Here is a 72089-nt window from a genome sequence, read left to right on the forward strand (position 1 = left end):
CGTAATAAATTTTTTTTCTAGGGTGATAGTTAATAATCAGATCATAGTCTTTTAACAGCTCCAACCATCTACGTTGTCATAAATTTAGTTCTTTTTGAGACATCAAGTATTTTAAGCTTTTATGGTCAGTGAAAATGTGGTATTTTTCTCCATATAAATAATGTTGCCAAAATTTTAAAGCAACCACAATAGCTGCAAGCTCCAAATCATGTGTCGAGTAGTTTCTCTCGTGCGGTTTCAATTGACGAGAAGCATAAGCTACAATTTTGCCTTTCTGCATTAAAACACAACCTAAACTGCTGAGTGAAGCATTACTATAAATCACAAATTCCTTGTCAGACTCTGGCTAAATTAACATAGGAGCTTCAGTTAATATCGTTTTCAATTTTTCAAAACTCTACTGTCATTTGTTTGACCAGACAAACTTAACATCTTTTTAAAGTAACTTCACCAACGGTGAAGCATTCATTGAAAAACCTTCAACAAAATGTCGATAATATCCGGCCAAACCCATAAAAATTTTGATTTCAGTGACATTTTTCGAATGCTTCCAGTCCAAAATAGCTAATATCTTACTTGGATCTACTTGTATGGCACCTGTCGATACCACGTGACCCAAAAATACAACTTCTCGATGTCAGAACTCACATTTGCTAAATTTTGCAAATAATTGTTTATTGCGCAAAGTCTATAATATTATTCTTAAATCCTGGGCATGCTCAATCTCATCTTGTGAATAAATTAAAATATCATTAATGAAGATAACACAAACTTGTCTAAATACGAACGAAATATTTTGTTCATCAAATCTATAAACACAACAAGTGCATTCATTAAACCAAATGGCATAACTAAAAATTCATAATGCCCGTACCTGGTTTTGAAAGCTATTTTCGACACATCTGAATCTTTGACCCGAAGCTGATAATATCCGGAGTGAAGATCGATCTTTGAAAATACTGTCGCACCTTTCAGCTAATCAAATAAATCATCAATATGAGGCAACAAATACTTGTTCTTAATTGTGACTTTATTAAGCTGCCGATAATCAATACATAAACACATCAACCTTTCTTTCTTCTTAATAAATAATAAAGGTGCACCCCAATGAGAAACACTAAGCCAAACAAAACATCTATTTGTCAACTCTTGCACCCCAATGAGAAACACTAAGCCAAACAAAACATCTATTTGTCAACTCTTGCAACTCTTATAACTTCGCTGGTGCCATTCTATAAGGAGCAATTGATATTGGAAAAGTTTCCGCTACTAACATTATACCAAATTCAACCTCTCTGACTGGAGGTAACCGAAGCAATTCTTCTGGAAATACATCTGCAAAATTACAAACAGTCAGAACTGATTCCAACTTCAGTTCTGAAGGTCTGGTATGTAGAAATATGCTAAATACACCTTGCATCCTTTTCGAACAAATTTCTATGTTGTCAAAGTAGAAATTATATTGGTGGCACTGTTAAATCTATCTGATTCAACCCTGACTTTTTCACCATTCTGACATTTCAGAACAATATGCTTTCGTCTACAGTTCACAATCACATCATGTAAAGTCAACCAATCCCTTTCGAGAATCAAATTCAAATTCATCAAATGATAACATCAAATTAGCTGGAAATTTGCAATCCCGAATCTTTTGGGGGACAATTTCTACAAACTTTATCAGCTAACACATACTGGCCTAACAGATTAGTTACTTTGACTACAAACTTAGTTGACTCTATTGGCATTTTCTTATCCGTTACTAATGCAGTGCATATATACGAATGTGTTGGTCCGAGTCAATCAAAGCATAAATAATAACATCGGAAAGAGAAAATGTACCGGCAATCACATCAGGTGCTATCGCATAAGCCCTAGCTAATGCTTGTGCCTCAGATTGAACTATAGTGTCTTTCATGCGACTTCGACTAACTCCACATTTCCATTATTCTTCATTGGTCTACCTTTAGATGGTGCACTTCCATATCGAACATTTTTGGGCTTTTTTCCTGTCAAATCTATTTAGGCAATCTCGAAGGAAATGATCAAATGAACCATATTTAAAACACAATCCTTCTTTCAGTCAGTACTTCCCAAAATTTCTTATGTTACATTGCTAACATTCTAGCTTGTTATTACGGACATAACCCACACCAGCTACAAAGGTAACCTGAGGTCTTGAATTAGCATGTTTTCCTGGATTTTTACTCAAAAATCCAAATGGAGCTGACGTTGACTACGCGATTCTTTCATTTTCTTTGAAGGAGGAGAAAAAGACTTTCCCATTGGTCTTTTTTCCTAGCCCCGGACCTTAGTATCTGCCTTTCTTTTTTCTATGCTAAATTCTTCTACTTTATGCGTTTGATCTACAAAGACAACAAATTCTTTCAAGTCAAGTATTCTGACACGTACTTAGATATCTTTGTTCAAGCTTTCTTTGAATTGTGTACACATTACAGCCTTTGATGGAATATATTCCTGAGCATATTTACTAAGCCGTACGAACTCTATCTCATATTCCCTACAATTCTACCAACTTGTTTCAAATTAAGAAACTCCTTCCACTTTTTATCAAGATATCGTTAATTGACGTATTTCCTTCTGAATTCAATTTGAAAGCAATCCCAATTTACACGATCTTTCGGTATTATAGCTATCAACGTACTGCACCACCGATACACTTTTTCTTTTAATAAAGAAATTGCATATTTCAAATAGTTGTTGGGAGAACATGAAAATTCATCAAAAACTCTGTTAGTATTTTCTAACTAGAATTCAGCCTTTTCCGAATCAACTTCAACTTTACCACGAAATTCTTCAGCCCCATATTTATAATTTTTATCAACTAGAGGCTTATTTACACGTACGTACTCCGAACCTTGAGTAATAGGGGAATTGGTTAGGGTACAAGAGGGGGCAAAGGTCGGTGAGCCATAGGATTTGTTTTAATAAAATCTAAAAACCATTTGGACATCATATGAAAGAAGGTTTCTCGCGCCTCACTTACTCGACCCTTAGAAATGGGCTCACTATTAACTTTCCCTTGAACGAAGGCTTGAGCATTGCTCTCAGCTTCATCGGAATCAGCTCGGTTGGATGACATCTTTTATCTATATGAAAAATAGATTCAATTTAAGTTAGGAGACGTCACATTATCACATGTTATAAAATGACATGTATTTCTAAATTCTATATATGCTATGTTCAGGCCGAGAATTGACTAAATTGTAGCTTTGATACCACTAAATGTAACACCCTTAACCCATCCTCGTTATCGAAGTAGGGTTATGAAGTGTTATTGTACAAATCATAAAATTTAATATCAAATAGAAACAATTATACAAATTAAACAATAACATTCAATAAATCATTTTTACTAATGTAAAAATACACTTATGAGCTTTAAATCTAGCTTACGGGGCCCTAAAATAGTTTGAAAACATTCTAGAATCATTTGAAACGAAACATAAAATTTTGGAAAAATTTAAAAATTTTGGAAACAGAGGTCACATGGTCGTGTGACATAGCTTAGGTTGTGTGAGTATTCGATGTATGGGACACACGACCATGTCCCAGCTCATTTGTCAACTTGTGTGGGTATTCAAAATAGGGCCACATGATCGTGTCACAAGTCGTCTCCTAGACAGTGTGTGCATTCGAAGTTTGGTCACACAACCATGTTGCTAAGCCGTGTAACTCCTTGAGACATGTGGTTCATCCTGCACCAAAAATTAAAATGATACACGACCGTATGAGGTGACCGTGTGTGGCACATGGTCGAGTGGCAGCCCGTGTCCCAGGTCATGTGCTTCCTATTTATCCCCTAATGCAAGTGAAATCAAGTACCATTTCTTGCACAACAAGACACACCATACTTAACTTATTTCACATGGTTAAAAACACTTTCAAAGGCACCAAGAACATACTAAAAATAATCCATCCAATGTCTAACCAATATGCTATCAAAAGGCACCACAATTCACATATCAAACTTAATCCAATTCAACATTCAAAGTTCATTCACTTAACATAAATCATAATTACTAAACATCCATTTCATTTGCATAGCATACAACCATAATTTAACTATTTTAAAAAAAAATGCTCAAACCCAACATTACCTATTTATATAATCATTTACAAACCTACAACAACTAGGGCATTTAACTACAAATAGGCTTAGCACAAACTCAAAACAACCAAAGGTCCAAGATAATGTTGTAGCATTATACATGCCATATATAACCATTTGCCAAATTAACCAAAAACTACCAAAATGACAAATGGATAGTGTGATTGTGCTTCGAGAAGATTCCAACCAATCAAGCTTTTGGATGATCTAAAAAACAAAGGTACAAACCTACAACAACTAGGGTATTTAACCACAAATAGGCTGAGCACAAACTCAAAACAACCAAAGGACCAAGGTAATGTTTTAGCCATATACATGCCATTTATAACCATTTGCCAAACTAACCAAAAACTACCAAAATGACGGATGGATAGTGTGATTATTCTCCGATGAGATTCCAACTAGTCAAGCTTTCGGATGATCTACAAAACAAAGGAAATAACTACATAAGCAACTAATTCTTAGTAAGCTCGTATAATGGAAATCAAACTTACAGAACATAATATGGAAATCATACTAAAAAAAACCCATGCTAGCTTATTTTCTTAGGGGTCCAATACAACCCACATCTTTCATCATTTCACTCTAATTCCACTAAATTTTACTATTTTCTCAAAATAGGTCCCTAAACATTAAAATCATCAAAAAAACACTTAAAAAAATAGTTATATTTAATTGCCAACCTTAATAATTTATTAAATAAATTCAAAAAAACCTCCAATTCATTCATGAAATGTCCCTAAACGTTTAACAGTTTTATAAATTGACCCTGGAGTTAGTTAAATTAAGCTAAAACAATAACAAAAACATAAAAATTATCAAAAACAGGCCAAAATATCGTGCCATGCAATTAAAAATGTGTTGACCGAAGCTTTTCCTCCCTTGGCTATGGTGTTCCAATTTTTAGGGTGAAAAAAAAAGTTGAATATGATGATTATTTCATTTTTTATTTATTTTGTTTTAATTTTTTGTCTAATTGCTATTTTATCGCTAAAAACTTAATTAACAATTAACAATTCAATGGCCATGGCTGTCCATTTCTCTATATTGTATATTTTCCATTTAACTTCATCAATTTACTTTTTCATAGCTATTTAATAACTTTAACTAATAAACACCAACTTTTTGAACTTTTACGATTTAATCCTTTTCACTTAATTAACTAGCTAAACGTTAAAATTTCTTAACTAAACTTTAATACGACTATAATAAATACTCATAAATATTTACTAACTTGTTTGTCAAAATTGTGGTCCCAAAATTACTATTTCTGACGCCACTAAAAATATGTTGTTAGAAACTGGGCGAACTGACCTCCAATAATACTGCCACATCCTCTATGTCTCTTCCCTTGTTGATTCCTAACACTAACATATATATATATATATATATATATATATATATTAGATTTCATACCAAAAAGGTTTGAATTAGACTAGACTATCATTAAATGACTTAACTTCACCATCAAAATTATACAATCTTCCCACATTATTTAACCTCTTCATATAACAACCACTTATCCTAAAGCTTTAAAGCTAAATTCAAAATTTCTATTATTTACACCATAAACAAATAATGTTTATGACACGGATAATCTAAAACTTTTAACTTCATATTGTTTGTGATTCTCCATTTCACACCAACCATAGAATGTACAATTATATGAGGTTGAGTTGGACCGTTTCGATAAGCATTTATCATTTGAATATTTCTTATATTTTAATAATTAGCTTCTTCTTATTCATTATTTACAATAGTTATTCGTTCATTATTTGCATTTCCTATAAGATTACTTCTTTGTAATATTTTCAAATGTAGTTTTTCTAATCTTCTAGCTCCTGTTATACCTCCTCTAGACTTAGACAAATGTTAGCATGGCAGGCTACCTGAGAAATGGCTGTAGCCAGCTCTCTGATGCTATCTGAATGTATCAATGACTAGCCTTCCCAAACCCCTATATTTCGTTCGGCCAGGTGATTTAGACCACCAACTTCCTTTTCAAGGACTTAGACCTTCCGTTTCTAAGGATAATCCACCCATTTACAAGCATCCTTGCTAGGCATTCACTTTTTAGGCGTGAACACTCTTTAAGTGTAAATACGACCATGAAGATCATGGATCCCATGGTGCACGTCCTTCATATACTCCCTGATAGCAATTTCTTTACAATAGCCTGCCATGTCACACTGGTAGACAAAAGGATCTCTCTTATAAATATTCTTCCAAACAATAAGAAGAGGATCTTTTGAGCTTTTAAGCAACCTTTAAGCATTTATCCTTTTCAAACTCCTCCTTAGCTTTCTCCCTGTCTTCTCGTCTTTTTCGATTTTTCGCCTCTCAAGGTGAACTGGCCTCCTAAACACTACCACATCCTCCTCCTTGTCCTCGTCATTATTTTCCTCTCAAGATGAATTGGTCTCCTCCTCCTCCACTCATGTAATTCATGATAAACCATCCACTACTATTCAATAATAATAAAATATAAAAAAATAGTAAAAATATTATCATAATGAATATATGCAGAGCATAAAAGATCAAAGATCCAACGAAATTACAATATAAAGAAATGCAATAAATTATTTAAATAAATATTAATAGTAAAAACTTAAATGAAAAATAGACATTAATAGTTAGGTAAAATACCTTGAATTTATCAAGTGAAGCAATAGGATTTCTTGAAATTTTTTATAATAATATAGGAAAAAAATTAAGAACACCCAAAATTAATAAGAATATAATAAATATAAAAATATTTGAAATTTAGATATTAAAATCCATATAGAAAAAAATACATTCCAACTTGACTCCTTTCGAAGCTTATAATTTTGGTTTGCTAATAAATTCTAAAGCCAAAATAGCTAAGATTTTGTTCAACAATGCTTTATAGTAGAAATGATATGGAAAAAAAAGGGAGTAGAATAATATACACCAGTCCAGATAAAAAAGGGAGAATTTCTTTTAAACTTTAGTATAGCTGATGGTGTGGACTCGTAACTTTTTGAACTTTAGCTCATTTGTCAATCTGATATGAAACCACAGATTTTTTTTAATTATATCTATAGATTATTAGAGATTTACTTTTAAAATATCATCGTTTCTATGAAGTCTTTTTTACTTGCATGAGATAATCTCACGGGCTAGAACTTAAGTTTAGCAAACCACATGATATTAGTCAAAATTTTAATTTAGAATTTACCTAAATTAGCCTAACTCTCAAAAGATAGAATTCTTAACGAAAAATTTCTAAGACATCGAAACAAATCGAAAGCAAATACAAAAGGCAAAAAAAGCACGAATCAAATTTAGTTTAGAAATGGTACATTTTAGGCAATTGTCTCGAGACATGTTGAACAAGTCTCGAAATAATAAATCGTAGACCCCGAGACATGTATCCCATGGTTTTCAAACTATAAACATCGAACTTAAATAAGTTTTTTCCTATTCTAAGTCTCGAGACAAGAACCCTTTGTCTCAAGATATCCAAACAGTGAAGCTAAAACAGCGAAACAAGAGAGGTTTGTCTCGAGACTCAATATCCAGACTTGAGAAGTTATGTTTTGGGACATGGATTTCAATGCTTGAGACATGCCAACATTGAAGTTAAAATAGCAAAACAATGAGGTCTGTCTTAAGATTGAGTCTTTAGACTTGATAAGTTATGTCTTGAGAAATGGATTTCAATGCTTGATATGTGTCAACATCGAAGCAAAATTTCTAAAAATAATTTTTAGTCTGTCTTGAGACTTGGAGACTTTGTCTCGAGACTTCATGCTAAAATTTTATGAATAGAGTTTTGATTTGAATCTTAATTTCGTTTTCAATCAAACACAAACTTGTAACCCTATTTATAGGATCATATAATATTGAATCATCATGTTTATGTTGATAATTGTGACAGTATGTGATTATTATGAATTAATGACAAATTATTTGATTAAATTACTTGAAATATTTTGAGTTGCTTCGATAATGTAATGTGACATCACACATTCAGATCCAACGACTGGATCGAGTGTGGGGTGTCACATCATGTCTGCAGAATAATCCCCAAAGAGGAGAAAGACAAAATAAAAATAATCGCAACACTGGAAGAATTCAAAAACAAACTAGTAATGTATCACCTTGATCGAACCATTGAAAATTGCATCCTAGCCTGCCATCATCAGACCCACCTAATGATGAACTTCGATCAACCAAGAATCCGTTGTCAAGAGCCTTAAGAGACTCAATTGCATCAGTGATGTACAAAAAATCAAGTGTCAAATGATTTATTTTTCTCCTTATCATATCATATTTTAATTTTACAAATATTATTATTGTATTCTATTACGATAAGATCCTTCGAGAATGATTTCATATAAACCTAACGGCACCCTTACCTTGCAAAATTCATATATATATAATAATAAAACTACGGTTAAATTAGCCAAATATGCTGATTTTTTTAAATTGGAAAAAAAGGTTATTTTTTAAGGTTAGGGTTTTTTTTTTGTTTATGAATTAGGGTTTAAGGTTTTAGAAGTGAAAGAGTGAAAATTATAGGTAGATTTGTGGGGTCGAGGATGTGATAATGTGTCTCAAAACACATACATTTCATATGTCTTGTCGGGATAGAACCATTACCTTAGAAACTCATCCTATGGAAGTTAGGGTTCAAAGTGACAGCTCTTAATACGGTCACAGGTTGAAGTCTAAGTAGAGGTTCCAGTTGACGGTTGTTTTGTGGTAATGAGTTCAATCTTGTTGGATACCCGCCAATGATGCCTTATATATACCATAAATAAGATTGATGCCATAACATAGGGAAAAATAAAAGGGCTTTCTAGTGTAATTAACATAAATTTTTTCTCTATTTCCAAAAAGTCGATATCTTTAACCTTTCATTCTTATCAAAAGGCTGACACCAATGTGAACACAAGAAGGCTCTCAGGCGGAGAGTAGATGTTCTGACACAGTAGAGCTCAAACTCGTGTTGAGCGACAGAGGTTGTAGTTATTAATGGGTTGCAGGAGCCTAGTCCGTGGAATTAGCTTTCAACAGCACCATTCAATTGCGTGAGATACAGACTAGAATCAAGAGTAAAGTTAGGGTTCAATCTGGGGAAGAATTTTAAGCTTGCAATGTAGATATCTAGAATCGGTTGGCCCCTTTTAAGTATGAGCTATTTGATGTGAAAGGCAGGCTCGAGCTAGAGGTGGTCACATCATCGCACTGCTCAAGCGACAATGCTATAGTGGAGTTATATGTCGAGTTTTCCAAGGTTGATGGAGCTGGTCCATCTTTGACCACTGTTGCGCAGCTAATGCAAGAACCAAAACAGAAAGTTCTATACACGGTTGTACAGTGGGTTTACTAGTTTGTTACAAATCTTTTATTATGATGTCCTCGAAGCATCAATGGGTAGACACTCTTCAATTTTAGGCACTAATTTCAACTTCGAGAACCATTATCAGTTGGGGTATTAGTGTAACCCAAACCTTGACACTCGAGTACGAGATTTAGTTAGTGTGCTCAATTTTGGATTCGGTGGTTCAATTTCCTAGGGCGGAAGCACTTATATCGAGAGGCCATCAACCTACACTAGTTGTCAATCCGGTACAGATGTGGACCTTAACATGGGTTATAGAAGACTGATGACGTACTCCCCACAATCGGGTCTAACGAGGGTACATCGAACCCTTTATTTGAAGCTAAAAATGAAGATGCGACCGAGGAAGAAGATGCAGTCGAGGAAGAAGTGGCAGCAAATTTTGTTAATGGATCAAAATTAGACGCCGATCCAATTCGATAGTCTAGTCCAAATGGCTCCAAAGTATCACTTTTTTCTGAACCAAAATAGATTCCAACTGAGCCGAACCCTGCGGTTTTGACGATGACAATTTGAATTTTTTTGGATCTAGATTTGCAATTCAGGGCATATGAACCTCTACCCCAAATAACCAGCATTTACTTCTCCATTAAGGGTGGTTTAGATTTCAGACAGCTCCTACACCTGACCATGCAGTTTCATCATCAAATGTCAGGGTATTGGAAGTTGGCATGAAGTATCCCAACAAAGATGTCTTTTGTAACAGTCTGGTGTAGACCCTAGTTGGAATAGTGATTTTGGGACCACATATTCGAGTAAAAAATATTTAAATGTTATTTTCCGTGTTTATGATATGTGAATGAGCATGTGTGAAAGTCTCGTATGAAAATTTGAATGTTTGTATGCTTAATTTTGAAAAAAGAAGTAATCGCGTAAAATGTAAAAGTTGCATACTATTTGTTAAAAGTGCTTATTTGATTTGGATTTATGATTGTGAGGTCCTTATGAGGTTATTTGACCATTAAATGAATTAAATCACATAAAAGGGCATCAGTTGGTGGAATTGTAATGAATTATAATAAGGTTAAATTGGTAAAAATATTATTAATGTTATATTAGTTAAAACCAAAGTTAAAAATCATCTTATTTCTATCATCCTTGGCTAAAAATACAAGAAAAAGAAAAGAGAAAAGAATAGCTAAGGTTTGGCACTTGCAAGCTTTGATTTAGGTATGTTTTTGTTTCGGTTTTTGATAATTTCTACATTTTTGTAATCGTTGCTTTGTATACTATCAAGCCCATGCCTCAATTTCTGATTTTTATGATGATTTTGAAATGTTCCATGGATTAATTCATGAGCTTTATGGTGTTATATGGTGAAATATGAAATTTTGATGTTGGGTTTGTATGTTCTGTCCTTGGATTTTTGATGATTTTGAGTAAAATAGGTTAAATTATGAAATTTGTAAATTTAGGGACTAAAATGTGAAATAAATGAAATGTGTGGACTTGAATAAGAGCTATGAATATTCAGCCAAGCATGAGTATGTGCAAATTATGTGTATTTTGTGATTTTGTGAATTAGGGACTAAATTGTCAAAATGTGAAAATGTGAGGGCTAGTTTGCAAAATTCCCTAAATGTATGTTTGTGGATTGAATTGAATGACTTGGTGAATAAAAGGGTTAATTTTGAATATATATAGATCTAGAAAAGAGGAATTCAGATTTAGACCGAGGAAAGTTAAAGATAATCTAGTATACGATTCAAATCAACAATTCTGAGTACGAGGTAAGTTCGTACGTGATAAGTGATGTTACAAGTATATTTTTGATGCTTTGATTATACATAAATTGTGTATATTTTTTATTATGGATTGAATACGATGATAAATCAACTGCATTTGGCACTAAGTGTGCAATTCAAAATAGCTTTGGCTATATATAGCACTAAGTGTGCGAAATGGAATAGCTTTGGCTATATGAGGCACTAAGTGTCCGATACTGAGGTAGCTTTGGCTATTTGAGATGGCACTAAATGTGCGAGAGAATTTTAGCTTCGCCTAGCTTGTTATCCAGGAACTTGTTTAGAAATACTGTAATGAAAGGAACATAGTAGTTTGTCGCTAGGTAATTGAAAAAATAGGATCATCCGGTTCCCATAGAACCTATCATTAAAATACCCCTAGAGGGAGATAGGGATAAGTGGAGTGAAAAGGATTTTCAATTGGAACCGAGAAAAGCACTTCAAAGAAGGTTTCACAGCAGTCCCTTAGGCCTCGGTCTTCGGGGCATTTCACTCATATCTATTTTGATGCCTAGTGGTTTTAGAACAAGAGCGGATTTTCGTCGCTTAGGGGTCATCCCTTATTGAATTGGAATAAGGGTCGTATCGCTTTGAAGTTTTTCTGTTTGGAATCGTCTTAGGTCTAATTCCTATTACTTTGGCTGGATTATTCGTAACCGCATATTTACAATACTAACGTGGTGATCAGTTGGACCGTTGATTAATTAACATACCTTTTTTAGATTAATTAACATACCTTTTTTTGATTGACTCTTTAATTCTTAAATTTTTTAATTTCAATTTATTTAATAATTTTAATTTAATAATTTAATCCAAGGAGGTCAAATTCGAATTGCTGTTCAATTTTTTTTCAGTTTGGTGTAATTTTCGACACCATTTATCAGGGCTACTGGAGCTTGGGTCCCTTTCTTGGGCGGGGCATCAAGTACATGTATCTTTACCGATAAACCAATTTCTAATTGCTGTAGTAGACCCTAAAGAGATCTCACTTCCTTATGAATTTATCTTGAATCATGATCTTTTAGCTTAACTTTATCCAGTTTTGCCGAGGGAGCAACCTCATTTTTTACCTTGAATTGGTCAAAATATGCGGAATTTCTTACTTTTTGTGGAGGATTAGATCTAGTGACTGGGGTTCTATGGTTGAATGATATTGCACACCATCATTTAGCTATTGCAATTCTTTTCCAAATAGCGGGTCACATATATAAGACCAACTTGGGCATTGGCATAGCCTAAAAGATATTTTAGAGGCAATTGGGTCGTTGCGATTACTGGTTGGGTGTCTAATTGTCTAGGCAGTAATGAGAGTGTCTTGTACCTGAACCAGTGGATCACTATTTCTACGTAATGGGGAAGAGGACAGAAACATGCCATTGAAAGACTCTACTGAGACAAAGATGGGCTGTCAAGAACGTAAAAGAGGTAGGATGGGCGATTGGTCAGATCTAGTATGGATCATACATGGATGGTAGTTGGAGTCGGCGGCTCCTCTAGGTTCCCCCATCTGGGATCCCTGGGGAAGAGGATCAAGTTGGCCTTTGCGAACAGCTTGATGCACTATCTCTCTTCAACCCTTGAGCGAAATGCGGAGTGAATTCTTAGAGCGTGGAAAGACTTCAGAAAAAGTTAATGTATTTGAATGGGAAGTAAGAATGAAAATGAATAAATACGGGAAGGTTCAGGTATGTACGGTACCTATGTGGTAGATGATATTATGTACACGAAGTTCGTGGATTGGTATAAACATATGAATTGTGTTGGCATAGAATTGATAGATGAATTGAGATCTAATAAGTGTTTATGTGTTGATCTTTTATTTTTTATAAGCTGTTGATAATATTTAGAACGAGCTTACTAAGCTTTTGAAAGCTTACTTTGTGTTTGTTTGCATTGTTTTATAGATATCAAAGCTGCTGTGAGCTCGGGGATCATCGAGGATCGTCACCACACTATCAAATCTCATTTTGGTACCTTTTGAAATTGTATATAGTAAAGTATGACATGTATAGGCTAGAAGTACTTTGGATAGGTTTTGTAATGTCTATATTTAGCTATGTGATATGGCTTGATATGGTTGTGTTTATGTTTTTGATTTTCATATATGAAATGTGATGCAAGATGATCTATTTGATGTGTTTATGAATGGCTAAGAGAAATGGTAAGTTTGGCAAGTTTTGGTATGAGATTTGGTCATGAGTTTAGACATTATGAAGCCATATGTTTGATATGATTTGGTCTTCTGCTTTGGTGCAATTGAGTTGAGATTATGAGCATGTAAATGGTTGATAATGTTATGGCATGGATGATGTATGGTTTGGTATAGAAATTGGCTGAAGTTGTTGTGTATATACGCTTGGTTTGGTGCTTGTAGGTTTGACCCAATTGGGGTGGCAAATTGGCTATTTAAATGGCTTATTTTTTTCCACACGACTAAAGACACGGGCATGTGTCTCAGCCGTATGTGACACACGGTCACATTACACGGCCGTTTGTCCCCAGGGTATCCTACGAATTAAAGTTAGTATACCCTCCAATTTTGACACGGCCTAGACACACGGGCGTGCCTAATGCCATGTGAGGCACACAGCCTATTCACACGGGCATGTGACCCTTGAAAAGTTGAAAATTTTTCTAAGTTCTAAAACTTTCATATGTTATCGATTTAGTCCCGAATGTATGATTTTGACTTTGTATGCTCAATTTAAGTTCATATTGATTATGAATGATTTATAATTATTGAAATGAGATGATATTTGATATATGTTTGTTCTTAACTGAGTTACAAGTCTGGTAATGCCTCTTAACCTATCCCGACGACGGTTAAGTTTTAGAGGTGTTACTCGTTTCTTGCTGCACTAAAGTGGTACAACTACAAGAACAACGTGAACTATCACGTCACAAAATCTCGTTCGGAGAAATTCGAGAGAAAGTGCACAATGTGCGATGAGAGGAGCAAATGGAAAATTATGACATTTTTTGAAAGAAGACAAACTTTTGGATGATAAAGAAGTATATTGGTCCACATACATGTGTTGCAGTAAGTGCACAATGCGATCACCTGATATTTGACATAATGTGACCTGATCGAGGTCTTCGTTTTTGCCAATAGTGTAACTTTAACTTGTACTTTATAGGTGTAAGTCAGGATCATCCAAGGCTAGACTCCAATGTGATGTCTGATATAATTCTACGTATGGTGAAAGTGAGTCCTAGGATTCTCATCTCGGTGTTGATTGTCAACATTCATAGTTAGTATGATTACACATCATCGTACTAAAAGGCAAGTGTTACAAAAAAAAGGTTATAAATAATTTGTATTACGGTTTGGACAGTCTTATATTGATTTGTGGCACTAGTGTCAAGTATTGGATCGGTACGTACCAGGTTCTCTAACTGATCTGGAAATTCTCCCAGCGTACTTTGGCAATTCTTTAGTCCATGGGAAAAAAGTATTCCACTGATTCTTTTGGACCTTCAATGTAACACCCTACGCTCGACCCGTTTGCTAGATTCGGATATGGAGCGTCATAATGGACCTGTATTTAGTTCTGTTAACTTAATTATTATAAAACGGTCCAAAAAAAACTATTAATAATGAAATTAAAAATAGTAACCTTTAAAACAAAAGAAGTAAGCCATTAAATGTTTTGTTTCTTACAGTTCCAATTCTTAACCAGACTATTTGTTTAAAAAGAAATTCTTGAAACTTTTCCTAAGGACTATCTGTCCTAAAAATCCAGATTCTATGTATGCTATCTGGATTTGCTACTATAGATCCTGATTCGAAACCTCCATCAGTACCCTATTCTTATGTGTATGACTTGATCTATCGAAAATCCTTGGTTTCAATCCCATCTGGGTTGGTCCCTCTTCTGAGCCCTCGAACATCCTCACAAGTTTTTCGAACATAAGCACACTATCATAAGTACAAATGAACTTAATGAGTTCCTTTATCACATCATAATTAAACCCTACCGTACAAGGGTAAAAAATAAAAAATAAACTTAAAATAAATTTAACTCCTTGATTGCTCAAGGCGAGTATTTCTTTACCAGGATGTCGGACTCCATCCGACCTTTTGAGCTACGCAGCTCACGTTGAAACCTTCATTTACCCGAACTCCCCATTCGAACCAAAATCCAAAAACCTTTCCACTTTTGTGAGTTCTATCTTTATTCCTTTTCTTTCATTCTTCCTTTCCTTCTTCCTTTCCTACACCTAACGTGCAGGGTTTTTACCAGCCTTCACTTTACTTGGTTATATGCCTATTTTCACATATTGTACCTCTATGGTATCACTTTTTACGTTTCCACCTAAGGGTCCGTAGGACATACCTTTATTGGCAGACTTCCATGGTTGAACCATCCTTTGGTGGACTCCCTTTTACCATATGCTAGTCCTGAGGGTCCTTTTGACATGCCCATATCGTGTTGTCTATCAGCATAACTCACCATTCTAGGGAACCCGTTCACATTTCTTCCCTTTCTTGGAAATTTGTTGGACTCATACGTAAAAGTCGATCGGATTTGTTGAACCTATAGGCTAACATTTATATGGCTATACGAGCCTGCCATATTACTTGTTCATTTACTCCCTACGAGGCTATCTTGGTGGCAGTATACTAGCACTAGACTTTCGTCATAGAGGAATAGTCTTGATAGACATACTGTCTCTTGGATAGTATCTTTATCGTGGGAGTAAGACTCCCTTCCCTTTTCATGAGATTCACTTCCCGGGTACAACTTCTTTTAGCACTTCTTGCTGGATCTTTTTCTTGAATCCTTGCTTGTGATCCTTGGACATTTTCCCTTCTTATGTTTCCATACTTAGGCTAGCTTCCACACAGTCTTTTTCTTTACCTAATTCTTGTTGAGTCTTCGTCCCTACCTTATTGGCTAGCCCTACTACACTCATGATTTTGGCAGATACCTCATAATCCGCTTGCCATACTTATGCTTTCCTTAACACTCGTTCACCTGTGTAATTTCCCATTCTTGGCGCATAGGCCTACAATACTCATTTGAGGTTCTAGTGTACTTTTCGCATTTATTCCCTAACGAGATCTATGAGATGTCATAACAGAGCTATAGTCTTATACCTTCTTACCTCATTCCTCACGAACTTGCGGACTCACCAGTGTTTATTGTCTCGATGAATTATCTCTAATCCGTGCTTACTGTCTCGACAGACTATCTTTGATTTGTGTTTATTGTCTCAGTAGACTTTATCTCTGTGGGTTCCATGGAGTATTTCATCCATGGTCTTACACCGATCCACTATCCTGGCATACTAACTTATGATGTTATATAGTATTTTATCCATGGTCTTACTTATCATACTTGACTGCTATAACAACTTTCATCTATGGTCTTACACTGTATACCTCAAACCATATACTTTACTGCCATGGCGTTTTTCATCTATGGTCTTAGACCATTAACATTACTATGTACCATGCTCCCATGACATCTTTCATCCATGTTCTTACGTTACATATCATGTATCTAGACTGTCATAACTTCTTTCATTTATGGTCTTATGTCATATATCATCGCCATGGTGTCACCCCGAAGGACCAGTCGATACCCCCGTCGTGGTAAATACTATTCCACTATTTCATTTCTCGAATCCTCCTCTCATCACCTCCTTTACACCACCTAATCTTAATGCTTGAACACTATAGTGTTCCCTCCGCAAGATCTGAAGTCTCGCCCAAGGTGGTAACTAGAAGTTCACTTCCTATTTTCCATTATAACTTCGTCTATCCCTTTAGGGTTTACCCACAATTATGCAATGTATGTGCATATTTTCATGCTTCATATTCCATGCTTATGAAACCATGACATGCTTAAACAACATAGATCATAATAACAAGTTCAGAGTTTGGAACTCATTTGAATCCTTATAGTTTCCATTACTTATCCCTTTTTCTCGAGCTTAGGAGCTTCATCCTCTAGACAGTAGCTTAGAACCAAAAATAACTATGAGTTATACTCCACATTTTTAACTTAAACCCATTTCTAGAAATATGCAAAACCCTCAAAATAGTTCTAATGTTTATCAACTTTACCTTACGTACATAAAAGAGTTAAGATCCTTGCTAGTTTGTTTGTTTCCTTACTTTCTTAGCTTCTTCCTCATGATGTTTGCTCCATGCAGAACCTCCATGGCTATTCATTCTTTGAACTATTGAAGAAGATAAAGACAGGAGAATTTGGACAATGTCGAGAATAAAATCATCATTGGGAGCCATCTTCTAGCTATTTATAGCCTTTTTCGCGTTGTTACCACCCTCATGTGAGTTGTGCATCACTAATCATCATGTCTCCTATTATGGAATTGGTGGGTTTTGATAAACCGTAATATATACATATTTTTATGCCATGCTTAACACATTTCATGGATGATTTTCCCTTAGAATTGGTGAATTCAATGCTCCTAATGCTTTAATTTCATGTTTTATACTTAGGAGAGCATAGGAGAGCGAAATGAACGAGAAATGGGCCAAAAACGGAAAAAATGGGCCAAAGTACAAAATCAACATGGCTTGGACTTCCTTACATGGGCAGACCACACTGCCGTGTCAATTTGGCAGATTCGAAGCACGATTCACACGGGCGTGTCCCTGCCGAGCCCAAGTTGAGTCCAATTCGGAAAAGGCTAATTTTGAGGGTTTTTAAGCATTCTAAAGCCTATAAATACGCCTTAAAGGAAGAGAAAAGGGGGGCATGGAAAGGAAGGAAAGAATTACTCGAAGAAAGCTGATTGATCCATTTTAGAAGTCGGAGTCACCATCAAGACTGAAGATTTCCCCTTAATTTCCCCTCAGGAGTTTTGGGTTTTCTTTATGATTTGTATTCATTATTCTTTTGAGATGTTTTGTTTTTTAGTTATGAACTAAATCCCCTAAATACATAAGGGGAATGAAACCTAAGATGAATATTGTTATTATTTTCTGAATTGTATGATAAATATTTAACTTGTTCTTAATTCTTGTTTTGATATCCCAGGATACTAATTCAAGATAAGCTCTTATTTAGAGGAGGAATACACCCTGTCTAAGAGCACATTTGTCATAATTAAGCGGAGTTGTTTGCGCGCCTATAAGGTGACAAGATTTTGCCGGATTAAGGTGAAACCTAATAAGGGGATCCATAGATCGAGTTAATGCAACCCTAGAGTGTTAATTAGAGAAAAGTCTCAATTATTCAATCTTGGGATTAGACGTTATTAGTCTTGAATAGGGATAATAACATAACTTAGGGATCACTACGGAACAAGTTTAATGAATAAATCGTCCGATTCAGAGCCAGAATAACAAGTACAGTCTAGGTGGATTTTTCCTTAGGTATTTTCTTAATTCAATCGTTTTCCAAAAGTAACCCCCCAATTCGATTCTCTGTGAATTCATAGATTAGTTAATTAGTTAGTTAAAACAAAACCCCTTTATTCTTAGGCTAGATAATAAAAAGACAGTCATTACTAGTACTTTTAGTTCCTTTGGGTTCGACAATACGGTCTTGCTAAAACTATACTACTGTTCGATAGGTACACTTGCCTGCATCGCGATAATAGTTAGTTTCAAGAACAATTAATTATAAATATTTAAAACTTACCTGTCACGAAAATCGCGATTAAGTTTTTGGAGCCGTTGCCGAGGTACTAAGATATTAGGAACGCTCAATTTTTATTACTTTAGCCATTTATTTTTCTTGCAATTTAATTTAATTATTATTATTATTATTTATTAATTTACTTTTTCTTTCTCTTGGCAGGTTTTTATAGTTTATGACTGGAAGAAACCGTCAGGACCATTACTTTTTGACGAAGAAATCGATCGCATAATTCGCAGAAACCAAAGAGAAATAAGATGAACCTTAAGATACACAGAGAACGAGTAAGAGGACAATACTCAACCCCCCAACCGAAGAGATGGCTGAAAACCAAGACAATCAGCTACCTCCTGTAATTGTGGTTAATCAAAATCCTGCTCCACGCACTATGTATGATTATGCTAAACCTTCTTTAACAGGAACTGAATCGAGTATAGTTAGACCTGCTGTAGCTGCAAATAATTTTGAACTAAAACCTAACACTATTCAAATGATACAACAATTTGTTCAATTTGATGGTTTGTAGGATGAGGATCCCAACGCTCACTTAGCAAACTTCTTAGAACTATGCGATACATTTAAAATTAATGGTGTTTCTGGTGATGCCATTCGTCTTCATTTATTCCCTTTTTCATTGATAAACAAAGCTAAATAGTGGTCTCATTACCCTGAAGGTCAATCACTACTTGGGAACAAATGATCAAAAACTTTCTATTAAAATATTTCCTGCCGGCTAAAATGGTCAAATTACGTAATGATATCTCTTCGTTTCTGCAGATGGACTTCGAAACTCTTTACGATGCATGAGAGAGATACAAGGACTTGCTAAGAAGGTGCCCTCACCATGGGTTACCGCTTTGGCTTCAGGTTCAAACGTTCCATAATGGCCTGAATCCTTCGACTCGGCAAATGGTTGACGTAGCTGCTGGCAGAACCATCAATAATAAAACACCTGAAGATGCTTATGAGTTTATAAAGGAGATGTCACTGAATAACTATCAGTGGCAAGTCATAAGGACAAAACCAACGAAAATAGCCGATGTTTATAACGTCGATTCGGTCACCATGATCTCTAATCAGGTAGAACTCTTGAATAAGAAAATTGATGGTTTTTTTAGTTTTTCACAGGTTCACCCAGTAATGCAGTACGAAGCAAGTGGAGGTGAATCAAGCAATTCGGAATACCAACCTTATGGCCACAACATGGATAACGAGCAATTAAATTACATGGGTAATAATTCTCGATCTCAAAACAATCCATATAGTAACACTTACAATGCAGGTTAGAGAAACCACCCAAATTTCTTATGGGGAGGCCAAGGAAATCAAAGACCACCTCCAAGCTACCAACAACCACCCTACCAACAGGAAAAGAAGTCGAACCTTGAAGAGATGCTCTCAAAGTTTATATCGGTGTCAGAAACTCGTTTCCAGAACACTGAGACAACACTTAAAAATCAACAAGCGTCAATCCAAGGGCTCTAAACTCAGATAGGCCAGCTTTCCAAACTAATCTCTGAACGACCATAAGGTAGCTTGCCAAGTAATACTGAACCCAACCTAAGGGAACATCTTAACGCGATTAATGTTCAAGATGAAGAAGGATTCGTTGAGCCTGAGCAGAACCGAGGCAAGAAACTATGGTAAGAAGAGGCTAAGGTGAGGTAGGTCATAATAAAAACAAATCAGTGAATGTCGAATATAAACCTCATGCGCCATACCCCAACGCGACTAGGAAAGACCGCTCAGATGAACAATTTGGTAAATTCCTTAAACTCTTAAAAAATTACACATTAACTTGTCGTTTATTGAAGCTCTATCACGATGCCAAACGCAATGAAATTTTTAAAGGAGCTTTTAACAAATAAGTGGAAGTTGGACGAGGCGTCGCATGTGGAGCTAAACGTAGTTTGTTAGCTATTCTGCAAAATAAGCTATCGAACAAATTAAAAGATCCAGAGAGTTTTACAATTCCTTGCTTAATTGGTAGTTTAGATGTGAATAATGCAATAGCTGATTTAGGGGCTAGTATTAACGTCATGCCCTACAAAATGTTCATACAATTAGGTCTTGGGAAACCCAAACAGACTAGGATGAGCATTCAATTAGCAGATAAAACTATAAGATTTCCTAGGGGTATTATTGAAGATGTGCTAGTTAAAATCGATAAATTTATATTTCTCGTGGACTTCATTGTTCTAGACATAGAAGAGGATAGCAACACTCCTTTAATTCTAGGAAGGCCTTTTTTAGCAACTGCTAAAACGATCATTAATGTTGGCACAGGTGAACTCACACTCCGTGTGGGAGACGAAACAATCACCCTTCAAGCTCGCAATTCTGGCAACACATCAGAAATTGAAGGTGATCGTTTAACCCATTCTTCTAAAACTAACAATATGGTGCAACCTACTTTGCAGGAAATGAGTCTGAAGGAAGAACATGAGTCATTCTCAAGCAATGGTAGAGGACCTATTCATGAAGAACGAAGGCTAAAAATCGAGGAGCTAGATGAATGGCAAACGCATAAACCAAGAACGCATGACAAACCAGAACTACGCCAGAACAAGCTCAACACCTTCCCACATCAACTTAAGGTTGGAGATAAAGTCTTATTAGATGCCACAGATCCTCACATCAACTACCACACCGAATGAAGAAATCCCTCTTACGGTACTTGGCATTTTCCCATTCGGTACAGTTGAGGTAAGTTATCCCAAGTTCGACACTTTTAAGGTAAACAACACCCGTCTAAAACCTTATTTTGATGAGAATGATAGTAGGAATGAGGAGTATAAACTCCTTGAACCACCATGACCACCAATGGAGAGGTAAGTCGAGCTTAGACTATGAATAAGTGGTTCTCGAGAGGCAACTTGAGCACTAATTGTATTAACTTCTTTAAAATTTAGTCTTCCACACCTAACTTACTAATGGAGCTCTTGAATACAGGTTTTCCATAGAGACACGGCGAAGCACACAGGCGTGCTTAGGGCTGTGTGAAAATAGGGCAACGATTTCCCCAAACACGGGCTACAATAAAATGCCATGGCCATGCGACATGGCCATGGTTGAACCTGCCAAAACAATACGGGCATGCGACACGCCCGTGTGGAAGAATCGTGGGTGAACCTGTTAAAACAGCACGGGCATGCGACACGCCCATGTCTAGCACCCGTGGTCGAACCTGTTAGATTGACACGGGTGTGGGCCTAGATACACGGGTGTGGGAGAAACGAACAACGCCAGACACGACCGTGTGCACCCACACGCCCAAGGAACACGGGCGTGTACTAAATGTCAAACGTGCCCAAACTCAAAATTCGCGAATCACACGGGCTGAAATTGGGGAACATGGGCGTGTTACCTGGCCGTGTGCCCCAAAATCTATAAATAGGCTGTACTATTCATTGTCTTCTTCACCCAAAAACCCTAACCCTAGCCACTGCAAGTCCACACGCCCTCCCAGCCACGCCCGTGCTCCGCTTCCAACTTCATTCCTAACGCTTATTCTTCTATTTTTTAGTGTTTGTTCACTCTTTTACCTTTAACTCCACACATTTTTAATGCTATGATCTTCATGTATCTCACACTATGCTATCATTCAAGTTTCATTTATTTTAAGATTAGTTATCATTTATTCCCAATGACATATTTTTTATGAAACTTTCATGCCTTACTCACCTATTCTAAATCAATATTCATAGTTTTCAATTGTTTTTTGTTATTTACCATTACAACTCATGCCATGTGCTAAATTTATGCTTTGTACATTTCCATTAAATTCCTGGCCATTTTTACTCATATCACTATGCTAGTGCCACAAAAGTATGCCATTGAACTTATTGTTTTAGTTAGTTTTAGTAGTTGTGGTTGAAATTATGATTTTACTTTTATGTTCTTTTAGTTGAATTCTCAATGTATGATTACCTATGGATTATTTGGAGATATTGTCGATAGAGATTATAAGTTGAGAAAGATTTATTTTGATTATAAGTTGAGGATTTTGCATGAGGACAAGAAAATGCTTAAGTGTGGGGGTATTTGATAAACCGTAATATATACATATTTTTACCCAATGCTTAACGCATTTTATGGATGATTTTCCCTTAGAATTGGTGCATTTGATGCTCCTAATGCTTTAATTTCATGTTTTATACTTAGAAGAGCATAGCAGAGCGAAAGGAACGAGAAACGGGCGAAAATCAGAGAAAATGGGTCAAAGTACAAAATCAACACGGCCTGGACCACGGGCAGACCACACGACCGTGTCAATTTGGCAGATTCGAAGCACGATTCAAACGGACGTGTCACACGGGCATGTCCCTGCCAAGCCCAAGTTGAGTCCAATTCGGAAAAGGCTAATTTTGAGGGATTTTAGGCATTCTAAAGCCTATAAATACGCCTTAAAGAAAGAGAAAAAGGGGGGCACGGAGAGGAAGGAAGGAATTACTCGAAGGAAGCCGATTGATCCATCTCAGAAGCCAGAGTCACCATCAAGACTGAAGATCTCCCCTCAATTTCCCCTCAGGAGTTTTGGGTTTTCTTTATGTTTTGTATTTGTTATTCTTCTGACATGCTTTCCTTTTTAGTTATGAACTAAATCCCCTAAATACCTAAGGGGAATGTAACCTAAGACGAATCTTGTTATTATTTTCTGAATTGTATGATAAATATTTAACTTGTTCTTAATTATGTGTTCTTAATTCTTATTTTGATATCCCAGGATACTGATTCAAGATAAGCTCTTATTCAGAGGAGGAACAGACTCTATTTAAGAGTACATTTGTCATAATTAAACGGAGTTGTTTGCACGCCTAGACATAGGGTGACAAGATTTTGCCAGATTAGGGTGAAACCTAATAAGGGGATCCATTTATCGAGTTAATGCAACCCTAGAGTGTTAATTAGAGAAAAGTCTCAATTATTCAATCTAAGGATTAGACATTATTAGTCTTAAATAGGGATAATAACATAACTTAGGAATCTCTACAGAGCAAGTTAAATGAATAAATCATCCGATTCGGAGCCAGAATAACAAGTACAGTCTAGTAAACCGGGTGTTACAACTCCACCCCTTTAAAAAGAAATTTAATCTTTGAAATTTGAAGTCACACCAATTCCGGTGGTAGACTTAGTAAACCCTTCTTTATTCTTACCTTTTTAGGGTTCGCTAAACATTCATCCATTACCCTTACCAATCCTTTTAACTTGGATTCCCTTTATACATTTTATTTTCCTTTTCGACTTCACTCAAATTACGGATTCCTTAAACACTTAATGACATATAGATTTCCACTCCTCGGTGAATACCTAGTAATTACACTACTGGGTATCTTCAGTCCTCTGGCGTCTCCTCACTTTCTTAATTTTTTGGACGTTCCATCGCGAACATCACCTGTTTACCAACCTTTCACTTTATCAGTGGCGGATGCTTCCGAAAATACTAAATTTCCTTATGCTCTCTCACTCTCCACCTTATAGATCCTATTGACGAATCTTAATTGTTAGTTCATTAGTGAATTTTAATCCTTCCACTATGCACTCTGATCTATAACGCTTTCCCCCATCTTCTAGTTTTGATGGATGTTCGAAGGTAAGCACCGTTTGACTTAGAAATCACTTTATTCCTTGAAAAAATGCCTCAAGATTTCTAAGCTCGTTCACACTCTAACCTTACCCTCTCAATGGGTCAATTTTTTCTTATCACAATGCGCCTAAGCTTGGATGTGACTCCCTCTTTTATTACCATTTCAGCGAAGTTTTAGAGCAACTACTCTGACTCTGAAATCTTACTCCAATGAAAACCAAGGCTTTCTGCCTTAGTTTAAGAGGGTTGTTACTAATCAGTCCTATTGTTAGATCTCTTTTTTTAGGGTTTTGTCATAATAGATAATAGTTTGAAGTTTGGAACTGACCTAAATCCATATCATTTCCATGGTTTATCCTTTTTTCTCAAGCACCAGAGCTTGCATCCTTTAGGTAGTAGTTTAAAAAAAAAATAGCCATGAGTTATACTCCACATTCTTAACTTCAACCCACTTTTCAGGAGCATGCAAAACCCACAAAATAGTTCTGATGCTCATAAACTTTATTCTACGTATATAGAAGAGTCAAGATTCTTACTCCCTTCCTGGTTTCCCTACTTTTCCATATTATTTTTCATGATGTCTACTCTATGCAGAACCTTCCATAGCCATTCCTTCTTTAAACTACCGAAGAAGATGAAGACCGGAGAATTTGAACAAAGTTGTGAAGAAAATCATCACTGGGAGCCATCTCGTAGCTATTTCTAGCTCTTCCCACGCTATTGCCAACCTCATGTGAGTCATGCATCGCTAATCATGATGACTCTTACTATGGAACCGGTAAGTCCTATCCTAACCAAACCATAGTTGAATCTTAACCATGTCTAATTTAGTTTCTAATTATCTCGTTTCTTCCAATATAGGCTGTCAAGTTGCGTTCTCTTTCAATTTATTCCTTTAATTATTCTAAATTTTAGGTTTATTGAAAATTGAATGTTACATTTGATCAATGCAAGGAAGCTTTTTGGCACTACAAGCCTTTGGTACAAATTAGTGGCACCTGGCTATACGGGAGGTATGAGCACCGGTTGTTGATGGTTGTTGCCTAGGATGGCAATTGAAGGATTTTGCCAATAACGTTTGCAATAACTCCCTGTCGATAAAGCACTCCAAGACATATGTATACGACATGTCCTCTAGTATTGGACACTATTGAACAACATAGTAGCCTTTGAGATCGCACACATCATAAGTAATGTATACGACATGTCATCTCCAAGTACCACTCAAAATGGCCTTCGAAAAGTGATCGAGATCAATGTATTGACATGGGTACAAAGTTGTCATTATTTCCTCAATCCTGCTAAACCATATTTTGTTTATTGTTTGCATTCATGGGTATAATTTTCTCAACAAAGTATGAGCTTGTCCAACATCATTTCAATGAAATGTTGGATAACTTGTACGCCATCAACAACGTTGGTGCAGACTACCTTACCAATATATCATTCGAAAAATTGACACAATCGTATGATAGGGCTCTACTGTACAGGAACATGACAACGAATCTAGTGGAATGCATCAATTTCGTACTGAAGGGGATGTGTCATTTTTCGTCAACCTTAGTTGTCAAAAAAATATACTTCCACTTGGTAGCTTTATTTCTAAAGCGGGTATGGTATATGTTGGAAAGATAGCAGGTGATCACGTTAAGTGTGAGGATGTCATGAAAGAAATTGGATGAAATACAAAAGGACTGAACACTATGTATGTAGTGTGTCACTCACATTCAAACCTGAGATTTTGGGTCATGGAGTACGCTAGACCCAAGCAAGACATGTTAGAGGAATCATAACGTGTGGGAGATTTTGGGCATTTTGATTCCCATGCGCACATGTAATTGCTGTATACGAGAATGTATGAATAGAGTACAAGCCTTATATTAATGATGTGTACAGACTAAAATGTATGCACAATGTATGGAGATTTAAATTCTTATTCGTCCCAGGTGAGAGCTAGTGTCCAACACCCCATTCGAGTTGGCCCCGAATATGAACTTTGCATCCCAAAAGGTTATCTGAATTCTACTCAAATACACACCAATATGAATGTTTAGGAGAGGGATAATCAACAGAGGTTATGCGGCTAATATAGAAACCCAAGGCATACGAAGGCAACATGTTCTATATTGAGGGATATATTGAGGCCTCAATGTTGCTAACATATTTTTTTTGTACAAAAATTGATTACAATTTTTTTTATAAAAAATCTATTCGTTCTTTTTTTGTATTCCATTTTTATTTTCCACCGTCTACTAACATTCATATAGTGGAAAATTGCTACTTTAAGCACTACTTCAAATATCAATTACAATTTCTCTAGCAGTTAAACTTTTTTCATTTTTAATATTTAGTCCATGTACCTTAATTAATCGCTAGTTCGATAAAAGTACCTATTTGAAGTTCAATTCGCCTACTATATAAGTTTGCAAATATTGAATAAAAATATTTATAGCTCTGGTTTATGAAAACGGGGTCTTGAAAAAACGTTTTACATATTTCATATCAAATATCATATATGGAAAATTACGTACAATTTACATTATAATTTAACAAAGACAACTATGAGTTGCAACAGAAATATAAAAAAAATGATCATTTTTCATTGTTATTATTTATATTTACATTACAAAAGGTAAATGAAAAATACATCGTTGGCGTTGGCGGACCAAATGTGTGCCATAGGGCGGTGGTTGACGATTGCAGGTAAGATTTCTACGTACAAGTTATGGTGTTGGCTCCTCCTCTTGGCCGTGATCATTATTGTCATCTTCTTCGTATTCATCTCGATCCTTGTACTCATTTTCATCTCGACCCTCATCTTCATCTTCATCTCTACCCCTGTCTTTGTCTCTATCGCCTTCTTTCGTACATAAGTGTGGTGCCATCCAAGCTTTCCATCATGGATCCTCCATCGTACGTGAAGATGGTTACGAAAATGAGCGTCATTGATAAAACAACGTCAAGGTGGGTATTTGTGACACTATTGACAAATAACCATACGATGTCACAAAACCTAGATACATTGGCATCGATGTAACAGCCCAATTTCAGTGAAATCAGAATAGTGGTTTCGGGACCACGAATCTGAGTCCAAAAAATGAAATTATTTAAATTTCATAAAATTATAGGTATTATGATAAGAATATTGCATGAAATATTTTATCGAAAAATTTTATCAATTATGTGTCTAATTGAAAAAAGGACTAAATTGAATAAAGTGTCAAAGTTGAATTCTAGTAGCTATAAGGATTAAATAGCTATAGAATTAAAAGTGAGAAGTCCTTATATGGTAATTAGACCATTGATGAAAGACATGTAGATATTTTTAATGAGTCATCCATGAAAAAATTGAAAAATGTTAAGGACTAAATTGGAAATTGAATTAAATAAAGTATGATAAATGATTAAATAGAATTAAACCCATTTTATATCATCTTCTTCTTCATAAAATACATGGAAACCCTAGGAGAGAGAAAGTAAATTTCTCAAGCTTGAATTGATCCGGAAGTGTCGAACAAAGAAAAAGATCGAGGGAAAGAAAAAGTTTCGGATTAGTAGATACAATCAATTGTCGAGGTAACTTTGTATAACTAAATTAAGCATATAAATATGTTGAATTGACTTGTTGAATTATGTGCACCATGATTTGTAATTGGTATGTACATGTAATAAACCAATATTGATTTATGATTTACATGTAAATGATAAGATATTACATGAATCCGTTTGCATATTGTTTTTTGATTAGACAGGCGATTACCAATATAAATGAGATCTTGCATGTGTTACAGAAAGGTTGTCCCAAAAGGGTAATCTTTTGATCTCCTTATGAAAAGGAAATGTACACCTTGTGTATACCATGTGAAAAGGTATAGGTTCGACTATCGAATGCGAAAAGGGATAACTTTGGCTATCGAATGTGAAAAGGAAAGGTATACTTTCTGTATACCACATGAAAAGGTTATGTGCACTTTGTGTGCACACTTGAAAAGGTTAGGTATACTTTGTGTATACTACTTGAAAAGGAAAGGTACACTATATGTGTACACTTAAAAAGGTTATGTGCACTTTGTGTGTACAAATTGGATAGGGTATGTACACTTTGTGTGTACCACGTGAAAAGGGAATGTGCACCTTGAGTGTACAACTAGAAAAGGAAAGGTCCATCGGAAATTAAAAAATTCAACGGAAATGTATTAACAAGTGAAATAAGAAGAAATGACATGATGAGCTCATCTATGCATAATAATGTTTTATACTAACCAATTTGGTTGAATAATTGTGTATAGGCCATATTTGCTAGCTTGCTAAATTGATGGATAAATAGCCTTATGTGTGATTTATTTGATATATATATATATATGTGGTAAGTGTAATTTGGTTATATGAACTTACTAAGCATATAATGCTTACTAGGTTTATTTTTCCCTGTTTTATAGTGCTCGAAACTCGTGAAGGTTAGATTGGGTCAGAGCATCATTACACTATCAACTCCTTAATATTGGTATAAACAATAAAATCATTTTGATATAATGGCATATATAGGCTATTGAGGCCAAATGATGATTTAATATGTTTGTTTACAACCTAGCCAATGGAATGGCTAGTAATATGTATTTTGAGATAATGTGGTATGTTCATGTTCAACAAGATACAAATCACCTATCATAAAACATGATTTACAAACTAATGAAAAGGTAAGCTTCAAGGTATAGTTAAAAGTTGAAAATGTTAGATTGAATGATGAAAATTGGTTGAAATGAATGGTATATACTTGTAAGTTTTCATGCAAAAAATTGGTTAAGTTTGGGTGAGAAATTTAGGGAATGGACTTATTTCGTCCACACGGGCGTGTGTCTAGGCCGTGTATGACACATGGACAGCCCACAGGCGTGTGAAATGATCGTGTGTCCCCTGTATCCTTAAATATGAAGTCAAGATAGTACACAGGCAAAAGACACGGCCGTGTGTTTGGTCAGGTGAAGGACACGGGTTTTAAGCATGGTTGTGTGCCAAAACCATGTAAAAATGGTGAAAAATTAGTGTACCACACAGCCTAGCCACATGGGCATGTGCCCAGGCTGTGTGCCCCTTTGATATTTAAGAAATTGCAAGTCAGAATTCCACACGAGCTGGCCACACAGCCATGTCCCAGGCCACACGGGTGTGTGCCCCTATCTTCAAGGTGAAATTTCTAAAGTTGTCAGTTTAGTCCCGAACCACTTCCAAAGCATGTATTGGGTCTCGTAGGCCCATATTAGAAATTTTATGGTGAAATATGACAAGTTTTGATTTGGAATGCAAAATTTTTGTCTCAGTTTTATACAATTGCTAGTGTATAGGTCTGGTAATGCCTCGTAACCTTGTTTTGGTGATGGATACGGGTTAGGGCTGTTACATTTAGTGGTATCAGAGCTACGATTTAGCTGATTCTTGGACTAATGTAGCAAGTGTGAATTTAACTATACATGCCATTATATAATTGATGATAGTGTGATATCTCCTGACCATTTTAAATGTGTTTTTCATATAGTAAATATCTTCCAACCAAGCAAGCGGAGAATCTAAGAAAGCTGAGAGTGCTTCTCAAGCTTCTGTACGACTAGCTATAAATGGTAGTAGTAGTAGAAGGTCTGAATCAGAGGGCCAAAGTGAATAAGCTAAAGAGGCTTTCTTTGAAATGTTGGATAAATGGTTTCCCGAATATTTGAGAACAAATTCAACTTCTTTTCAATCACAACCTCCCCCACCAAATACTCAGACTGTTCTTGAGAGACCATCAGGTATTGAAACTGTTAAAATTGGTAAGGCCCCAGTGGATAAACTTAGAAAATATAGAGCTGAGGAATTTAGAGCTACAATTGATAATGATCTAAAAAAAGCTGAATTTTGGCTGAAAAATACTACTCAAGTGTTGGACGAATTATCACGTACTCCAGTTGAATGCTTGAAATGTTCTGTCTCTCTGTTAAAGGGCATGGCTTATCACTGGTGGAAAACAGGAAGTTCAGCGGTACTAAAAGAAAATATTACTTGAGAATTCTTTCAATCTGAATTTAGAAAGAAATATATTAGTCAAAGATTCCTAGATCAGAAAAGGAAAGAATTTCTAGAATTAAAATAGGGGAACATGACCTTTGTGAAATATGAAAGGGAGTTTGTACGGTTAAACCAATATGCTAGTGAATGGGTACAAATAGAGGTAGAAATGTGTAAATGTTTCGAGAAAGGATTAAATGAAAATATAAAGTTATTGATTGGAATTTTGGAAATAAGAGAGTTTGCAGCACTTGCTGATCGTGTAAAGAAAGCTGAAGAGCTAAGTAAAGAAAAGAAAAAGGAAAACAGAGAAGCCCGATCCTTTGGAAAAAGACCTATTAATAGGTCTCAATCATTTTCTTCAAAGAAATAAAAGAGGTATCAAGAAGGATTTACTACTTCAGCTGAGTATTTTAGTAAAAAGCATGGTTGTCAACGCTTTAATCCCAAGTCTTCGTCACCGTCAGTGATTGGTGTTGAAAGTGTGGGAAACGTGAAGCCAAAATGTAAACATTGTAACAAATTTCATCATAGGGAATGTCGAATGAAAACCGGTGCATGTTATAAATGTGGTTTATTTGATCACTTCTTGAAAGATTGTCCAGAAATAGTAGAAAGAGATGCTGAACAGACTTTAAAACCAGGTAACACTGCTTCAAGGGGAAGACCACCTAGACATCCCGAAAATATCAGTGGTAGCCGAAGCGCTACAAAATATTCAAATGATAAATCTGAGGCTCGAGCTCCTGCAAGAACATATGCCATATGAGCTCGAGAAGATGCTTTAGCGCCAGATGCCATTACTGGTACTTTTTCTTTATTAGATATTGATATTACTGCATTAATTGATCTTGGTTCCACACACTCGTATATATGCACAAATTTAGTAAATGTTAAAAATTTACCTGCCGAATTCACTGAATTTGTGGTGGAAATTTCAAATCCTTAGGGTTAATGTGCAAAGGTGGATAAAGTTTATAAAAATTGTCCACTTATGGTGAAGGGTAAATGTTTCTTGGCTAATTTAGTGCTACTGCCTTTTGATGAATTCGATGTGATATTGAGAATGGATTGGTTAACCCAACATGATGTAGTGGTTAATTGTAAGCAGAAGTATATTATGTTGAAGTGTCAAGACGTTGAGTTACTTCATATAGAATCTGACAAGCTAGATGGATTATTTAATATGATTTCAGCAATAGCAGCACAGAAATGTATGAGGAAGGGGTATGATGCTTATCTTGCTTATGTGTTGGATACTAAGGTAACCGAGTCAAAGATTCAATTTGTGCCAGTTGTATATGAGTTTCTAGACATGTTTCCAGAAGAATTGTCTGGTTTACCACCTATTAGAGAAGTAGAATTCTCTATAGATTTAATTCCGGGAATAACACCAATATTGATAGCACTTTATTGAATGGCTCCTGTCAAGTTAAAAGAGTTGAAGACGCAGTTACAAGAATTAATTAATAGGGGTTTCGCTCGACCTAGTTTCTCACCATGGGGTGCTCCAGTGTTATTTGTAAAAAAGAAAGATGGATCTTTGAGGTTGTGTATTGATTATCGACATCTCAACGAAGTCACTATAAGGAATAAATATCTACTGCCTTGAATTGATGAGTTATTTGATAAGTTGAAGGGAGCTACTGTAATTTCAAAGATTGATCTTCGTTTGGGTTATTACCAGCTCTGGGTGAAGGATTCAGATGTTCCAAAGACAGCTTTTAGAACTAGATATGGTCATTAAAAATTCTTGGTGATGCCATTTGGATTAATAAATGCACCAGCAGTGTTTATAGATTTAATGAACAGGATTTTTAGACCGTACCTAGACAGGTTTGTCGTGGTATTCATAGATGATATTTTAGTTTATTCTCGAAGTGAAGATGAACATGCTGAACATTTGAGGATTGTGTTGAAAACTTTACAAGAAAAACAATTGTATTCCAAGTTTAATAAATGTGAATTTTGGCTACGAGAAGTTAGCTTTCTTGGTCACATTGTATCTGTTGAAGGCATCCGGGTTGACCCGAACAAAATTTTAGCAATTATTAATTGGAGTCCACCAAAGAACGTGTTAGAGGTCAGAAGTTTTCTAGGCTCAGCCGGATATTATCAAAGGTTTGTTAAAGGATTTTCAATGATTGCTTCTCTGATAACTCGTTTGTTGTAGAAAGATGTAAAATTCGAGTGGAATGATAAATGTCAGCAGAGTTTTGATAGACTGAAGACTTTGTTGGCTGAAGCACCTGTACTTGTACAACCTGAATCGGGTAAGGAATTTGTAATTTATAGTGATGCATCTTTAAATGGTTTAGGTTGTGTTTTGATACAAGAAGGTAAAGTGGTTTCCTATGCTTTAAGACAACTTAAACCACATGAAAGAAATTACCTGATACATGATCTTGAACTGACAGCCATAGTGTTTGCATTGAAAATATGGCAGCATTATTTATATGGTGAAAAATGTCATATTTACACTGACCATAAAAGTCTGAAGTATTTAATGACATAGAAAAACTTGAATTTGAGGCAACGTAGGTGGCTCGATTAAAAAAGGATTATGATTTGATTATTGAATATCATCCGGGAAAGGCCAATGTTGTGGCAGATGCACTGAACAGGAAATCTTTGTTTACTTTAAGAGCAATGAACACCCGGTTATCTTTGTCAGATGATGGTCCGGTTGTAGTTGAATTGAAAGCTAGACCGACATTTATACAACAAATCTATGAAGCAAAGAAGAGTGACAATGAGTTACAAGTTAAACGGGAGCAATGTCAAAAGAATTCTGATTCAGAGTTTCAACTTGGGACTGATAATTGCTTGTTGTTTAAAAACAGAATATGTATTCCGAAGAACTTAGAACTGGTACAAAAGTTTTTGTATAAAGCTCATAATAGTACAATGTCAATTCATCCGGGTAGTAATAAAATGTATAATAATTTGAAAAAGATGTATTGGTGGCCGGGAATGAAAAGAGATATTTCTTAATTCGTAGCTAAATGTTTAATATGTCAACAAGTAAAAGCTGAGCATCAGGTGCCTTCAGGGTTATTACAGGCAATCAATATATCGAAGTGGAAATGGGAAAGAATTACCATGGACTTTGTAATGGGATTGCCTATGTCACCAAGAAAGAAAGATGTCATTTGGGTAGTTTTTGACCGGTTAACAAAGTCGACACATTTCATACCGGTACGTATGGACTTTTCATTAGATAAATTAGCCGAATTGTATGTCTCTGAAATCGTTAGATTGCATGGTGTAGCGATTTCTATTGTTTCTGATAGAGATCCTCGGTTTACATCCCGATTTTGGTATAAATTACAAGAAGCACTGGGGATACAGTTGCATTTTAGTACTGCATTGCATCCTCAAACTGATGGTCAATCAGAGCGGGTGATCTAGATTTTAGAAGACATGTTACGGTGTCGTGTGCTTGAATTTGAAGGTAACTGGGAAAGGTATTTGCTTCTGATTGAATTTGCCTTTAATAATAGCTACCAATCCAGTATTGAAACGGCACCGTATAAAGCTTTATATGGTCAGAAATGTAAAACACCATTGTACTGGAAAGAGCTCAGTGAAAAGAAGATTCATGGGGTTGATCTAATTCGAGAAACTAAAGAAAAAGTAAAGGTGATATAAGACAGCCTGAAAGCAGCTTCAGACAGACAAAAGTCTTATGCTGATCTTAAAAGAAAATAAATTGAATTTGAGATTGGTGATAAGGTATTCTTGAAAGTGTCACCCTGGAAGAAAGTACTCTGGTTTGGCCGTAAAGGAAAATTAAGTCATCGGTTTATTGGACCATATGAGATCATTGAAAGAATTGGACCGGTAGCTTATCGGGTAGCACTACCGCTAGAACTTGAAAGAATTCACAATGTTTTTCATGTGTCAATGTTAAGACGGTATCGATTGAATCAATCACATGTTATCTCTCCAACAGAAGTAGAAATTCAGCCCGACATGACATATAGTAAGGAACCAATTAAGATCTTAGCACGGGAAACAAAAGAGTTGAGAAATAAAAAAATAGCATTGGTAAAGGTTCTTTGGCAGAAACATGGAATTGAAGAAGCTACTTGGGAACCTGAAGATATCATGAAAAGGCAGCACCTGAATCTCTTCACTGGTAAGATTTTCGAGGACGAAAATCTATAAGGGGGAGAGTTGTAACAGCCCAATTTTAGTGAAATTAGAATAGTGGTTTCGGGACCACGAATCCGAGTCCGAAAAATGAAATTATTTAAATTTCATAAAATGATAGGTATTATGATAAGAATATTGCATGAAAAATTTTATCGAAAATTTTTATCAATTATGTGTCTAATTGCAAAAAGGACTAAATTGAATAAAGTGTCAAAGTTGAATTCTAGTAGTTATAAGGATTAAATAGCTATAGAAATAAAAGTGAGAAGTCCTTATATGGCAATTAGACCATTGATGAAAAACATGTAGATATTTTTAATGAGTCATCTATGGAAAAATTGAAAAAGGTTAAGGACTAAATTGAAAATTGAATTAAATATAGTATGATAAATGATTAAATAGAATTAAACCCATTTTATATCATCTTCTTCTTCATAAAATACATGGAAACACTAGGAGAGAGAAAGGGAATTTCTCAAGCTTGAATTGATCCGGAAGGGTGGAACAAAGAAAAAGATCGAGGGAAAGAAAAAGTTTCAGATTAGTAGATACAATCAATTGTCAAGGTATGTTCGTATAACTAAATTAAGCATGTAAATGTGTTGAATTGATTTTTTGAATTATGTGCACCATGATTTGTAACTGGTATGTACATGTAATAAACCAATATTGATTTATGATTTACATGTAAATGATAAGATATTACATGAATCCGTTTGAATATTAATTTTCGATTGGACAGGTGATTACCGATATAAATGAGATCTTGCATGTGTTGCAAAAAAGTTGTCCCGAAAGAGTAATATTTTGATCTCATTATGAAAAGGAAATGTACACCTTGTGTGTACCATGTGAAAAAGGATAGCTTCGGCTATCGAATGCGAAAAGGGATAGCTTTGGCTATCAAATGTGAAAAGGAAAGGTATACTTTGTGTATACCACATGAAAAGGTTATGTGCACTTTGTGTGCACACTTGGAAAGGTTAGGTGTACTTTGTGTATACGACTTGAAAAGGAAAGGTACACTATATATGTACACTTAAAAAGGTTATGTGCACTTTGTGTATACAAATTGGATAGGGTATGTACACTTCGTGTACCACTTGAAAAGGGAATGTGCACCTTGAGTGTACAACTAGAAAAGGAAAGGTCCATCAGAAATTAAAAAATTCAACGGAAATGTATTAACAAGTGAAATAAGAAGAAATGACTTGATGAGTTCATCTATGCATAATAATGTTTTATACTAACCAATTTGGTTGAATGATTGTGTATAGGCCATATTTGCTAGCTTACTAAATTAATGGATAAATTGCCTTATGTGTGATTTATTTGATATATATATATATATGTGTGGTAAGTGTAGTTTGGTTATATGAACTTACTAAGCATATAATGCTTACTAGGTTTATTTTTCCCTATTTTATAGTGCTCGAAACTCGTGAAGGTTGGATTGGGTCGGAGCATCATTACACTATCAACTCCTTAATATTGGTATAAACAATAAACTCATTTTGATATAATGGCATATATAGGCTATTGAGGCCAAATGATGATTTAATATGTTTGTTTACAACCTAGCCATTGGAATGGCTAGTAATATGTATTTTGAGATAATGTGGTATGTTCATGTTCAACAAGATACAAATCACCTGTCATAAAACATGATTTACAAACCAATGAAAAGGTAAGCTTCAAGGTATGGTTAAAAGTTGGAAATGTTAGATTGAATGATGGAAATTGGTTGAAATGAATGGTACATACTTGTAAGTTTTCATGCAGGAAATTAGTTAAGTTTGGGTGAGAAATAGGGCTAGGGAATGGCCTTATTTCGTCTACACGGGTAAGACACACGGGCGTGTGTCTAGGTTGTGTGTGACACACGGACAACCCACAGTCGTGTGAAATGACTGTGTGTCCCCTGAATCCTTAATATGAAGTCAGAATAGTAAACGGGCAAAAGACATGGCTGTCTGTTTGGTCGTCTGAAGGACACGGGTTTTAAGCATGGTCGTGTGTGAAAACCGTGTAAGAATGGCTTAAAAATGGTGAAAAATCAGTGTACCACACGGCCTAGCCACATGGGCATGTGCCCAGGCCGTGTGCCCCTTTGATACTTAAGAAATTGCAAGTCAGAATTCTAAATGGGCTGGCCACAAGGCCATGGGAGCCCCACGGCCTAGCCACACGGCCATGTCACAGGCCACATGGGCGTGTGCCCCTATCTTCAAGGTAAAATTTTCAAAGTTGTCGGTTTAGTCCCGAACCACTTCCAAAACATGTATTGGGCCCCGTAGGCCCATATTAGGGACTTTATGGTGAAATATGACAAGTTTTGATTTGGAATGCAAAATTTGTCTCGATTTTATACAATTGCTAGTGTATAAGTCTGGTAATGCCTCATAACCCTGCTCCGATGATGGATACGGGTTAGGGGTGTTACAATCGATGTGGGCACTAATATTGGTGTTGATGATGACAATGGTTTTGATACAGGTGTCAGCATTTGTTTTGGCATTTGTGTCGACATCGATGTCAGCATCGGGGCATAATATATTGAGGACGGAGGTGGTGCAAAATACATAACTGTAGGAGGTGTGTATATAGGGTGCTGCAATGGTGCATAGTGTGGTGCTTGTGAATAAAACATGGGGTTAGAAAAAGAAATAAGAAATATATTAAGGGAATTAATTGGGATGTAGTGCATACATCGATGGCCGTTTTTTGGGTTAGAGCTGATGACAAACTCGTTTCGACACTTGCTCCAAACCTACGATGTTGGAGTAGTCGTCGTAGCCTATTGGGATGAAGTTGCCTACTCCTCGCCTCCACCAACAATAGATATAACTTGTCGGTGACTCTAAACCAAGGCATGTACTTCAAACCAGTTGTTGTGTCTGATGAGAAAAAAGGTTTGTGAATGGATAAGAAATTCATCCTACGATCCCAAATGTTGATGTATTCATTGTGGAAATCTTGCCAATTTTTGTCGGTCTTCCCTTGCAAATCAAGCTTGTGTAGTGCTTCCATGCCTCGTAGTGGCAGTAAAATTTTTTGCCTCCACCGAAATTATTGCATCACTCGATCCAATTCATACATCTCTATCGTCGCGTAAAATTTTAATAGGACCTTCGCGTCCCACATACTCCGAATGACAAAAAATTCGGGCGGAATGCATTCTATGATATGCGGATTGGCATATGGCATCCATTCAAACTGTAGTGCACAATTGTAAATTCTATTATGTACAAAATTTTTAATTTTAAATCATTGCGTAATTATTATAGGTATAAAAAATTCAATAACTAACCTCTACTTCTGAGCGTCGATCTAACAACAGTTGGATATTTTCAAGCTGCTTCAATAGTCCCACATAAATCGGCCCATGGTTCTACCTAGTCAAGCAATATGTTAATTCAAACATATAATAAGTAAACAACATTTATTATATTAACTATATATTATTATCAAATGAATTTTACCTTGTCACCAATGAGAATGTATAAGGGTCTTTCACTCAGAGACATTGAAATGGTAGCTGCCACCACTCCCATGACTATAGTAGGAGCAGACAACCACCGATTGACATCTTGTCCGGTTCTGTTACCGGACACAACTCTCGGTACAACGTGGCCAACACGGTTGATCCCTAACTTAGTCGTTCGGATTCTTTGAAGTCGACTAGGTGTAGTAGCTACCTTATTTCTACCAAATTTAGAGATTTACTGGGCATTAGAATGCCTTCAATTAACCTCAGAATGAATACTCAAGCATATTGTTCTTTGAGATGTCGGTCACGTCCTTCAAAAGTTCTTTGAAATTATTTTTCAACCACTTCATATCTATCCAACCACCTTGAAACTTGTTCGAAACCTTCCCTAAAAATACCTCGCAAAGGTCCTTTTTACTGGGAATGACCGCTGACCCCGTAGCGAATGTCCCATCTATTGGTAAATTGAGTTGTAAAGTTATGTCCTTGAGTGTGATTGTACACTTACCGCATGGAAGATGGAATGTGTGTATCGGGTCTCCATCTTTCCACCAACGCACTGATAAGTGTAGGATCAAATTTGTAGCCCCTGAGCATACGAGACGCATGTAAGACCGTATTGCAAATAACTACGAATTTTGGTGTCTAAGCTCTTTGAAAATTTATGTATGAACTCCTCCAAAACATGATCATCCGCCTATTTATATTGACAAAATAAAACATTTAAAAAATTAAAAAACTTTAAAATTTACTTAATTGAAAATAATGAAATTTAAAATTTCTCCTTACCATTATCGATTGAGCAACGAAAATGTGCTTGTCGTCGAGACAAATCAGAGAGCTTGTCATTCGTGAAAATTTAATTGAAATGAATAATATATGAAATAATAAACTAAAACTATAATATTTTTAAACAAGTGTATTAGAAAATTTTGAACAAAACTTGAGAAAATTAAGAGAATTGAGAGTTTAGAGAGAATAGAGAGAGTTGAATTTGAGTGGAAAGAAACAAAAATGACTTGATATTTATAGGAAAAAATTACTGTTGGTCCTTAAAAAATTTTACCATTGGCAACGTTTAAAAAGCCGCTGAGAAATTACCGTTGTAGGAAAGCGCGTGTCAAAGAAAGAGCTGAGATAGCAGAAGCAGGGAATGAGGACATAACCACAGGAGGAGCTAGCAATTAAGAAACAATCACCAAGGTCAATTGAGACAGAAACTTGAGAGAGAAAAAGGCACCCTAGGCCTTAGCCGATTTTGTCCACTTCTAAGGATCCTAAGGATTAAGAATATAAATAATAGAGCACGTAAAACGTGAAATCAATCTGTATTCCTTGGATATTTTCCCAGCTTCTTAACCTACTGTCTATTCTTCTTTTCTATTCCTATATTCTCTTTTTCTGGTTATTGACACATAACAGCGCGCCAAGGCAATGTTTCATACATCTTCTCCAGAAATGACTTATTTTTTAAAATAAAAAAAATTATTTAACCCATTTAAAAAATCATCGTATTTATCTAAATTACAATCGATAAAGTGGGAAAAAAAACACACACACACACAAAAAAAATAGAGAATATGATTAAAGAAAGCACGAACAATAACCAACCTGACTCCTGCAGAAAAATTCAAAGATGAAAGGTTTTAAAAGGAGTTTTAAGTCAAACCAAAACTATATTTTGCATCTCTTTAAATGAAAGAGGAAGTAAATATTGGAATAGGGTATATGGTAAATTGCTAAAAGAAAGTTTTCTAATAATGTGAAGTAAAATTCCTACCATTACAATAGAAATGATATATCAGAACATGTACAATTCAATTACATTAGCAGATCAGGGTTTGGCAAAATTCAGTTGGCACCAAATGATACATGTCTACTTCAAACTCCGTTTTAATCTCACTCCTCCGTTTTAACTTCGGAGTTCCTTTATCCCATGCGGATGATGGCGACTGAGACCATGAACAAGATGCTAGCGGCTCAGGAGATCTTCGCTTCTTACTGCTCACTCTCACTGGCTCCACCTGAACCGAGCCAATTACGTGGGAAAAATTCAGCTTTGCTTTGGCGCCTCACATTTTAAAAGCGGCTCGAACATAAGCTAGCGCAGCACCGTCGGGAGTCTCGTAAGTACCGAGCCAGATCCTCGCTCCGTTTCGTTTCAGATCCCTTATCTCCGCAGCGTATGTCCCCGACAGCCTTCTCCTCACTCCTCTGTAATTAAACTTCTTCGGCGGCGCGTGAGGTTTAGGGACAGCCGCAGTAGTCTCCATCTGAAAACTCACTTCGAAGCTGGGAAATGAAGCATTATTAACGGCGTCCGTCTCCTCCGTTGCGTCAAACAACTGATCAAAGTTTATCCATTGATCCACATTAATCGCATCATCATGAAGCTCATTTTTTCGTGGATTTTCCCTGTCCTGGAATTGTATCAAAATCATCTTCCAAAGGGTACCGACGAATCGAGTCCAAAAGGCTGAGATCAAAATCTGAAGCACTATCACAATACATATTTGTGTGTTGCTAGAAACGGCTTTGACGCTTTGAGACTTCCAGGTATGGATTTGATTTCAATGGCTTCGTTGCGTTTACGTTTGCCGTTTGATTATTTATAAATGCCTATTAACTTAGGCATTAAACTATGGTTATTTGCTTTCCTTTTTTGTTTTCTTTAGACAATTCCAAGAAGTTGCTGATGGTTGAGATCTCAAAACATTTTCATCACGTTTTTGAAGTGCTGCAACTGTTCATTTATCCTTTGAATTGTTTATTCATTGAACGTTAATGGCGATAAAATCTCCATTACTTTATACTCCATAATTGTACATTTAAGAATCAATGAATCAACTTAAATTAATTCTCATCCATTTTTTGAATAATTTGTTATTTTTAATTGTCTCCAATAGAATTTTTTTAAAAAATATTGGATAGCAAAGCAAAATTTTCCATATTCCATCCTTACTGAATTTTCGGGGATATCAATTTTATTTTTAAGTGTTAAACTTTGGCCTGCAATGCAACATCAAACCAGCATTGTAGCTAAACCAAATGAAGCAGAATCATTTTGTTTATTTGTAACTTGATTTGGCTGCTTTGTAATTTAACTTTTAAGTTAGTAGGATTTGGTCAAGATTTGAATGTGATAGCTGGTATGTCAGCTACATTTTGTTTGTATTTTTAGATAAGCTTTTGACAAGCATTTATGGGAGTAGTTATGTTAGTTAAATGTCAAATTTATTGTAACACATATATACTTTAGCCGGATGAAATGAAAAAAAAAATTCATTTCTTCCAAAAATTTCTGTTTTGTTGGTAGTTTCTTTCTACAATCTCAAGTCTTTGAAGTTCAAACTTCTTGTATTCTTTATCCGGGTTTATTACCTTGTTGCTCTATTTTCAGACAGAGCTTCATATTTCATCCGGATTACTTACTTTTGTTTTCCTTCTCTGTTGTTAAAACTCAACAAATGGTATCAAGAGCTTGTCATCTTTGAGGGCCTCTATTGTTGGTATTTTTCTTTGTGAGAAACTTAAAGAGGAAGAAGTTGAAGTTGTTATTTTGTTGCTGCAAGATGAGTTTTACACCACCACCACCACCTGTGCTTACTGGAGAGAACTACCACATTTGGTTAGTGAAGATGAAGACATATCTCCAAGTACATGATTTGTGGAACGTACGTTGTAGAGAATATGCTGAACCACCTCTATTGAGGGCCAATCCCACCACTGCACAGATAAGGCAACATAGTGAAGATTATGCCAAGAAGCACAAGGCTATGGCTTGCCTGCAAAATCGAGTATCCGATGTGATTTTTACTCTGATAATGGCATGTGACCCACCAAATCAAGCATGGGAGAAGCTAAAGGAGGAGTTTATGGGGTCAGACAAGACAAGGCAGCAGCAGTTGATTAACCTTAGGAGAGACTTTGAGAACTTGAATATGAAAGAGTCAGAGACCATCAAGCAGTACTCTGATAGGATAATAGCCATAGTCAACAACATTAGGCTCTTTGCTGATGATTTCAGTGAGAGCAGAGTTGTTGAAAAGGTCATTACAATTCTCCCTGAGAAATTTGAGTCAAAGATTTCTTTATTGGAGGACTCGAGGGATTTAACAGCCATCTCACTGTTTGAGTTGGTAAATTCCTTGTATGCACTTGAGCAAAGGAGGGCCAATAGGCAGGAAGAGCACCCTGAATGAGCTTTCCAAACAAAGGCCAAAGAAAGATCAAGTTCAAGCTACAAAGGCAAGAAACCATGGCTTGACAAAAGGGAGAAATAAAAAAGGGATGTTGAAAAAAAGAGCTTTCCACCATGCATTCACTGCAAAAAGACCATACATTTGGAGAAGAACTGTTGGCACAAACCAGATGTTCAGTGCTGGAGATGTAAACAGTTTGGTCATGTTGAGAAGGTGTGCAAGAACAAAAAAAAGGTACAAGGTCAGCAGCAAATACAAGCTAAGGATGCTGAAGACCTTCAAGCTCAGAAAGAGCATGTTTTCTCTACATCCTGTTATTCAACCTCAAACAAAATCAGTAAGAACTGGTTAGTTGATAGTGGTTTTTTTCACCATATGACTTCAGATGAAAGGCTGTTCAAGAATCTTGACAGGAGGTTTACTTCCAAAGTCAGAGTTGGAAATGGCAACCTTATTGAGGCCAAAGGCAAAGGAGATGCAGTGATAAGCACACATTCAGGTAACAAAGTTATTTATGATGTAATTTATGTGCCTGATATAGACCAAAACCTGTTTAGTGTTGGTCAACTAATTGAGAAGGGTTATTCACTGGTTTTCAAGAATAACTCCTGTGTTGTTGAGGATTCATTTGGTCAAGTACTAGTTATAGTGGCTATGACTGATAGGTGTTTTATGCTAAATGTAAGTCAGCTAGAGAAGAAGGCCTATACTAGTGCTACTGACTTAGCTAGTTTATGGCACAAGAGGTTAGGCCATGTCAGTTACAAATCCCTTGGTTTGCTGAATAGATTGAATTTGGTTGAAGACATGTCCAAAGTTGAGGTCAGTGATGATGTTTGTGAAGTTTGCCAGCTTGGTAAGCAGACAAGACTGCCTTTTCCAGTCAATAAGGAATGGAGAGCTCGAGGTAAACTCGAATTAGTTCACACTGACATTTGTGGACCAATGAAGTCTTCCTCCTTGAATGACAGCAAGTATTTTGTGCTGTTTATTGATGATTTTAGTAGATTCTGGTAGATATATTTTTTGATGTAAAAATCAGAGGTGTTTGAAGCATTCATCAAGTTTAAAGCTCTAGTTGAGAACCAATTAGGCTGCAAGATCAAAGCCTTGAGATCAGATAATGGTGCTGAGTATTTTTCCGAGAAGTTTCAGAAGCTGTGAATTCATCATCAGCTAACAACAGTTTATACTCCTTAGCAAAATGGAGTGTGTGAAAGAAAAAATCAAACAGTGCTCGATATGGCCAGATGTCTATTATTTGAAAGCAAATTGCCAAGCAAATTTTGGGTTGAAGTAGCAAACACTTCAGTGTATCTACTTAATAGGCTGCCTGCCACTGCTGTCAAGGACAAAACTCCTTTTGAAGTTTGGCATGATCTCAAACCAATAGTATCACACCTAAAGGTGTTTGGTTGTGTCTGTTATACTCTTATACCAGCTGAAAAAAGAACCAAACTTGACAAAAGATCTATGCCTGGGATCTTTGTTGGTTACAGCAGCATCAATAAGGGCTATAGGGTGTTTGATCCCTCAACAAAGAAGATTTTGGTGAGTAGGGATGTGAGGTTTGATGAAGAAAAAGCTTGGAACTGGAGTGATGCTGATGCAAGTTTGAATGAAGAAAATCAGCTAGACAGCAGCTTGGAACTAGTTAAAAATGAGCCTAGCAATGAAAACTTTGATGATACTCCTGCCAGAGGCACCAGAACCATTGCAGACATCTACCAAAGATGTGATGTTGCAATAGTTGAACCTTCAGATTTTGAAGAAGCTGCTAGGGAAAAATGCTAAAAGAAGGTCATGGAAGCTGAATTGGAAATAATCCACAAGAATGACACTTGGGAATTGGTTGACAGACCAGACCAGAAGAAAGTTATAGTTGTCAAATGGGTGTTTAGAGCCAAGTACAATGCTGATGGCTCATTGAACAAGCACAAGGCAAGGCTTGTGGTGAAAGGCTATAGTCAGCAATATGGCATTGATTCCATGGAGACATTTTCTCCAGCCGCAAGGCTAGACACAATTAAACTTCTATTTGCCTTGGCTGCACAGAAACAATGGAGAATTCACCAGCTCAATGTCAAGTCAACATTCTTAAATGGCCTCCTAAAGGAATAGATTTTTATTGAACAACCAGAGGAGTTCAAGGTTCCTGGTGAGGAGGACAAACTTTACAAGTTGAAAAAGGCCTTGTATGGTCTAAAGCAAGCACCAAGGGCCAATAGAGTTGATGAGTACCTATCTAGGCTCGAGTTCGAGAAAAGTGTTAATGAACCTACACTTTTTATAAAGAAGTCAGAAAATAAAACTCTTCTGGTTGTCTCACTTTACGTGGATGACTTACTTGTAACTAGAAGCAAGAGAGAGATGATCAATGAGTTCAAAGTGCAAATGCAAAAAGTTTTTGAGATGACAGATTTGAGAGTCATGACATACTTCCTTGGCATGGAAGTGAACCAATCTGATCAAGGCATCTTCATTAGCCAACATGCCTTTGCTTTGAAGATTATCAATAGATTTTGCATGTCCAATTGCAAAACAGTCAACACACCAATGGCTCAAGGGGAGAAACTGACTAGTTGTGGGAATCAAGAAAGGGTTTATGAGAAGGAATATTGAAGCTTGGTAGGTTGTTTGCTTTACTTAACAGCTACTAGGCCTGATATTATGTATGCTGTTAGCTTGCTGTTCAGATTCATGCATTGCTATGATGTTGTCCATTTTAAAGCAGCAAAGAGAGTTCTTAGATATTTGAAGGGCACTTTGAATCATGGAGTAAATTTTGAGAAGGCAAAAGAGCTCGAATTGATAGGGTATTCAGATAGTGATTGGGCAGGGTCCATTGATGACATGAATAGCACCTCTGGATAATTTTTTACTCTTGGCTCGGGAGTTTTCTGTTGGAGCTCAAAGAAGCAACAAACTGTTGCTCAACTACAGCTGAAGCAAAATACATTGCAGCAGTTGCTGCTGTTAATCAAGCCATTTGGCTTAAAAAACTTTTGTGTGACTTGAATGAAGAACAAGTTGAAGCAACTGAGATCAGAGTTGATAATGGGTCAGCAGTTGCTATAGGTAAAAATCTTGTTTTTCATGGCAAGAAGAAACATTTTAAGATTAAATTCTATTTTGTTCGAGAGGCTGAACAATCGAGGGAGGTAAATCTGGTTCATTGCAGCTCAAAAAATTAGTTTGCTGATATTTTAACCAAGTCTCTCGGTGCTACACGATTTGATGCTTTAAAAGGAAAAATTGGAGTTTGTCGTATCCAATCCAAGGAGGAGTGTTAAACTTTGGCCTGCAATGCAACGTCAAACCAGCATTGGAGCTGAACCAAATGAAGCAGAATCATTTTGTTTATTTGTAACTTGATTTGGTTGCTTTGTAATTTAACTTTTAAGTTAGTAGGATTTGGTCAAGATTTGAATGTGATAGCTGGTATGTCAGCTACATTTTGTTTGTATTTTTAGCTAAGCTTTTGACAAGCAGTTATGGGAGTAGTTATGTTAGGTAACTGTCAAATTTATTTTAACACATATATACTTTAGCTGGATGAAATGAAAAAAAAAATTTATTTCTTCCAAAAATTTATGTTTTGTTGGTAGTTTCTTTCTGCAAGTCTCAAGTCTTTGAAGTTAAAACTTCTTTCATTCTTCATCCGGGCTTATTACCTTGTTGCTCTATATTCAAACAGAGCTTCATACTTCATCTGGATTACTTGCTTCTGTTTTCCTTCTATGCTGTTAAAACTCAACATTAGGAAAAATTTCCGTATCTAGTATTTTGTGTTTTGCTTTGAAAATTTCCCAACATGCAGGCAATTATAGCTAAACATTGCTTGGCAGGCAAGAAATGTACTTATTGATTATACCTTTTTTATCTGGCAATCAAAGCCAACCTTTAGAATGAAGGTGTATGATTCATTGATCCATGTTCCTCTCGGTAAGGGATGCTTTTTCAATCACAAATTTCCATAACTTTTAATATCATGGCTATCTCCGTTTCGATTCTTGAGAATGGAATGGACTCTATATATTGAAACCTCACATATCATGGGGTCTTCTCTCTTGGTTTATTGTTTTTCCTTTTTTTACTTCAATGTATTAGGATAGCTAGAAATTCTATTGTTTTCTCCTTAACTATTGACTGATGTGCTTTATTGTCCAATGTCAACAATTCTAGTGATACGACCCTCGTTTAACTTAAATGGTCTCCTTCCACGTTCAAATGGTTTAAGCTTAACTAGAATGATTCTTCCATTGGGAATTCGGGTTGTGGGTGTAGGCACTATTGTCCGCGTCCATAATGGGAATTGGATTCTCGGCTCTAGTTGGTTTATTGGTCACGTCCCTAATATGGTTGTCAAGCTTTGGGCTGACGAAAAAGTAAAGGTGATTCGAGATTGTCCGAAAGTAGCTTCCTACCGTCTGAAATCATATGTCGATTTGAAAAGAAAAGTCATCGAATTTTGAGTTGGCATAAAAGTGTTTTTGAAAGTATCACCTTGGAAGAAAGTTTTTCATTTTGGCCGAAAAGAAAAGCTTAGTCCGCGTTTCTTCAGGTCATATTAGATTATCGAAAGAATTGGGCCGGTAGCTTACCATCTAGCTTTATCGTCGAAATTAGAGAAAATTCATAATATTTTTCACGTATCAATTTTGAGAAGATACTCTGATCCCTCACATGTGATTCCGCCAGTTGATGTGGAATTACAGCCTGACATGTTGTATATTAAGAAACTGGTCAAAATTTTGGCTCGGGAAGTCAAAGAATTGAGAAATAAATGTATAGCTCTAATTAAGGTTCTTTGACATCGTCATGGAGTTGAGGAAGTTACCTGGGAATCAAAAGAGGCTTTGAAAGTGTAATACTTGAACCTATTTTCTAGTAAGATTGTCGGGGATGAAAATTCTTTTAGGGGGAGAGTTGTAACAAACAGTTTTTAGTGGAGTCAGAAACAGTGGTTTTGGGACCACAATTCTAACAAATAAGTTAGTAAATATTATTTATTAATATTTATGAGTATTTATTATAGTCGTATTAAAGTTTAGTTAAGAAATTTTAATGTTTAGCTAGTTAATTAAGTGAAAAGGATTAAATCATAAAAGTTACAAAACTTGGTGTTTATTAGTTAAAGTTATTAAACAGCTATGAAAAGGTAAATTGATGAACTTAAATGGTAAATATACCATATAGACAGCTATGGACATTGAATTGTTAATTGTTAATTGTTAATTAAGTTTTTAACGATAAAATAACAATTAGACAAAAAAATTAAAACAAAATAAACAAAAGATGAAACAATCATCATATTCAACTTTTCTTTCACCCTAAAAATTGGAACACCATAGCCAAGGGAGGAATAGCTTCGGTCAACACATTTGTATTTGCATGGTATGATGATTTGGCCCTTTTTTTATAATTTTTATGTTTTTGTTATTGTTTTAACTTAATTTTGCTAACTCGGGGGTCAATTCATAAAACTGTTAAACATTTAGGAACTTTCCATGAATGAATTGGAGGTGTTTGTGAATTTAATTGATAAATTATTAAGGTTGGTTGTTAAATATAAGTATTTTGTTAAGTGACTTTTGATGATTTTAATGTTTAGGGACCTATTTTGAGAAAATAGTAAAATTCAATGGAATTAAGGTGAAATAATGAAATATTTGGGATTTATTAGACCCCTAAGAAAATCGGCTACCATGGGTTCTCTTTAAAAATGGTAAAATTTTAAGTTCTGGGTTTAGGGACCAAATTGCATAAAGGTTAAAATATTAGGGGTAATTCTATAAATTCATATTTAAATGGGATATAGGCTTAAATTAATTATTTTGAATGCTGAAATTAGATTAATTGAATAAAAATATTTATCTAGATCAAGAAACAACTCAAATGGGACACAAATTGAGGAAAGGCCAAAGCATCGAAGTAGTAGTCTGTTCATGTTAAAAGTCGCTTTTGGGTACAAGTAAGTTCGTATAAGGATTAAATATGTTATTTTCTAAATTGGATGAAATGTTAATGAATATTAATGATATGTATAGTTTAGATTGAAAATTTTTGATATTATGGTATTACAGATCAAATTACGAAATTAATTAAATTAAAAGTTATGTTTTGAATTGTACAATTCTTGAAAGTATATTGAAACGATATACTAGATAGTAATGAAAGGTTTTTGATGAGTAAATGTTCTGTTTGAACCTTATGAATACTTAGGATACAAATGACATGTCATTAGGGGTTATATGAATTCAGGTGCTGGTCTTGGATGTCCTACCGATGGCTGAGCTCCTTAATTTGTTGCAGATTCTCCACAGCTCATGTGAGCAGCATCGTTTAGCTTAACATCCCGATCCATAGTTCGTGTGAGCATATACGATTACAGGCTATAGTCACAACTTGTGTGAGCATTTCCTGAGTATCTGATGATATTCTATTTGGTTCAATAAGTGATGAAGGTTTAATTTGAATATGTATGTATATGAAAAGGTTTATGTTATTATAAGATGGAATAGAAAATGTTGGTGTATATGTTTAAAATGAAAAGTCTATTAATTGAATAAATGATGGATGATATGTATATTGATTGATTATTAAGTTATGTTTCATGAAATGGGATGGAATTATATGTTTATCTATTCACCTACTAACCTTATGAGGTGGTGCATTAGGGAAGCAAATTTTACTCATGATATAATGAAATTATGCTTGGTATAAATCATATTATGTTCGGTAAGTTTGATTTTCATTTATACGAGCTTACTAAGCATTAGTTGCTTATGTTGTTGTTTCATTTGTTTTATAGATCATATGAAAGCTCTATTGGTTAGAATCTTATCGGAGCACAATCATACTATCCATTTGTGATTTTGGTAGTTTTTGGTTAATTTGGAAAATGATTATAAATAGCATGTATAAGGTTAAAATGTTATCTTGGTCCTTTGGTGTTTTTGAGTTTGTGCTAAGCCTATCTGTGGTTAAATGTGTAACACCCTATACCTGGCCCGGTCGCCAAGCCTGACTAATAGGACGCTACACCACTGTCGTATATCACATACATTATAAATCATCCCATTAGCAAGCGAACAAGACTTATTCTAGCATTTATTAGAATTTTTAAGTCAAATATATCCTAATCATCATATAAGCTTGCTAAACATACATGAAACAAACTTATAACAAGAACTAACCACGCTTTTAAACCACTAAGAAAAAATTTTGAATAAATCACGTAGGTATCGATACTGGATCAAAAGTGTCGATAATTATCCTAGATGGTATCAATACCACCCGGAAAATCAGTACCAAATTAGCTATATGTGTTCCTGTAAAATTTTAAAACTCAACAATTATTGATACCCTATAAAAAAGTATCAGTATTTTTACCCCGAGTATAGATACTCGAGAAATGGTATTGATACCAAATTGAGTTACTGACTTCCTACACAATAACAATATTTATGAAAATATCCGAAATGTCATAACAATATTTATGCAACAATTCTACCACATTTCCTTATTCCCACAATTCCAAAATAATAACTAATAAACACATACTCAAATGATTAACTACTTAGATCAGTTCCTTGGAAAATTCTGCACCGCTCACACTGCAACACTAACAATCTAAAATAGGTTAAAAAGGAGTGGGTGAGCTTTACAAGCTCAGTGAATGATCAAAACGACTACCACACAAACATGTCATCATGCATTATCGAAACAACCACATTGCACAATTACAACGTTTCAAACTTTAGTGTCATATTACTTATTCATGTATTATTCATTGATTCATTTACATAGTAATCACATACTCATTTAAGCATATATCACATTACACATATTCACATTTTATGATAATTTGGCACTTGAGCTATTAAACAAAAAAATGAGTTCTATCACCACTCATCGGATACACGGATCTCCAAAACACCAAATGACTCATAGAGTCGAACATATCCCAAAAGTGTAGCATATAGCTAATACTCTCCAACACGCCAAACATGTCTAGGTGAATTAGCTCACATTCTCTTATCTCTCCAAATCTATCCTTGGCCTTAACGCCCCCAAAAAACAACACAAAGGTGAATATTCACAATCCTATGGCATGCCAACTATATCCAACGGTATCAAAGATCACAAGGCCAAAATATTCGCAAATACCCACATTTAATTATTGTTTTAATGCACGTAATCTTTGTTCATAATCATCAATTCATATCACAAATTTTTACACAATGCATGCTTATCAAATTCACATTATAAGTATAACATAATCACTGTCATTTGGCACGTATAACATGCTCACAATGAACTCTTTCACAATAGCCATCATAAGCTTATTTCACATGTCACAGTATCACATTTTAATCCACAATTTCACAATATACAATCACATATTAAATCAAGAGTGTCAAAAATCTTACACTCAGAATTTAGAGTAGGGGTTTAGGCTACTTCTAAATTTCCAATTAACACAATGAATCATGTCTACAAGCAGCGATTCCAAACACTCATCGTTCATGTTGTCACCTAGACGTCGAAAGCTCAAACTAGCTTTTCCTTAAATCGTAGAAGGTCCTAATGAATCTGAAGCTTCAAATCACACAAGAAGCATAGTCAATATGTAGCCGAAGACTATCGTAATTCAATAAAAAAAAACACAAGTTTTAGCTAGATTCTCTTGTAACCATAACCTTCGACATAGCAAACTTAAAACTCAATTATCTCGGCCTATACTTAATTTTTGTACCTAAAACTAATTCTATGCATCAAATTATTCACCTACGACTAATTCTCAACCTTTAAACTATGCAAATCTACCCAATTCATGGTATTAAAATTTTTAACATGTTATGACAATTTTCACTAAAATTCATTAAAAGTCAAGAATATTTAACGAAAGTTTAAAATCAATTTAGAAAACTTATATTCATATCAAAACTAATTGAAAAACACTTTGAAACCACGTTTTTACTCAAAATCTTGAAATCCACCATTAATGACCCAATTTTTTACTTTTATTCAAAACATGAAATTTAATGGATAAAAACTCAATTAATAGACCAGATAACGTCTAAAACTAATAAGAAAATGACTTATTACCTTAGTTGACAAAGAATCAAGCGATTGATTGAAAATTTGAAAACCCAAAAGTTAAACAATGGAGAAATATGTGGTATTTTTAGGTGTTTTTCATAAAATTCTATGGAGGTTTATTGATTGGATGATGATAGAAATCAAAGGAATTAAGGTTTGAAAAATAAAATCGAATGGGAGAAGCTTGAAAGAGCAAGGGACAGCAAAACAAAGCAATGGGGAAAATTATCGTGAAACCTATAGGTGGAGGAAAGGTATTAGGTTGAATTTTAAAATTTGGTTTAACTGCCTTATAAACACTCAAAATTTAGCCTATTTTACAAATCAGTCCTCATTTCAAAATTAAAGGTCTTTTGAAATTCATTTTCAAAAATTGATTTAATTTTCTAAAAGCCATAGACGAATACATTTTCGATTTAACATGCTACGAAATTCCAAACTCATATGAGCTAAAATTCTCATTTTACCCTCAAAAATCATAGGCCCAATTATGGGGTGTGACAAAATGCCCTAGTTGTTGTTGGTTTGTAACTGATGATATAAATAGATGATGTTCAGTTTGTGCATGTTTTTGTTTAAAGTAGTTAAATTATGGTTGTATGTTATGCAAATGAAATGGTTGTTTGGTAATTATGATTTATGTTAAGTGAATGAACTTGGATGTTGAATTGGATTAACTTTGATATGTGAATTGTGGTGCCTTTTGATGGCATATTAGTTAGACATATGATGGATGATTTTTTAGTATGTTCTTGGTACCCTTGAATGTGTTTTTAACCATGTGAAATATGCTAGGTATGGTGTGTCTTGGTGTGCAAGAATTGGTGCTTGATTTTGTTTGCATTAGGGGATAAATAGGGAGCACACGGCCTGGGACACGAGTTGTCACATGGTCATGTGCCATTTAAATTTTAGGTGCAAGATGAACCACACGGTCTTAGAGAGTTACACGGCCTGGCGACATGGCCGTGTGACCAAACTCTGAATGCACATATGGTCTGGCACACGACCATGTGACCCTATTTCAAATACCCATACAGGCGAACATACAGGCTGGGACATGGCCATGTGTCCCATACATCGAATACTCACACAGCCTGGGCTATGTCACACGACTGTGTAACCCCTGTTTCCAAAATTTTTCAATTTTTCCAAAATTTTCTATTTTGTTTCAAATGACCCTAGAACGTTTTCAAACTATTTTTAGGGCCCCATAAGCTCTGTTTAAGGCTCATGACTGCATTTTTTTTTTACTTTAGTAAAAATGAATTATTGAATGTTATTGTTTAATCTGTACAATTTTTTCTATTTGATATTAAATTTTCTGATTTGTACAGTAACATTTTGTAACCCTACTTTGGTAACAGGGACGGGTTAAGGGTGTTACAAAGTTTGGGTGGATAGTCAGGGAAGGTGATTGAGGAGGTTGGAGTTGTTTAACAGTAAGGAGGCTTGAATGCTTAAGAGTTGATCCATTCTTCATCACGCCAAGACCTTCCATAGAAGTTTGGCGGTTGCCTTGCATGGATGGTCAACCAGGGCCCTTTCGGAAGAGACAGAAGATTAGGTGAAGTCAAGCTTTCTAAGCTATTGGTCTTCTGGTGACTGGCTGACAGGTAGCAAGCACAGGGGAATCTTCTGAGTAACCTATTGTGTTGCCATGTGTCTCCTTCCAAAATGGGTATAACAATATCCCCAAATTGAGAGGTAGGTCATAAAGTGGTCTACTTGAGAAAGATTGTTCTTGCTATTTCTGCAGAAGGTGCAACATCGGATGGTTGAAGGGGCAGGTGCAGCTTGTCGTGGAAAGTGAAGAGTTACTATGAACTTCTAGAGTGTTTTGCAATAAATATCTTTTAGAGATCATGCCTAGAGAACAGGGATAAAGATCAACATTAGATTGCAACTACTTGTGTTGAACTGTTATTGGCTACTGCAACAGATGATTAAATGGTGCATTTCAAAAGGATATTTATATATTCTTTATTTGTTCTTGTTTTCTACACAAAGCCTCTGTGTTTTTTTTCAAAATTTATTTTTACTTCTTGTTCTGCAGTTGTGTTCTTACTTCTAAAATTTTTCTGCATTTTGAGTTTCTTGCTTAATTTATGTGGTAGTTTCTTGTCGTGAGGCTTTCCTGTTTTGATTTTTGGTGCGATATTGCCTTTTTAGCCATCGTTTCAGTGTTTTTTTTATGAAAATCATGGCTAGAGGTAGGGGCAAATCCAATAACATTCCAGCCAGAAATGGTGGTAAATCTGGTGTTACTCCACTGAAGAGGGTAGAAAAAGAGCAGAAGGTTATTGTCAGGCAACCCAAGAGAATAGATTATGAGCCAGTTGCAAGCCTTAGCTATCTGTGTCGAACCACAAAATTGGAGATGCAAAGGTTACTAAGGTATCGCAGGTTGACCGGAAAACACTATAAGTATGAGTTTAACATCCTAGAGGGAGCCTGCCATTTGAGTGAAGTGTTTGGACCTGACTACAATAGTGGGAGACCAAGTTTCTACCTCCTGCTACATTTCCTTAAAGTTGAGTTCACACTACTTTTTCCTGACTTCATGTAGGACTTACTTAATGACTATGGCGTGGCACCTAGGCAACAACCAAGCATATCCTAATGGGTGATAGTTGGATATTTCATTTTACGCTAGAAAAGGAATATCCTTCCCTTTGCATGTTTTTCAATTCAGGTATTAAAAATCATATCTTGTACCATGAGTTTAGTAATAAATTTCTTCTCTAGACAAAACCTCATAGAAGTAGATGTTGCATCGAATTGCATTACCAATTTAATTGTGTTATTTCTAAATGTTTATTGGTTTTCTCATATTATTATGTCAGTACTTCTAACCAAATTTGTGGACACAAAGCAAACCACAACAAGTTGTCACAACTTACAACCAAACTTACTAACTTAACACAAAATTAGTCCAATAATTTTGGTGCAAATAAAAAGGCCTAATCATATCAAATAAGCCCCTTGACCTTCATTTATTTTGCATTTTTTTTATGAAACCTAAACGTTCGCTTTAAAGGCTAGCTTTGCTTTGCTAAATTGAAAAGGTATGATCAGTAAATACATTTCGCGCCTGCCAAGCATTGTTTAATTATAATTTCCTCTGTGTTGGGAAACATATGAACGTAAAACACAAGCAATGACAATAAGAATGGAATATAGAAAATAAATGACAAATTAATCTTAATCATACATTTTAAAATTTTCCTATGCTTTCCAGTAAATTGTGTTAGGTTTAACGTTTTTATCTTTTGTTAATTTGATATATTTTTTAGTTAAACTTGACCTTTAATCTTTTAAACGAATCAAATTTGACCATCAATCTTTTAAAAGAGTTGATTTATTTTTAATAAAATAGTAAATAAAATAATTTTTAAAACATGACAGTTTGCATAGTAATTTATGTGTATTTTAAACTATTTTTAAATTTTAAATTATTTACTTGATGTGATATATAAAACAAATAGTATCACGTCGGTACGAAATATACATAGATTACCATGCTAGTTGTCAATTCAATACCAATAAAAGAAATTAATGTTTTAATTAATATTTTATTTTAAAACAACTTTATAACTAAATTTAATTAAAATGATAAAAAATTAAAAATATAAATATTGAAAATTAAATTTATTATTATGTATTATTACATGATACTTCTGCCAAACCAATTTAACTCTTCTTTTGAAGAATAGGGAGGAGAGAGATTTAATAATTATATTTAAACCTTTCAATTATAGGATGAATATTTAATTGGAGCCTTTATCATATTGTTGAGAAATCATTCAACAAATGGATAAGAATTAATTTTAGTTTATTCATTGATTCTTAAATGGACAATTATGGAGCTTTTGTCACCATAAATGTTCCATGAATAAACAATGCAAAGTATAAAAGTAAATTAAATAAATGAACAGTTGCAGCACTTCAAAAATGTGATGAAAACATCGGCCATCAGCAACTTCCTGGAATTGTCTAAACAAAACAGAAATAGAAAGCAAATAACCATATTTTAATACCCTAAGTTTCAAGGTATATATATATAATCAAACAACAAATTATAGAAACTCAACGGAGCCATTGAAATCAAATCCATACCTGGTAGTCTCAAAGCGTCAAAGTCGTTTCTACCAACACACAAACATGTACTGTGATAGTGCTTCAAATTTTAATCTCAGCCTCTTGGACTCGATTCGTCAGTATCTTTTGGAAGATGATTTTGATACAATTCCAGGACAGGTTGTGGAAAATCTACCAAAGAGAGAGCTTCATGATGATGCGATTAATGTGGATCAATGGATAAATTTTGATCAGTTGTCTGATGCAGCGGAGGAGAAAGTCGCCGTTAATAATGTTTCATTTCCCAGCTTAGAAGTGACTTCTGAGATGGAGACTACCGCGGCTGTCCCTACTAAACCTCAGGCGCCGCCGAAGAAGGTGAATTACAGGGGAGTAAGGAGAAGGCCGTGGGGGACATACGCAGCGGAGATAAGAGATCCGAAACGAAACGGTGCGAGGATCTGGCTCGGTACTTACGAGACTCCCGAGGGTGCTGCGCTAGCTTACGACAGAGCGGCTTTTAATATGCGTGGCGCAAAAGCGAAGCTGAATTTTCCCCACCTCATCGGCTCGAATCAGGTGGAGCCGGTGAGAGTGAGCAGTAACAAGCGAAGATCCCCTGAGACGTCTTCCTCTTGTTCATCGGCTCAGTCGCCGTCATCTCCGTCGTCCACGTTGACGTCTGATGACGTAACTCCGAAGTCGAAACGGAGAAGTGTGATGAACCGTTTTAGTAAAACAGAGTTTGAAGTAGACATGTATCAGTTGATATGAGATGAATTTTAAATAACAAAATTATAGTTTATATTCCCATGGATGTACTTAACTCACCACATTCCAATATTTACTTTCCTTTTCATTCCAAGAATTTCAAAAAAGTCGATTAAACAAAAGGAGATTCAAAATTGATCCAAGTGTCCTTAAATCCTATAATTAACCACTTCATTCATATTGACGTGCGTTCTGTTATATATTAGCCAATGAAAAAATATCACATGCCAATTAAATTTATTGAAAATAAATATATTAAATTTAAATTTATAATATTAAACATTTAAATATTAAAAATATTATTGATTTTGATCGATTTTTGATCAATCATTGACTGTTGTTGACCGAACATTAATCAGCATTGACTAAATGTTGACCTATCATGTCAGCATTATTAGAATACGTCACATGTTTCTTTTTTATATTTTTCTATCATATATTATATTAATTAAAAATATAAAAAATTAAAATACTTATAAAATTTTAAAATATAACGAAGATGATAAAAAAATTAAATACTAAAATGAGAAAATGAATATAATTAAAGAATCAAATAATGAATTAAGCCTTATATATATCCCAATTATTTGCGTGTTTAAACTAAAAAAAAAAAAAAACAAGATTCCATCGGAGCTCATTAATTAATGGAAAATCGTCATTATACAGCTAGTGCAAAGATAAGAATAATGAGGCCTTGCTTTTCATTTCAAGTTTAGGTTTAAAACAGAATATTGAGTAGTAGTTGACACCTTCGTCTTTATAACATAACATTTTGTTAGCACAGTAGCATCTATCATCTCATGTTCCAACAACCATGAAAAAGAATTTTATATATATATATATATATATATATAACTAGTTCTTAGCACATGCAAGCAATTGAAATTACATAGAAATGAGGATAATTTAAAATAATATTGATGATGGTGAGCTGGATGGATATTCTTATATTATACAATGATACTGGATTTTATCCTAGTTTTTTTTTTCTATTTCAAAATAAGATGTCATTCATAAAGAATAACTAGTTACAACAAAAGGGTTAAAAGCCCAACTGAATACAGTTCTCAAGAAAAACCCTAGCAGCCAACTCTATTGCCATCAGAAGGAGACATTGACATCCCAAGACCATAACACCAAATAGAGGAAAAACAAATAAAGTTTGTCAAAAAGCCCTAATAGAGACTTGAGGAATAGACAGCCAAAACATGGGTAAACCAATGGAGCATCAAGACAACTACCTCTTATAGATGGCCTAAGTTTGATGAAGAAGAGATGATAAAGGATCTTGAGTTTTTATGCTGAAAGACCTAAGAAAGGAAAGGAGTGAACGGAGATCGAGCAACCCCGCTCATAAGCACGCCAAGAACCAAGCTTGGTAGAGATATAAAGAACTCTCTTGAGAGAAGGGAGAGGATAATGGTGAAAATGGATTTGAAATGAAAATCATTGGAGTTAATTTTGTATGTATTGGTTAATAGCTTTTGTGTAACAAATTATGTTATTTTTGCTATCGTTGATTTTTGTTTGAAACTACTAATTTTCAAAGAACTTATTGTGTTCCACACTCAATCAATGATGCCAAGGTATGCCACATTATTTTGGCCCTGGTCTTTCATTTATGTAAATATCCTTGGTTAGCTTCTTTTTTTTTTTTTTTTTTGTAAGGAATATCTTCGGTTGCTCTAGTTTGCTTTTTTTGTGACTTTTATTCAGAACCATAGACTAGAAATGCCCTTGTTGAGTGTTACTAATCACTATAATTATTTTTCCAAGCTATGCCAACTTATTTTAGCCATGATCTTTCATCATGTAAATATCCTTGGTTAGCTTCTTTTTAAGGAATATCCTTGGTTGTTTTAGTTTGCTTCTTGCCTCTAAGGATTGGAATAAAGGTGAGCAAGCCATTGATCAAGGGAGTTTAGGTTCCAAGGCATAACAAGGGTCAATTCTAGGCAAGAATGAGGTATAAGAACTTACAAGAATTTTGTTATAACTATGGATGCATAGATCGCACTATTAGATAGTGTAAATTTGATATCCAAGAATTAGGAGACTGCACTATTAAGGATAAATATAAACTTCTTTCGTGTGCTATTTCTATGAGAGGGAGTCGGTTTATAAATAAGAATGATGAAAGATTTAAAGTTTGGGGGATGAACTTGATAAAAGAGGGTTCTAAAGAAAATAAGAATGAGAGGAGAGAAGGGGTAATGAGGAAGACAAGGGTAGAAGAGAAAGGTAAGAGTGAAGATGAAATCAGATTTGAAGGGAACTCTAAAGAGTGATAAAGGAATGGGAAGAAGAGTTAAGAGGTTAAAGGAGTTGGGGAGAAGGGATTAAGATTAAGGGAGTTGGGGATTGAGAGGGAAAAGAAAAACAGGAGAGTAGTTATGGGGAATATTAGTGATTTATATAAAACGTAATTTGAGTAAAGATGAAATTAAATCTGGAAAGGAGCTTTTGATTACTAATTAGATCCCAAGAAAGAAAGAAAATCATAATCCAAACATTATCGGTGAACAAAGGATAGGGAAAATGAATGCTGATTATAGAAGTTTAGCAAAAAAAAAAAGTAGGGTAAATATAACTGCTAGAGCTACAAAAATATGTTTGAGACTGAAACCTTGTCCATGCCAATTTGTGCTCAAAAGCACAAAAGTTTGAGTTCGAGAAAATTTGAGACTGAGAAAATTTGAGTTCAACAAACCTTAAGTTTGAGAAAATTCGAAATTTTAAGAATTTGAGTTCGAAACCAATTTAACCTGAGTTTAAAGTAAGTCTAACCCAAAGTTCGAAAAAGCTCGAATTTATAATTGAACTATCACAATAGACATTAATAACGAATATAATTGTATGATAACTTAAAATAAAAATAAAAATAAATAATAATTATTTATTTATGAAAATATGTTCATAAGCCTTACATGTTTATATTAATATTTTATTAATAGCAAAAGTAATTAATAATAAATTTTTATTTAAATTATGAAGTGAAATAAACTTTTAACAATATTAATTGAATATAAAATATTTTTAATACTATAATTATATATTTATAATAAATACATAAAATTATTAATTATTAAAATCAATAAAATTAAATTTAAAGATAATATAAAATATATAATGACATAACATTTATTTAATAATACAATAATTAATGTTATACTTATCACAAATGATTAACCATGATTTATTATGTAATACTAATAACATTACTGAAAATAATAATTTTAATGATTTGAGAATTTAGGAACTTTTAATTTCTTTTAGGATTTGGGAATGTTTTACTTTTGGTTTTTTATTGATTAATTTTTATTAATATTATTATGTTTATATTAATTTTATTTTGGAATGGGTTTATTATTTAGTTTGAGTTTTGGGGTTAACAAGGGATATGTGTTGATTTTAAAGAAAATTTAGGAATTTAGGCCAGATTTTCAAAAACTAGGGAAATAGGTCGTTTTTGGAGAGAGAAAGTAAAAGCACCTCCTGCAGGGAGTATTTTTAGTTGACGTGGCAGAAGAGAAGGTGAAAGCATGTCCTGCAACTGAAACACGTCCTTCACGATGCATTTCTGAAAACCTATGACCCTAACCCTAAATCTGAGAATCCCAGAATAAATTTTCTGAAACTCAAGAATCCTGGGATAAAATTTAATCTTATCCCATCTTTTCCATGGTAGAATAGGTATCTTTTAAAATTTTTTAGAAAAAACGTTTCTTGTTAGAAGCATTTTTTTTTTTGAAAAGCCATGTCCAATCTTTCCAACATTTTGAAATTATGTTTCGTTTTTGTTGGTAGAGTTTCCTATAAAATGAAGACATTCTATGGAGAGGTTTTCATAGTTAAATTTCAAGTAGATTGTTTTCATAAAGAGATTTGTATAAGGAGAAGATTGTTGATGTTAACAATCTAAAGTTCAAAAATTGACCCAACAGAGTAAATTAGTTCAAGTAAGTGTTGTTATTTGAATTTGGATAATGAGTACTTATTTTTTTATATAATGGTTTGGTTTTAAACAAGTGAAACAAGTTTTTTGGGCGAAAATGAGTAGATGAATTAGAGTCATTATTTATTACGACGATAAAATTTGTGACATTGATATTGGAGCAATATTTGTATTAGCCTTATCTCCAGAATTAGTGTAATAGCCTGATTTAAACCCTAATCAGAACGGTAGTTTTTGGGACCACGAATCTGAGTCAAAAAAATATTTTAAAATTATTTTATGTGTTTATTATGTGTGAATTCATATCTACGAAATTTTTGTGATTTAACTTTATCGTTTGGGTGTCCGATTAAATAAAAAGACTTAATCACGTAAAAAGAAAATTTGATGGTTTATAGTATAAGGGCCGAATTGTTAGTGACTTTTTAAACTGAAGTATTCAAGTTGTAATTAGCCATTTGATTACTAGTGGGACGGTGGTAAGTATATACCATATGGTTTTATAATATTTTATTAAATATATATTTGTGTGTAAATTAAATATTATTTTATATTAAGGTATAATATATATTGTAAGGCATAAACGTGAAAGCCATATCATGTGCATTAGCTTATTGTTTGGATGGTAAAGGATATATATATATATATATATTATGTGATTTTATTATTATTTCAGTACGGGCATATGTGAAAACTAAAAATTATATAATATAAAATATATTATAAAGTAAAATATGAATGCGCATATGTTTTATTTCACCTATGCCGAAACAAAAGAAAAGAAAAAGAAATAAGGGAAGTTTAGGTTCGGCCAACTCCCAAGCTTAAATCCAAGGTTCGTTCTTTGTCGATTTTTGATAATTTTTACGTTTTTGAGATCGTTGCTTCGAGAACTTCAAAACTCATGCTTAAATTTTGAATTTTGATGAATATTCTGAGTTATGCCATTAATGGAAGCTTGTGATTTTTATTTTTTGATGGTGAAATATGAAAGATAGGTGTTGGGTTAACATATTTTGTATTGGAATTTTTGATGGTTTTGAGTAATTAGGACTTAATTGTAAAAATAAAAAATTGAGGGATAAAATATGAAATTGATGAAATATATGGACTTGTATGGGTATGGGTAAAATTCGGCCCAGCATGGGTATATTGAAATTTTGTATATTTTGTGTTTTGTGTAATAGGGACTAAATTGTAAAAATTGTAAATGTCAGGGGTAGAATGGTAATTTAATCCATTTATGTGTTTTTAGACTAAATTGAATGAAAATATGTTTGAATAAGCTTAATTTGAATATGTTTAGATCATGAATCAAAGAAATCGGATTTATATCGGGGGAAAACGAAAGTTGTCAACTAGCTGTTCTGTCCTGTTCCGTTTTACATTGTCCGAGGTAAGTTTATAAGCAAATAGACGTTGTATATTTTAATTATATGTGAATTATATATGCTGAAATGGAATAAGTATATATATGTATAAATTAGTCGAATGTGTACAAGCTTGACAGCTATGTTTATGAATTCGTCTAGACCGAATTACAATGTTCCAAAGTCCCGTATGAACCTTAAAAAAAGTTAGGATCCATATGTCATAACATAGGATTCCAATCTATGTGTGCGAGTAAGACCATGGCATCGATATGTGACTCCAATATATGTGTGCGAGTAAGACCCTGTCTGGGACAGTGGCATCGATTTGTGGTTACATGTAAGACCACGTCTACGACGTTGGCATTGTACGATATATGGGATTATCCGAGTGTCCTATCCGATTCCGAATGTTTCATCAGGCAAAGATAAGTTATGATCGAACTTGTAAGACGAGCTTAATGAACAGGTATGAGCTAGTTGATTTCCTATTTGAAAATAAGGTAAATTGGTCATTGGATATGTGATACAAATTATATAAGTTGCTAATGTGAATATATTTACATTGGTGAAGTATATTCGGCCATATGTGATGTGTATGCATGTGATATTATATTTTGATTCATGATTATACGTATATGATCGAAAATATATGTATTCTGTTAAATGTGGATTTGATGTATAGTATGTGCTTGATAAATGTATTTTACGATTGTAGAAATGTACATGAAAATTGAAAACATGATTTGATTTTGTTGTAATGAAATGAATTAGTTGGTTGTCTACTTAAAACAAGGTAAGTATGTGACTTGAAACTTGTTTAAAACTATGTGTGATACAAATAAGGATTTCATGTGAACTTGGTAAGAACATTCGGCCTTTGATATTTAGATATATGTAAATATGATTATGCATATTCTATTCGGATAAATAAAAAGTATATCTCAAGCTTATTTTTATGAACGTATGTATAAATGGTTATATATTGACTTATTAGCTTTGAAAGTTGAATGACATTGGTTAATTTGTTCATGTGGGTATACGGCCTTGTGAATATTATGAAATAAGTTTCAATTATGTACATATGTGATTATTGAATAATCGGCCATTTATCTAATATATGTACATGAAATTATTTTGTGATATGTAAGCTTATGTAATTGCGCATATGTGAACTAAATTTATAAGGACTATTTGACTTTGAAAGTTAAATGATAATAGGTTAATTTGGCTATATGAGTATTCAGCCAAGGTGACGTTAATAAATGAATATGTATATCTATATGAATATGTATTTAAAATATGAGCTTATAAGTGTTGGGATCTAAATGTGTTATGATAATACAATTTGATTTAGTTTAATTAAGCTGATAATTTTATTGAGTTGTTTATTTGCTTATGACTTACTAAGCTATGATAGCTTACTCTGTGTTTCCATATTTACTCGATTTTATAGATTTTGAATTCAAGTTACGAATTCGGGAATCGTCAGAGGAGCTTATCACGCTATCGACTGTCTTCGGTATTTTATAAATTACGTTTTTGAACTATGGCATGTATAGGCTAGTGTATGTTTTGGATAGGTTGAAAGTTATGTAAATGAGCCATGCGAAAATGGCTTAAATTTCCTTACTTAAATATGACTTTGTTTGGTTGTGGCTTAAGTCCACTTTGATTATTATGTTATTAATTTGGGATGGATAGTTTTTGTGATATCTATATTGTACGTTGAAGTAGTTGATCATCGGGTTGTACATATAGTTGATTTGGTTATAGATTATGTATAGGTAAAAAAAATACGTATATGTGAGAAAACGGGGTTCCTATAATTGCTTAGTGTTATTATATGAATGGCATTTATAAAATACTCAGCTATGCTTTGGGGTGGTTAAGGTCGATGTTAGTACATGTGCTATAAGCTATGTTTAGTACTTGGGAAATGGTATACTAATTTTGGCTCAGTACCGAAGTGAAACAATTAAGTTAAATACGCATGTATTTGAATGAATTTAAATACTTAATTTTGGTAAGGATAGCTATATAATGTTTTGATCAAATAGTTACAAGATGGATATATTATTTGGATTTATTAGTTTAGGTTACTTTGTGGTTCGGCAATTGCAAATAAAATAGGATATAAAATATGTTTTAAAATGTATTCAGTTATGCTTATAATAATTTAACTTGATATTTAGCTATTGCAATAGCAATGTATGGATTCAATAAAGGTACTTAGATACGGTCATTATTAGTCAAACTAAAAGTGCATAATTTGGAGTAGTTCCTTAAGACACTTTGTAAACCAAAATATACCATAGGCTTATGTCTTGTGCATATATGATGTATGCTTGAATGACTCTTATTTAATAAAAAAAAAACAAATGCAATTACTTGTGAACTTGTTTGTTCAAATTATATTATAGTCACAAAGCTTAGTAACTTTAAATTGCTGACCTAAAATGTGCATAAACAATTTACGACATTTCGTATTTTGTTTTATTTCAGTAAGTGTTTGAATGCTATTTAAGTTTTGAGTACATGATTTGATTAATCTATTGATTAAATAATTATGACTTAAGTCTTAAGACATGTGCATTGACTTGTAAGTGTGACGTAAGTTTAATATGGAGTTAGTCGAATTTCAACATATGACTCGTGTAATTAAAGTGACTTATATTTTATTTTAAGTTTTAAATAATCATATGTTGCACGTATGTATACAAGCGCTCAAATGTAACTTAAGAGAATGTGTAAAGTTATGAAAGATGTGTCTTTTTCGGTAATGCTTCGTAACCCCAAATTTGGTAACGAATACAAGTTAAAGGTGTTATATTTTATTGGTATCAGAGCTATGGTTTAGTCGGTTCTATGACTTCCATAGCGTATGTGAGTCTAGCTATACATGTCATATTTATCCTGCGATAGTGTGATATCTTCTGACTCTGACAAAAATTGTTTTGATGAGACAGATAAGTTTTTCAACCGAGCTAATTTTGATAGTACGGAATGTGTACTCAAATGTTTGAATGAAAATGTGTTGGTGATGAGTTGAAACTCCTAAAGGTATGGATCAAAGAGTATGATATATATTGATATTAAAAAGTGTTATAATTATACGAGCATGTAGATTATGATATTTGAGTTATGATTGCCATCTGAAATGTTTTGATTGTGAATTAATGATTTGAGTTGGTATAAATTAAGTACTGAGAACAAAAGTGATTAAAAACAAATGTTTATTAAATGTTCAAATAATGTAAAATTATTAATGAATTGACCATTTGTGAAAGTGTGTGTTATGTGTATTTATGTGTAAGTTAAATTGAAGGCTTTTACCTCACACCCCTATTAGTGAAATGTTACTGTGAAACCTGTAAGATTAGGGTTGAATAAGCCCATGAGGGTGAAGTTACAAAAGTCTGTGTTTGGAAGATCCATATTGTACTAAAAAAAAAAAGGTGAATGAATCAGCAAATGAAGACAGTATTAAAAGAGACATCGAATAGTTCTGAAGATTATTTAGATTATGTGGCGTTACTGTTAAGGAAGAAGCTATCTCCGATCAAATGACTTGTTTAGGTATGATATCTAAAGAAAATATTACCTAAAAGCCTTTCTGAATTGACTTCTGTTAGTGAAGTGATAGTATGAAAATTTCTAATGGCAGAATTATATAGTTAAAATAATGTTGAATTGTATTGATGGCTGAGTGTGGTGGTTATAATTGGGCAGTTATTATGATCTCTTTTGAGTATTCTGTCGAAACCATTTTTTAAAGGGGTTTAAAAAACGGGGTTCGACTTTTTGAAAAATGAAAATGGGAGTCGCCACCAACCTTTTTAGGTGTGATTGGATCACCTTTATAAAACATTTTGGTCTATGAAATTCAAGAAAATAGGTGCGGGAGTCGGTTTCGCACAAGGAAGGATTAGCACCCTCGTAACGCCCAAAATTGGTACCAAATTGATTATTTATTGTCCTAATGTCGAAAATTTGAAAAGATTTTAAAATTTGAACAATTTAAAGTTGAAACTTGAGATTCCTTTGTTCCGAAAGTATACAAACATCACATCCAGCATGTTAGGATACGATGTTTTAAATCCTCGTAACTAAAATTATCTCATGATTTTGAAAATTTATTAAAAGGATATTTGGTTATTTAGTCAAACGAAAAAATTGCAACCCAAACATGTTAGGGCACTATTTTCCAATTTCTAAACACCAAACATTGCCTTATTTAAGAAAAACTTTTTAATTAAATGAAATATATTTTTAAAACAATGAATAATATAGAATTTAATAAAAATAATTTTATATAATACTAAAATTATTAAAAATAAAATATAAAAGAGAATTAAAAATCAAGGAGATAGGGATTAAATAAAAAGGTTGAAAACCAAGATGAACAAAGAATAAATAAGAACAAACCGTAGAAAATAAGAACGCAAGAGGGAGAGAAATTTGAGTGAATGCTCTCAAGAATTCTTATTGCTTCCCAAAACTCAAGTGTGTTTACAATGAAGGGAGAGGCCTCTATTTATAGTTGAGCCTCTCCAAATCCAACGGTACACGAGGGGTTTGCAGACTTAAATCACTCGCTTTCACAGTCCATTTTAAAAATTTCCAGGCAGTTGGCTAACTGCGTCACTGTCACTTTAAAAATCATAACTTGAGTTCCAAAACTCAAAAATCAGTTTTGTAATTTTTCCCTGAAACTAGACTCATATGTCCATCTACATATTTTTTTCTAAAATTTTTGGTCGGGCCAATTAGTACAGTTTATTAGTTAAAGTCTCCCCTGTTACAGGGTGCGACTACACTGACCTTCATGCATTACGATTTGGATATCTCCCTATACAGTGCTTCAATACTGATTCCGTTTGTTTCTATAGAAACTAGACTCAAAAAGGAATCTATACATATATGTCATGACTTCTAAATGTCTCTGGTTAATTTATAATGAATTTCCAAAATCAGACAGGGGATCCAGAAACCATTCTGGCCCTGTCTCACGAAAACTTTAACATCTCATAATATACTGTTCATATGAGCGTTTCGTTACTTTCCTATGAAAATAGATTCATCAAGGTTCGATTACATAATTTATTCACTATTTAATTCCATTCCTACTATTTTTAGAGATTTTTCACATCCACATCACTGCTGCTGCCAGCATCTATTTTTAAGGTAAACTTTACCTATTTCATGATCCTCCATGGATCAACTAGAGTTTGTCATACATATACCAAAAGTGATCATGAATAACCATTCCCATGACTAACCGTTACCAACATTTCCATACCTCTCGACGGACAACATACAAAACGATTATAATGCTATGATCAAAGTATACTTAAGCCATTTTCGCATGGCTATCCAAATTTACACAAAACCGAAAGGTACATGACCTACAACAAAAGGGTAGTCCTATACATGCCATTTCAAAGTTCAACCAAAATATACCAAAGGAGCTTTGATAGTGTGGGCGACTTCGACTTCAAAATCCCGAGTCCGATAGCTGAAGAACCAAAATCTATAAAACAGAAAATCAAAGAAACGGAGTAAGCATTAAATGCTTAGTAAGTTTTGAGCAAAGAATTTAAGCACATCAGAAGTATAGCATTCATATAACTAAACGAATAATTCCATATATACATATTCTCAAATCATTCCTACTTCACATTCCAACCCCTATATTCATACATAAGGGATCATCTTAGCCAAATACCGGAAGCTCATTACTCGACTGAGCGAATATTATTCGAAGGGAATCAACTATTCCAATGCACATACGAAACATACCTCATTGTTGGGATTTTACAAGCGTATTAACTGAAATTTTACAGCAAGATTGCTCATTCCCGAATCATGTACCTTCGGAATTTAACCGGATATAGCTACTCGTTCAAACGCCTTCGGGACATAGCCCGGTTATAGCAACTCGCATAAACCCCTTCGGGACTTAACCCGGATTTAGTAACTCGCATAAATGCCTTCGGGACTTAACCCGGATTTAGTAACTCGCATAAATGCCTTCGGGACTTAACCCAGATTTAGTAACTCGCATAAATGCCTTCGGATCCTAGTCCGAGTATAGTCACTTAGCACAAAGCCTTCGGGACTTAGCCCGGACATCATTTGAATAACCATGCACATTTATCAATAAATCATGACACATCCGTATTTCATTTTCATTAGCAAAGCTCAAACACAAGACACTTATCACACTTGCAATTTCGCTCATTAGCCACATACAAAGAGCATGATCTAATCAAATCATAATCTAAGTTCCATTACTCAAAACTTACCTCGGATGTGGTCGAACGATTTGGTGGCTATTCGATAACTTTTTCCTTTCCCTTATCCAACTGTGGTCCTCTAAGCTCTTGAGCTAATTCAAACAAATTTAACTTATTAAAGTCTCATTATGCTAGCTTATGGCGAATATGACAAGGAGTTTAATAGGTCATATGGCCACCCTTTAGCTCAAATACACAATGGTCATGCATTTTAATCACATTAAGCAATTTAACACAATTCATTTGAACATCAAAAGAGAACCTCAAGGCACTTAGCCCATATATACATTAGACATTAAAGTCCCATATGTACGAAATCACGAATCAAATTCAACATATTAGCTAATATTTCCCCTTAGCCGAATTTTCTAAGTCAAGATAAAGCCATCAATATGCTTACCTATGGCCGAACATACACATCAACTTATGTACTCATTCATGTGGCCGAACATACACATCTATGCTAAGACCGATTGCAACACTTAATACATTCTACAAGTATGGTCACTCGTATTGACTAAACACCATTTTGTTTCAAGTTCAAAACTTGGCTAATACACATATATACACTATTAAAGCATCCTTTCCTTTTCATCAATTCAACACATGCATTACTCATTAATATACAAAATTATATTCGGCCTTGGCACACAACTTGCTAGCCGATTCTTCTCCATATATCAACTAATGCACACATGTGCTCATTTGTTAGACTCTACTTCATCTAACAACAACCATATTTTTCCTCTACTTTCTACCATGGCCGAATGCATCACAACACCATACCATTTCGATTTTGGCCATGGTTAAACAAAGAACTTAATATCTCACCCAAAAATTCTAAAAAAAGACTCAAAAGTCATCAAGCCACCATCACATGCATCATTACAAAGCTTCATTTTTTTTTTTAGCATGTAAATGACATCAATACCAATCCACCTTAGCCGAATACCATCTCCATGACATAGCAAAGATTTGAACCATGGGCTAGCTAGAACTCAAACTAACAAATAAAAACATGCATGAATCTCATGGACAACTTCAAACATACCTTAGTCTAACAACCACCATAGCCGATTTTCTCAAGCTCTTCCCCTTCCTTTCTTTCCTCTATTCGGCCAAGGATGTTCAAGAATGAACACTTTTTTTTTTTTGTTTTCTTTCCTTCAACTCACGGCAATGGGGGGGGGAACAAACACACACATTGCCCGTGCTCTTTATTTTATTATTCCTTACATAATGCATTATCCCAACATGTTTATGACATGTTTTTAGCCATTACACTTTGTCCACCCATGCTCATGGCCGGCCACTACATATTAGGGGGGGAAAATTGACATGCAAGTCCTCCCTTTTGATTACATGCACTATTAGATCCTTGTAGATTAGCCTATCACATTTCAAAAGTGTCACACAAGTCCTTTTGACTAAATTCACATGCAATTTACTAAATCGAAGCTTAAAATTTTCGCACATTCATATTCACATATTTTAGACCATAAATATCACATTCAAATAATTTGGTGACTCGGTTTAGCGGTCCCGAAACCGCTTTCCGACTAGGGTCACTATAGGGCTATCACAACTCTCCCCCACTTAAGAAATTTTCATCCCCGAAAATCTTACCGGTAAATAGGTTTAGGTATCGCTCTCTCATAGAGTTCTCGGGTTCCCAAGTAGCTTCTTCGATTCCGTGTTTGAGCCATAACACTTTTACTAACGGAACCTTTTTGTTTCGCAGCTCTTTCACTTCACGAGCTAGGATACGAATCGGTTCTTCTTCATAGCTCAAGTCGGATTGGATTTCAACTTCTGATGGATTAATCACGTGTGACGGATCAGATCTATAACGTCGAAGCATCGAAACATGAAAGACGTCGTGAATCTTTTCAAGTTCAGGGGGCAAAATCAATCTATACGCAACTGGACCAACTCGTTCGGAGATTTCGTACGGCCCAATGAATCTCGGACTCAACTTGCCCTTACGGCCAAATCTGAGTATCTTTTTCCAAGGTGAGACCTTAAGAAACACTTTGTCTCCCACCTGATACTCAATATCTCTTCGTTTTAAATCCGCATACGACTTCTGACGATCTGATGCTGCCTTCAGACTTTCACAAATTATTCTTACTTTCTGTTCAGCATCTTTAATCAAATCCACTCCGAAAATTTTGCTTTCACCGAGCTCGGTCCAAAACAATGGTGTACGGCATTTACGCCCGTACAAGGCCTCGTAAGGTGCCATCTTAATACTTGATTGAAAACTATTGTTGTAAGCGAATTCAATTAAAGGTAAATACCGTTCCCATGAACCACTAAACTCGAGGATGCAACATCTCAACATATCCTCAAGTATCTGAATTATCCGCTCGAATTGACCATCGGTTTGTGGATGAAAAGCGGTGCTAAAATGCAGCTTGGTGCCCAAAGCTTCTTGCAATTTCTTCCAAAATCGCAAGGTGAATCTCGGATCTCTATCCGACACGATAGAAATAGGTACCCTGTAATGCCCCCACACCCGAGACCGTCGCCGGAGTCGAGTATGAGGTGTTACTAAGCTTAGTTTAACATTTTTAGAACTTTGAATTATTTGTTTCTACATTCACAGCTTTTAAGCTACTTGCGTCACAATCACAAGAAAAATCATATCTCGAGTTCTGAAACTCAAATTAAGATCCGTAAATTTTTCCTGAATCTAGACTCATAAAACTATCTACTAATTTGTTTCTAGAATTTTGGTTGGGCCAATTAGTACAGTTTATTAGTTAAAGTTACCCCTTTTAAGACTCGACTGGTCTGACCTCTGTTTACTACGAACCACATTTCTCTCTGTAAAAAATTCATATGACTATGACGTTTGTTTATACTAAAACTAGACTCAATAAGGATTCTGAGGATATAAAATACACCACCTAATTATATCTTTACAATTTATGGTGAATTTCTAAAGTAGGAACAGGGGATTCAAAAACTGCTATGACTCTGTTTCACTAAAATTAAAATATCTTCTAACATTTAATACTCACATTATCAAATTAATCCTTAACTCAAATTTTGGAAAAATTACAATTTTACCCCTAAACTTTTGCATATTTACATTTTTGCCCCTAGGCTCGGGATTAAACTTTATTCCTTATTCTTATGTTTTACAACATGCTGATCACTTTTCTCTTCTATGGCAACATCAAATTCTCACTCTAACATGTACTTGTGACTATTAGGTATTTTTACCGATTAAGCCCTTTACTCGCTTTTTGCTTAAAATCGAGTAGTACAAGTTGTCTAACATAATTTAAAACTTCATATTCTATCATAAAACATCAAAATACACAAATTTCACCTATGGGTATTTTTCCAAATATAAACCCTAGGTTAAATTATTGCTAACATAAGCTTTATCGAGTTGGGATCTCAAAACGTAAAAATCATTAAAAGCGGGCTTGGAATCACTTACTATGGAGCTTGGAAGCTTGAAACAAACCCTAGCTATGGATAACCCTTGAAATTTCGGCCTAATGAAGAAGATGGACAAAATTGGCTTTTAATTTTGTTTTTAATTCATTTTAATAACTAAATGACCAAAATACCCTTACTACTAAACTTTCCAAAAATTCCTTCCATGTCCTAATTTTGTCCATGAACTTAAAATTGGTAAAATTGCTATTTAAGACCTCCTCATTAATATTCCAAAACAATTTCATACTAAAAACTTCTAGAATGCAAGTTTTGCAACTTATTCGATTTAGTCCCTACTTTCAATTTAAGCACTTTAGGCATAGAATTTCATCACGAAATTTTCACACAATCATGCAATCATATCATAAACATCAAAATCATTGTAAAATAATTATTTCTATCTCGGATTTGTGGTCACGAAACCACTATTCCGATTAAGCCCTAATTTAGGATATTACATACCCCGTGTAACCTCACAATCTGAGAAATATGCAATTCAGCTAGTTTATCTAATGAAAAATCCGTACGTACGGGGATAAAATGAGCCGACTTAGTCAGTCTATCGACAACAACCCAAATCGTATCCTTCTTACTTGCCGACACTGGCAACCCAGATACAAAGTCCATCGTGACTCGATCCCATTTCCATTCAGGTATCATGATCGGTTGAAGTAAACCCATAGGCACTTGATGTTCCGCCTTCACTTGCT

General features: G+C 34.7%; 1 protein-coding gene, 1 non-coding gene and 1 pseudogene across 2 annotated transcripts; 1 reads left to right on the forward strand and 2 right to left on the reverse strand.

The window, feature by feature from the left end:
- Positions 1–19605: 19605 nt before the first annotated feature.
- On the reverse strand, positions 19606–19712 carry LOC128279595 (small nucleolar RNA R71). The gene has a single exon (XR_008269796.1). It is a non-coding gene; the product is annotated as a small nucleolar RNA R71 (small nucleolar RNA).
- Positions 19713–39964: 20252 nt separating this feature from the next.
- LOC108462094 (ethylene-responsive transcription factor 2-like) lies at positions 39965–40649 on the reverse strand (annotated as a pseudogene).
- A 14864-nt stretch (positions 40650–55513) lies between these two features.
- LOC108462093 (ethylene-responsive transcription factor 2-like) lies at positions 55514–56341 on the forward strand. Its single transcript, XM_017762091.2, has one exon. It carries the CDS (start codon positions 55613–55615, stop codon positions 56300–56302), a length of 690 nt encoding a protein of 229 aa, XP_017617580.1. The 5' UTR covers positions 55514–55612; the 3' UTR covers positions 56303–56341.
- The last annotated feature ends 15748 nt before the right edge of the window (positions 56342–72089 follow it).

This window comes from Gossypium arboreum, chromosome 8 (assembly GCF_025698485.1).
Source record: "Gossypium arboreum isolate Shixiya-1 chromosome 8, ASM2569848v2, whole genome shotgun sequence".
NCBI classification, from domain to species: Eukaryota; Viridiplantae; Streptophyta; class Magnoliopsida; order Malvales; family Malvaceae; genus Gossypium; species Gossypium arboreum.

What these genes read in the sequence shown, in the direction of transcription:
- LOC108462093 (XM_017762091.2), top strand. Translation starts at nt 55,613, where the DNA reads ATGTACTGTGATAGTGCTTCAAATTTTAATCTCAGCCTCTTGGACTCG.